The 72,089-nt window shown below is 43.6% G+C and overlaps 1 protein-coding gene across 1 annotated transcript; it reads right to left on the reverse strand.

Moving 5' to 3' along the window:
- Window positions 1-21,767: 21,767 nt before the first annotated feature.
- Window positions 21,768-34,324, reverse strand: LOC126330209 (ichor-like). Its single transcript, XM_049996339.1, has 2 exons — window positions 32,999-34,324; window positions 21,768-22,534 (listed from the first exon to the last, which is right to left on the reverse strand). Exons 1-2 carry the CDS (start codon window positions 34,226-34,228, stop codon window positions 21,866-21,868), a joined length of 1,899 nt encoding a protein of 632 aa, XP_049852296.1. The 5' UTR covers window positions 34,229-34,324; the 3' UTR covers window positions 21,768-21,865.
- Between the last annotated feature and the right edge of the window lie 37,765 nt (window positions 34,325-72,089).

A 72,089-nucleotide genomic window follows, 5' to 3' on the forward strand; every position in this document is an offset into this window, starting at 1 on the left:
GATTGAACATATGCCTGCGAGTGCGGAAGCTGACATCAAGGCTGAGGGTAGGGCCAACACCATGTTGAATTTCAGTGTTACCGATGCAGGACGCCACGAACTTGTGAGTCATTTTCAGCGAGGTGTCCGTATACTTTTGATCACATAGTATACTAATCTGTAGCGTAGTCCGTGGTCTAGGTTAGGTTGTAAGGTTCCACGTTGGTTGTGAGTTGGTAAAGCGCTATCGAACGCTTCAGTTACTCCGAAATGTGCACTTACTTTTCCTTTTAATTTTCTTCTTTCAGCAATTTTGATTATCTTTTGCACGCCAGTCTACTATCAGTGAAAGATAATTTCCTACAAGAACAGTGAAGAGCCAAACCTGCCTAATATCGCGCAGAGCACCCGCGAGCATGCAGAAGTGCCACAGCACTACGTGCTATGGACTCGACATATGTCTGAGGTTGTGCTGGAGGGAACTGATACCATGAATCCTGCAGGCCTGTCCATAAATCCGTAAGATTACGTGGGGTGGAAACCTCTTCTGAACATTACGTTACAAGGCCTCCCAAATATGCTCAGCAATGTTTAGATATGGAGAGTTTGATGGCCAGCGGAAGTGTTTAATTTTAGAAGAGTCTTCCTGGAGCCACTCTGTAGCAGTTCCGAGGGTGTCGCGCTGTCCTGATGGAATTGTCCAAGTCCGTCGGGATGTACAATGGACATGAATGGATGCAAGTGATCAGACAGGATGCTTACGTACGTTATCACCTGTCAGAGTAGTATCTAGACATATTAGGGGTCCCGTATCACTCCAATTGCTCATGCTTCACATCATTACAGAGCCTCCACTAGCTTGAATAGTCTCCTAGTGACATGCAGGGTCCGTGGATTCATGAGAATGTCTGTATACCCGCATATGTTCATCCGCTCGATACAATTTGAAACGAGACCCGTGTGAGCAGGTAACATGTTTCCGGTCATCAACAGTCCATTGTCGGTGTTGACGGTCCCAGACGGGGCGTAAAGCTTTATGTCGTGCAGTTATCAGGGGTACACGAGTGGGCCTTCGGCTCCGAAAGCCCATATTGATGATGTTTAGTTGAATGGTTCGCACTATGGCACTTGTTGATGGCCCAGCACTGAAATCTGCAGCAATTTCCGGAGGGGTTACACTTCTGTCACACTGAACATTTCTCTTCAGTCGTCATTGGTCCGGTTCTTGCGGGATCTTTTTCTGGCAGCGGCGATGTCGATGATTTCATATTTTGCCGGATTCCTGATATTCACGGTACAGTCGTGAAACAGTCATAAGGGAAAATCCCCACTTCATCGCTACCTCGGAGATGCTGTGTGTCAGTGCTAGTGCCCCGACTATAATACTGTGTTCGAACTAACTTAAATCTCGATAACCTGCCATTGTAGCAGCAGTAACCAATCTAACAACTGCGCCAGACTCTTAACGTCTTATATAGGCGTCACCGTCGGCAGCGCTGTATTCTGATCGTCTACATAACTCTGTATTTGAATACGCATGTCTATCCCAGTTTGTTTGGCGCTTCAGAGTATTATTACAGCAGGTGACCACCAGAACAAAGAGTGCTGGCAGCGCGAACGCTGGTGTACGTGAAGCGTAAGGTCGTGCAAAACAATTTTTCGAGATCGCATCTGCGTAGCGGTGTTGTTGTTAAAAGGCAGACGGAAGTGTCGGGCTGGCGAGCCGTACTGTACCGAGTAGTTTACGGCGGGCGCCGCCAAGTGGGTCGGCCCGGCCGCCAGGTGCGCGCCCCACCTGCCGCCTCTGCTTCTGCCTCCGCCTGCGTCTGCCAGCGCTCGCCACTCCTCCCACGCACCCGCCTACTATTTCCACATCTATCCTTACCTCGTGTGGCGGAGGGTACTTTGTGTACCACTGTCACTTATCACCTATCCTGCTCCCGGCGCGAATGGAATGCGAGCAGGACAAATGTTGGTGTGATGCAACAAGTCCACTAAAGAGACAGCTTACACTACACTCGTTCGTCCTCTGTTAGAATATTGCTGCGCGGTGTGGGATCCTTACCAAGTGGGATTGACGGAGGACATCGAGAGGGTGCAAAGAAGGGCAGCTCGTTTTGTATTATCGCGTTATAGGGGAGAGAGTGTGGCAGATATGATACACGAGTTGGGACGGAAGTCATTACAGCATAGACGTTTCTCGTCGCGGCGAGACCTTTTTACGAAATTTCAGTCACCAACTTTCTCTTCCGAATGCGAAAATATTTTGTTGAGCCCAACCTACATAGGTAGGAATGATCATCAAAATAAAATAAGAGAAATCAGAGCTCGAACAGAAAGGTTTAGGCGTTCGTTTTTCCCGCTCGCTGTTCGGGAGTGGAATAGTAGAGAGATAGTATGATTGTGGTTCGATGAACCCTCTGCCAAGCACTTAAATGTGAATTGCAGAGTAGTCATGTAGATGTAGCCGGAACCTCCCTAATTTTACCTTATCGCGAGATATACTTTGTAAGTAGGCTCTTTAGGTTCTTATATTGGTAACGCCACCGCCACGTAGCGCTCTGTATGAAAATCACTGGCTGTGCTGTGTGCAGTCTGTGGCTGGGTTGCATTGTTGTTTGCCATTGTAGTGTTGGGCTGTTGGCTGTTAACAACGTGTAGCGTTGCGCAGTTGGAGGTGAGCCGCCAGCAGTGGATGTGGGGAGAGAGATGATGGAATTTTGAGAGCGGACGATCTGGACGTGTGTCCATCAGAAAGAGTAAATTTGTAATATTGGATATCATGGACTGATATATATATTATGACTTTTGAACACTATTAAGGTAAATGCATTGTTTGTTCTCTATCAAAATATTTCTTTTGCTAACTATGCCTATCAGTAGTTAGTGCCTTCAGTAGTTAGAATCTTTTATTTAGCTGGCAGTATTGGCGCTCGCTGTATTGCAGTAGTTCGAGTAACGAAGATTTTTGTGAGGTAAGTGATTTGTTAAAGGTATAGGTTATTGTTAGTCAGGGCCATTCTTTTGTGGGGGTTATTAAAAGTCAAATTGCGTTGCGCTAAAAATATTGTGTGTCAGTTTAGTGTCTATCAGAATAGGTAAAGAGCGAAATGTTTGAGTACGTTCAGTTCTGCTCAGCTGTTTGAAAATCAAATAATGTAAGAGGTTCATCAGCATAGTAATTCATTAATTTTTCTAAGGGGGCGTTTCATAACTTTTTCTTTTTCTTTTTTTTTCTTTTTTTTTTTTTTTTAAGGGTCATCAGTCTTCTGGCTGGTTTGATTCGGCCCACCATGAATTTCTCTCCTGTGCCAAACTCTTCATCTGAGAGTAGCACTTGCAATCTACGTCCTCAATTAGTTGCTGGTACGCATTCTGCTGTCTATCTTCCCAACAGTTTTTGCCCCCTATAACTCCCTCTATTACTATGGAAGTTGTTCCGTGACGGCTTAACAGATGTTCTATATCTTGTCTCTTCTCCCTGTCTGTTTCTCATATGTTCCTTTCCACTCCGATTTTGCGCAGAACTTCCTCATTCCTTTCCTTATCAGCCCACCTAATTTTCAACATTCGTCTGTAGCACCACATCTCGAATGTTTCGATTCTCTTCTGTTCTGGTTTTTTACAGCAATCCATATTTCACAACCATTCAATGCTGTGCTTCAAAAGTACATTCTTAGAAATTTCTTCCTCACATGAATATCTACGTCAAATACTGGTAGACTTCTGTTGGCCAGGAATGCTCTTTTTGCCAGTGCTAGTCTGATTTTGATGTCCTCCTTGCTCCGTCCGTCACTAGTTATTTTGCTGCCTAGGTAGCAGAATTCCTTAACTTCATCAACTTCATGACCATCAAGCCTGATGTTAGGTTTCTCGCTGTTCTCATGTCTGCTACTTCTCATTACTTTCTTGTTTCTTCGATTTACTCTCAGTCCATATTCTGATCTCATCAGACTGTTTGTTCCATTCAGCGGATTCTGTAATCCTTCTTCACTTTCACTCAAGATAACAATGTCATCAGCGAATCGTATCACTGATGTCTTTTCACCTTGCATTTTGACTTCACTCCTGACCCTATTTTTTATTTCCACCATTGCTTCTTCGATGTACAGTTCGAACAGTAGGGGCGTAAGCCATCCATATCTTACACTCTTTTTAATCCGAGAACTTCTTTCTTGGTCATCCATCTTGCACCATTTTACAGTGTCGGGCGCTTTTTCTAGATCGACAGTTGTTGTGAACGTGTCTTGATTTATCTTTGGTCTTGGTTCCATTATCAACCGCAATGTCATAATTGCTTCTCTGGTGCCTTTACCTTTCCTAAAGGTAAACTGACAGTCATCTAATATACTCTCAGTTTTCTTTGCCATTCTTCTGCATATTATTCTTGTAAACAATTTGGATGCATCAGTTGTTAAACTGATTGCGCGATAATTCTCTCACTTGTCAGCTCTTACAATCTTCGGAATTCTGTGGGTGATATTTTTTCGAAAGTCAGTTGGTATGTCGTCGTACTCATGCATTCTTCACACGACGGTAATAGTTAAAAAATGGCTCTGAGCACTATGGGACTTAACTTCTGTGGTCATCAGTCTCCTAGAACTTAGAACTACTTAAACCTAACTAACCTAAGGACACCACACACATCCATGCCCGAGGGAGGATTCGAATCTGCGGCCGTAGCGGTCGCGCGGTTCCAGACTGTAGCGCCTACAACCGCTCGGCCACAACGGCCGGCATGCTAATAGTCTTTCTGTTGCCACTTCCCCCAATGATTCTAGCAATTCTAATGGAATGTTACCTACCCCTTCTTCCTTATTTGATCTTAAGTCCTCCAAAGCTCCCTTAAATTCTGATACTCATACTGGACCCCCCTAATATTCAAGCTCCTATCCTCAGTGGGAGAGCTGTGTAGTTGAGTAACAGTCTTTCCATGTTTGAAAATATGTGGGGCACTTTGCAAGGTTTAATTGTCAATGCAACATGACGTTCTGTGTAAAATAGCTTTTTGATGCTGAAAGTCTCGTCTGCAGAAAGGAAAAAAAGGTGGACGGTGCATCAGTAATTCGGTGGGTAAATTCGATAAGAGCCAACAATAATCATTCATTCACCAGACATCCTTTGTGCTGGGATATAGGAGTTTCTATATAGCGGTGAGAACGTTATCAGTACCTCTAAGCATACCCTTGCATTTTCCTTGTTCTTCTATCGATAGTGATGTTGATTACAGTACACCAACCTGTGTCAGTGATGTCTTTCCAAGCATTACGTCCGCGGCTACGGTATTCATTATCACACATAGTGCCGGACACCTGTCCTTGATAACACTTGTTTGAGAGAATCTTGGCAGGATGCAGCACCTTCTAGAAGTGCTGATCCGAAGACTGTCAGATAGTTTCCTATGGCTGAGGAGAATTGAGACATATAGCCAGTGTGAGTATAGGTGTACCATAATTTTTTGGGCGCTGTACAGATATAAAAGATAACTGCACTGATTGTCTGAAATGTGTATATGTTGCAGTGCAAAGTTACTGTGGTTTATGTCATGGCATGGTCAGAGAAAATGAGTGTGCGTCCTGTCGTGAGGGATTTATAGATTCAGCACATCGATAACTGTGAGGGTATGAGAGAGATTTTTATGTGGAAAATTATGGGCGCCGTAGATACTGAGATTCGTTCCAGAACCACAGCTGTCGAGAGGTGACATTACCTGTACATCGATCCGTATCAGAAGGTAGCAGCAATCATAACATTTAACTGTAGTTACACTGATAAATACGTTCCTGGCTCCCAATATTCCTGTTCGTCTTTTATGTATTTGATAATCTGTAGACAACTTTTGCAGGGTTTACCTACCAGTGCAATATCGCTATGTGTAGAAAATAGTTTTTGCCGCTGAGAGTCTCGTCTGCAGAAAAAAAGGGCAGAAAGTGCTCCTACACCGGCAGCAGCAGCAGTTTGATGAGTAAATTAAGTGACGGACGGGTTGTCCCATTAGGATTGCTAGGAACAATGCACCCTGTGCTATTCTGGGAAGCATTGCAACATCTCTCAGTGCTGCACCCACACCTCAGCTACGCATCATCGTGCCATCAATGGTGCCTAGATGAACATGTATTTTGACAAGAATTTTTCAGGTGTCAAGTATGAAAGGGATGCTGCCGCCTCATGCTTGTGGGTCCTGAATGGACACCTCTGCATCGCTGGACAGCTGATGGGTCCATCGCCACTTCGTGGGGCCCGCTGATGCTCCCAGACTCCGCCATTGGTGGTGGGGGTGATGGTGGCATCAGACATCGAGTTGTGGGATGTGTTTTTTACTAGCGATCTTTTGTTTAAACTATATTCCAGCGATTTCACGGACCAATAGGTTTGTGGGAATTAAGAAAAACTACCCCATTCATGTGAAGAATACTGATTTAATTAATTTGCATAATTTTTTTATACCAATGTGGTGTTAGTGGTACAATAGTTAAGGGGAGAGTGTGTGTGAGCTGGTGACATGGAGCAGAACAGCCGGTTAATTGCAGAACAATAGATCAATTTGCATAATTTTTATGTAAAATGCCGTAGAGTAGTTTATATTCCAAGTGAAAGGCATATTGTACGAATTATTTAAGGTGTAAGCTGAACATCCTGAAGCACATCTGTCTAAGAAAGTAGATATAGCACCTACTCTTTTCAGTATATTTCGCGTACTTTGTCGTGTAGCTAAACAGACGTTCAGTTCAAAATAATCAATATTAAGAGAGAAAAAAATGTGCATAAGGGCTACAAAGCGCATACATCGATCTACAAAGGTATCCATTATTTAGGAACACTGAGTTTCAATAACTTAGTAGCAGTCGTACAAATGTGAGGTGCTAATAACGTAAACTACTCAAAAAAGATTAAGCAAAAAATGTATTTGCCGGTGCGAACGTTTATGGGTTTAAATTCCAGGGCAAGCTTAAACCTTACAGCTTTTATTTAAAAAAAAAAAGGAAAAAAATGCATGACTCGCACTGTGATGGTTCAGTACAATATGAATTATAATTACGGATGTAGATTGTTCATCGACCCCGTGAACCGAAAATCTCGATGAATTTCGCTTCTTATCGGTCTGGATACTGGCAAGATGTCGATCCCATAAATTCCAAAACTCCCGAGAATGTTTTAATTTTAAGTTTAATTTTTTATGTAATTTCGCTTTCAATATTGTAATTTTTCATTTACTTTAGTAATTTAGGTGTTACATTAACATGCTATGCTGACAGAGAACTGCAGATGTGTTGACTTCGTCTGATCTTGTCCCTGTTCTTTCTGATTACTGGTAACATATGACAGTAGTCGCCAGAAAAGAAAATGGTACAGTTGGTCATAGGGCTATTACTGTTAGGCGAATGTCGAACAGTTCTGAGGACTTCAACGGATATTTTGTGGTATATTGGAAGCTCATCCCAAGCAATACAAGTGAAATCCTGCATCACTTACCAGTGTTACTTTGCATTGCAATATCACATGTGCTGTATGTATCGTTAAGTATAGGCTGTCAGGGAATGTTCGCATGTGGAAATGCAGTTCCGTAAGGGATCTGCGGTGTTAGCGCCGGTTGGCAAGATAGCCGGGCGGTCTTCCTACAACACCGTTAGGCGGTAGACGCATAGTTTTCACTGCGGCAGGGGACTTCACTTCATCATAGCTCACTCATTTGGCTCTAAATATTTGTAATTTTATATTCCAAAATATTTCTCGTGAAGCACTCTACCTATTAATGAATACCAGGTAAAAATCCCTTCAATAGTTGTTGAAAATTTAGACAGATTATATATCAATGTACTGTGAAACCTTGCTTCTTACCAAATTTCTTGATTCTATGTCAAGGAGAGGTACGTTATTGGTTTTAAGTGCGAGTCTAGAGTATCAAAAACTGGCCATATCTATTGACTGCATTTACCTAGAAGCTTAAATTTTACGCCTCCAAGGGATCATAGACCTTAGTACTTAACACGAATTTCAGCTTGGTATCTCTAACGCTTTCTGAGAAAAAGGGTGCTTTAAGTCGGACAGAAAGACAGACAGACAGACGGGCAACAACGTAATCCCATAAGGGTTCCGCTTTACATACTGAGATACGGAATCCTAAAAATGACTTTACTGCAAAACAGAAGCACAAATAAAGGTTTTTTTATTTTAATAAAAATCAGTCCAGGCCACAATAACTTGTTTTTAAATTCCGGTAACAGGTTTCAGTCTATGAGACCATCCTCAGCCCAAAGGCTCTGGACGACGTAGGAGCCAGTGCATGAGATGTGGAGTTTCTGTGAATACAGACTGATGTCTGTTCCAGCTGTTGCTATTTGGAATTAAACAGCTGCTCCATCCCCCAGCTCCTCAGGTTATCTGGAGCCTTTGGTCTGAGGATGTTCTTATAGACCAAAACAGCACTCTTCAACGGCGGCCCTCTTGGCATCGTCCATTCCGGGAGGAGCATTCTTGCGACGACGTATTGTAAATTACAGCTGGTCTGAAGCATTCTTGGTCGCATTCATGGTAACAGATATTGCAGGCCATTCCATTCAGTTGGTCCCTCCCTTTTGGATTAAGAAAGATGGACATATCACCGGCTGGAGAAAGCGTCTTGCGTTCTGGGTTCGAACCTCGCCATTGCTTAAACTTGGAATAAAAATAATCATCAATGGTGACTGAAGACTTCTGGCATTAGAGGTAACCCTCGTTCTGCCAACGGCCTTGTCAAAGAGGGTGAAGGAGCGGACAGAGGTCAGCGCAGGGGTCGGAAACTGCCTCTCCCTTGAATCAGGAGTAACCAACGGCATGAGAATGTAGAAGGCAATGGAAAAAAAACTGCATTAAAGACACATAATATGTATTCACAGGACATGTGGCCTGTTATGATGATCTCTGCATTGGCAAAAGATTCCAGACTAGTCCCCCATACAGATCTCTCGGATGAGACTGCCAAGAGGGAGGTGACCATGAGAAAAAGATTGAATACCGAACGAAAGGGCAACTTTCTACAAGTCGGGGTGTGGAATGACAGAAGTATTAATGTGGTACAGAAGCTTGAAAATCTGAAAAGGGAAATTCTAAGGCTCAATCTAGATATAGTGCAGGTCAGTGAAGTGAAATGGAAAGGCGAGTATAGGGTAATACAAATAGCAGCAGAAAATGTTACAATGGGAGTAGTATTCTATGAATAGGAATGTGAGTTACTCTGAACAGTTCAGTGGAGTACTGTGCAGCTCCTGGTAAGATAACGATCTAAATTCCAGAACTGATAAAATAAGAGGGTTAATTCCTGAAACCGATGAGATAAGGAAATGCCAGGTAACACACATGGTGTCATGTTAGAGCCGAGGCAATTGAGAATTTCATATTTGACTGGTGTCAGCATCAGCACTTCCTCATCTCTAAAGTCATTACTGGAAGCATGACATCGTGTTGCACGTCGAGGTCAAGCAATGCAGGGCCTAACCACCCCACTACACTTCTGAGAATTAAGCACGAAGTACTCCCATGCCCTCTACACCACAGACCTATACCTCACGTCCCACATGCCTTGTGCCCCGTGTGCCACAAACTGCACGCTGCACCCAATGCCGCATGCACCACGCCCCAGGCCCTACAGCCCACACTCTACAACCCACACCCAACACCCACGCCCAGGGCCCAGTACGCCCACGTTCGCTTGTGACTCACGCCTTCGTTCTGCAATTATGTTTGTGTTACTCACTTCCAAAACTTTGTTTAAGGACTTGACCGCGAATCCTCTCATTGGTAACTATGATCTGAAGCTACGTATTATTCGCCATTGACTACTGGAACACATAATTAGCATATTTATTTTTATATTTTTGCTTAGAAATTATAACTAATGTAATATAAATTCTTATTTGTCGAAAACGTGTGTTTTACCCTATATACCGTCCCACAAGCTCTGAAAACACAGATAAAGGTAAGATCACTTTCACATTCTGCAAGTGGTTGCAGTGGAGCAAACGAGTTCTTGCAGCAGATACCTGTACTGTAAAATCGATCAAAGTTCGGTTTTCGTACCGCAACTTCTTACTGCCTCCAATAAATGGCTACATGTTCATAAAAACACATCAGAATCGTAAATTAATTATTTTCCACATGCAAGAAATTGAAAAATTATGAAAGTCTGAAAAAAGTGTGGGCAGTGCAAAGAACAGCAATGTTTTACATTAAGTGTACAAGATCTGACTGAGGTTAACATATAAAAAAAATTAGTGATGCTCAAATCAAGTAATATATCAAGAAATAGGACTACATTGTAAAATAAAGTATGAATTAATTCGTACGTATACAGTTATTCTCAAAATTAGTTGGTTGGTTGGATAGGACAGTAAATGGACCAAACTACAGGGTCGTCAGTTCCTTTTTCCTCATGCAGACAAATCGCAGGTTAAAACCATTCCCAGAAACAGTCGGTGAAAGTACAAAGCAATTTGCACATATATACTTATTTTCCAAATTAGTCTCAAAATTCTAAACTATGTACCCCGATACTAGTAACAGCTGATATTTGAGAATATAGGCCCAATAATTCATGTCGTTCAACTAACCTAATCACACTTGTAACAACAACAAAAATACAAGTTAGCTACAAAAATTTGACCTAAGCAGGTAAATAGACAGACTGTCTATTATTCACAACATAATATTTCAGTTTTTAAATTGTTCTGAAGCACCATTTTAAGAGGGAGAACAATTTAAATGCTGAAATTTTGTGTTGTGACTTACATGAATAATGGAAAGTCCGTTTATTTACCTGTTTAGCGTCGAATTTTTTTTAGCTAAGTTGTATCTTTTTGTTGTTACAAATGTGATTAGGTTAGTTGAACGACATCGAATTATTGGGCCTACGTTCCCAAATGTAAGCTGGTGTACATGTCTTAGAATTTTGGGCACTAATTTGGAGAATATGTGTGTATGTGCAAATTAATTCATACTTTATTTTACAATGTTGTAACATCACATTACTTGATTCGAGTCTCACAGCGTTTTTTTTTTTAATACATTAACATCAGCCAGGTCTTGCACACTCAATTTAAAACATCGCAGTTCTTTGCACTGCCTCCACATTTTACAGACATTTCAGAATTTTTCGGTTTCTTAGATGTGGAAAATAGTTAATTTACTATTCTGATGTTTTTGTAACCATGTAGCCATGAACAGGCGACAGCAAAAAGTTGCAGTACTAAAATCTAACTTTGATCGATTTTACGGTGCAGATATCTGCTGGTGGCAATGAGTACTCGTTTGCTCCACTGCAACGATTTGCTGCTGGCAGAAGCAAGCAGAATGTGAAAGTGGACTTGCCTTTATCTACGTGTACAGAGCTTATGGGATAGTATTTGAGGTAAGAATTTACATTTCAGTATTAATAATTTCTAAGCAAACAAAAGCTATCTACGTGTTGGAGTATTCAATGGCGAATGATACATAGCTTCAGATCAAAATTACCAATGTGAGGATTGATGGGCCAGCCATTGAAAATGTGAACTGATGCTACATTAATATCCAGTGTAACCACAAGAATGTTGAATGCAAACATTCAAACGTATATGTATTGTCTTGTACAGGAGCCGGATGTCAGTTTGTGGGATGGTGTTCCATGTCTGTTGCACTTGTTCGCTCAATACAGACACGATTAATACTGCTTGTGGATGACGCTGCAGTTGTTGTCCGACGATGTGCTCGATTAGAGACAAATCATCTGGTGATCGAGAACATGCCGACAGTCTGTAGAGCATCTACATCTACATGATTACTCTGCAATTCACATTTAAGTGCTTGGCAGAGGGCTCATCGAACCACAATCATACTATCTCCCTACCATTCCACTCCCGAACAGCGCTCGGGTAAACGAACACCTAAACCTTTCTGTTCGAGCTCTGATTTCTCATATTTTATTTTGATGATCATTCCTACCTATGTAGGTTGAGCTCTACAAAATATTTTCGCATTCGGAAGAGAAAGTTGGTGACTGAAATTTCGTAAATGGATCTCGCCGCGACGAAAAACGTCTTTGCTTTAATGATTTCATTCCAACTCGCGTTTCATATCTGCCACACTCTCTCCCCTATTACGTGATAATACAAAACGAGCTGCCCTTTTTTGCACCCTTTGCATGTTAGGGTATAACAGCGGTATGTGGGCGAGCGTTATCCTGTTGGAAAACACCCGCTGAAATAGCAGCACGACAGATAGAATCACCAGATTTCCGTGCAAATTTACAGGCTGGATTCTTGGGATAACCGCGAGAGTGCTCCTGCTGTCATACGAAATCACACCCTATACCATAACTCCAGTGTGTTTAGGCCGCAGATAGGTTTGCAGGCCCTCCTCACCTGACCTCCTAACCAAAACAAGCCCCAAAAAATGTGTAAGATCTATGGGACCAAACTGCTGAGGTCATCGGTCCATAGGCCTACTCACTACTTAATCTAACTTTAACTTACGTTAAAGCCAACACACACTGCCATGCCCCAGGGAGGTCTCGAACCTCCGACAGGGAGGGCCGCGCGAACCGTGGCAAGGCGCCCAAGACCGCACGGCTACCCCGCGGGTCGCAAGACAAAGCCATCACTGGCACGTAGGCAGGACCAGCTTTCGTCAGAAAACGCAACAAATCTCTACCCTGCCCTCGAATACGCTCTCCCTTGACACAGCTGAAGTCGCACTTGGCAGTGGTTTGGGGTCAGTGATGTGCACGCTTCAGGGCGTCTGACTCGGAGCTCTCTTTGAAGTAACAGACGTGTAACAGTTCGTTGTGTCACTGTCCTGCCAACTGCTACTCAGATTAATGCTGTAGATGCAGATGAGCCAGAGCCATACGCACTCTCTAGGTAGTGCCACGCCGTCGTCCGGAGACGAGTCTTTTTGTGACCATACATTCTCGCGATCCTCGCTTCCACCAGTCATTTACATTCCTGCCAAGTCTTCCTGTAGTATCACAGAATGAACACCCAGCTTCTCTCAGTCCTGTTACGCAACCTCGTTCTAACTCAGTGAGGTGTTGATAAAGGCGTCTTTATTGCTTTAAAACATTCTTGACTGACATTTACTCACCACGTTCAATATCAAAGATTACTATCGCTCTCGACCATTGCAGCTTGTATTTAAAGCAAACCTGATTTGCGTCCTCATAGTGGTAGTACTAGCTCCATCTTATGCGACTGGCCTGGAATCTGAAAAGACATCATCCTGCTTTGTAGATGTAGGAACACGCCTACCAACCTTCTTGGTTTTCTGATTTATTTATTTATTTTTTGCGTCAGTGTATTTAGATTTCGTATGTTCGTTTATTAAGTGTACAGTATAAATAGTAAACCTTAAGAGTTGTACTAAAAATAGCATGTTATAACATTTTACCTGTAGATAATCTCTTAACAAGTTGGTCATCTCCTCATTATAATGTATGTTACTGCCGGAGGTCATGGGTACGTGTTAATTTTAGATAGAGTATTTGCTGTTACGTGGTGTTTGTTGAACGTTTGTCAATAATAATGCAGATAAAACGATTACTTACCTGAAATTACGGCACAGTGGTGCGCCACTTACTCATGTCTTCCCTCAAATGTAAATTTCTGAGTGCTTCGGTGATGTGTATGGAATTTTTCATCGACGCCAAGGAGAAGCCGTGGAACAGTTTATTTAGTTTTGAAATTGTAGTCAATGTGATGTGAACTGATCTCGGAAGACAAGTACAGAAACTGGATATGTAGCGGTGAATATCTCTCCGGAATGTCTCTCTAGAATTTCAACGGACGATTTTTAATGGACCCTAAGGGCGATGAAAAATTTGAAAGGTGTAAACAGATAAGCTCGCGGGACAAAATGTTAGTCACACCTTTAAGACAGCACACTGCTCGCTTTGAAGTGCTGTGAATTGTTTACAGTGTAGTTCGGACCCACGGAGCGTGATTTTGCCTCTTTTCAGATGATGCAAGGCCCTGACTTCACCGGTGGCCCCATGATTTTGTGATTTTTCGAGGTGTTTTCGTACCATGAATTTGGCCCACTAATTCAGGCTACCGTGAACGTGAGTCAATGTATTAGTTCCAGCTTTCTCGGTGACCAAGTATCGCCATTTCTTTTTCATCACGAGTGTGTTGTGAACACCACAGGCTTCCTGTATGTCAACAGCCGTGTTTACGCGGCTGTTCCAATACATTCCTTGTACGGCGAGCAGTCGGACACCATATCGTTATTGTACTTCGACTGGCCCGCTAAATCACCCGAATTTAATCTCTTAGCAAATGTTTTGGACCATTTAGGACAACAGGTGAAAAGCAGCAATCATCATCACCGTTATTTGGTAGCTCTGCATCATGTAATACTAAAGTGTACGGATATCCTACCACCAGGTGGTTATTTGTAACAGCGCCCAGGCTCCATGCAGTCAGTTCGTTGAACCAAATGAGCTTCTACTCAATGCTGCGCCCAAGCAGTTGGTTATTGCATAACTGAAAACTTGTGGACTCTCCTTTTCGCTGAACTGAGGGCATTATCAACCTTAGACGCCTTGTTACATACCGATAGGTTTAGCATGATGTGCCCTGAGTGAGTAATTTTTGTCCGATGTACTTACAATGAAAATAATAGAAGGGAAGTAAGATTATCATTCACACTGTAAGAAGTCACATGTTCAGATTTCGGAATTATTGTTGTTACTGATTAACACCATAATATTTCCGACAAGACCTTAAGCAGGTGTACTCGATGCCAGAAACATGAGAGAAAATGTAGTGTAACTTTATTTACCGCTCGAGTCCATACACTGTTGTTGCATTGTATCTACATATCTACGAGATACATATCGTGTTTGACACTGCCTTGTCGAACGCCATTAGATTTTCAAAGCCGTAAGTTCCAGAAAATTCAACAATTAAATCCGCGCCTTCACTTAGCAACCGAGAGCAGCGGCATTTGCATAGAGTTGTCAGTGCTAACAGACAAGCAGCACTGTGTGCGATAACAACAGAAATCAATGTGAAACGTACAACGAACGTATCCGCTAGGACAGTGCCGTGAAATTTGGCATCAGTTGACTATGGCATCTAATGACCGATGTGAGTGCCTTTGGTAACAGCACGACATCGCCTGCAGCACCTGTCACGGGCTCCTAACGACATCGGTTGGACTCTAGACGACTGCAACACTGTGGCCTGGAGAGATGAGCCCCGATTTCAGTTGATAAGGGATGATGGTAGGGTCCGAGTGTGGTGCAGACCCTAGGAAGCCATGGATCCTGTTGTCAACAAGGCACAGTGTAACTCTGCTTTGTCGTCGGGGCACCTTCTGCAGCCATCACAGAAACGTGTGGTGCTAGAGCTTCATCATGTGAGGCAACAGTCTCACTGCCACTGTCGTGGTAATTGGCATCAACAACGGTGCAATGCAGGCAACTTCGCATCTGTGAATCATATGTCCAACGAACAACGAGCAGCCGCCCTTCCGCCGGGCAGTTATTGAGGATAACGTCTGGCCTCTATGCAGTCATTTTAGCTCACTGAACGAAATGAGGATCTATTCATCACAGTATCCCAGCAAACACACAGTTCTAGCAACCATACCACCTTGAACATGACGCCTCTGCAACCACAGCGAATCACCCGCTGTCAGCAATGAGCTTCAGCCTCCAGAACATTCGCCTCCATGGATTCTGGGCGTCAAGACTTAGCATAAAGCGGTGCTTATTGACTTTTTCGATTGTGTTCAAGCACAGCTGTTCTCATAGGAGCCTGTATGGACTTCGAATTTTACTGTTTACCTCACCAATGACTGAGGTCACACCACACATATTTAGTTCTAAAATTTGGTGTTATTTAACAAACTTAAAGAGAGAATTCTTCAGTATGAGGTATTTATCAAGAAGATCAATTCTTTGTGTTTGATACATCTTGCCCCTTGCTGCATCTGTGAACTTTAGTGGTGAATCATTTCCGTTACGCTTCTCATAATAAAGTGTTTACAGTGTTACATCTACCTGGGAATTTTCTATTGCACGGCGAACTTGCAACCTGCACATTTATGGTTTGTGTTTTAATTGTGTAGTGTCACTGTACACATTTACTAGGTTTCAATACACTCAACACACTTTTTAAATAATTCTGTTCCCTTGTAGGATCATATAATCGTGTGAGGTAGAGTGTTTATGAAGTAACTTCATCATATTTGGTAGTAATGGGACAATTTCCCACGTTACCATGAATTCATCTATTATGTTGAAAGGTAAAGTTTCCGACCAATATGACTCCATTCAAGATGAGGCTTACCATCAACTTTCCTTCCATTTCATTTTTCATTCCTACTAACACTATGAAGTATCTCTCTTGGCATACAATCACTACATTCATATACACTATAGTGTTATGTATCTGAAAAAATGATGCACAAGATTAATTTAGTGATTTACTTGTAATGATCAAATATGATGTCATTACACAGAGATCAACTACTTACACTTCTGTGGCACAACATAGTTTATGGAATGTTTTTCTTACTGATAGCTGCTCACAGAATACTATAATATCTTAGATCCAAGAAACTTTTTTGCCATTGTCTCATCTAATATTATTTTCTTCATTAATAATTAATTTCATGTACATTATTCCTAAATGGGGTTTTGTGAACTAGTCATCAGAATTTTGAGAGATTAATGACTAATTTTGTTTAACTGCAGTACACAGACATCCAGTTAGCCTAGAGCTACATCTGAGATTTCATCTGAATGAGGTGTTACATCCAGTGTGACAAGTCAAGTTTAGTGAAATACAATCCCCAATATCACCCTTTGTCATGGAGCATTACAATCATCTAATGTTGATGGCTTATGGTCCAACTGAGCAGTAAAATACTTATTTATCACTATCTGCTTTTGCCCATACCACACATTTGCAAGCAAAACAGTACACACAAGAAAAAATTCATCCTTAAAAAATCTGAAAATTGTTAGTGAATACCATGTTTGCTGCAGTATTCTACAATCACCTTCTACTGAAATTCAGGAAAGATTAGGATGCACATCCAACTACAAAGAAAATGTAGAAAAATTAGTAAGAAAGGAAAGTCATTGAAGAATAAAACCAAGCAAATCATTCATATGGTCAATATATGTAATATTTAATGCAACAGACTTCAGACAAATAATTTACAAACTGCTGCTTAAATAATGTATATTTTCAACTGAAATCAGTTTATACAAAAAGAAAATAAAACAATATACAACAATAATTTCAACAAATGTACGAGTACATAACAAAATGATGGTTAATGGTGTTGCAAATGAATACTGATTAGTTGTATAATATGCTGGATTTACCTCAAATCAGTCTTTGTCAAATCTTGACATTTTAGATACTTGATTATAATTGTCTCTATTGAAGAAAATAGTATCACTGTAACTTTTGTTTGTATTTATGATATTATAGTGTAGCTAAAACAATTATTGCACCTAAAAAATTATAGGAAGGGCTGACCATAATTTCACAAATATACAAATTATGCTACTAAAGGAATTCTGTTTCCAAGTAGCGAGTGGTGTGTTTAACGGAAAACAAGTATACCCTTCAATTTTATGAAAAAGTAGGTGAAATTTTGCCCTTATATTATATGCTTTTGAAATGCAGATGAAAATAGTTACCATCTGCAAGTGACCATTAATTTAATACAGCTATTGACCACTGAAGTATATCTTGTAGCATACAGTTGTGTAATATATATATTAGAGCTTCCTGAATTTAAGCACTCAAACTCTGAATGAGAGTCACTAGAGTTGTATATTCTGAAATAAATAACACATTAGAAACAGTTAAATAAACAACTAATAAGACAATGAGTAGGCGTCTTTGATACTACAGTTATAAATTAAAATATGATCTTTGCAGTTTCAGTATCATTTGCATTAACTTTGTGCTTATGTGAGGAATGAAATGAAGTTGTGATTTTACATTGTTGATTCTTAAGTATATTACATCCCTACCAATGATCTATCAGTTTTAATGTTTAAGTAATAAAGCAGTCATTTTATACTGAAATGAACTGCTAATTAATCTTAAATCTGAACTCCCATTAACCAGATCCCTCATGATGCTAATATTATAATTTACCATTCGTCAGCCTGTTCACAGATAAAATATACCTTCCAAGCTATACAGACAGTGTTCAGTTATAATGCACAACCATCATTGTACTAAATATATAGTGATAGAAGTACAGAGCAAGAGAAATTAGTAAACATATTTTACACAATAAATACATAATTAATAACTTTGTTAGGTCTAATGAAGGACGGAAAGATAGAGAAGGAAGTGGCAATACTAATCACAGTCGTTATCCAACAGGATAGAAAAGGAAGAAAAATGTTTGTACGAAGGAAAATGCAGTGCTTTCAGGAAAAATCCCTAAAAATGGCAGAGACAAATGGAAATAACATTATTTATGAAGTAACATTACTTATCATCGTAAATATTCGTTCTATAACATAGCATAATAGCTTGTTATCGTACTATTTAATGATTTTTGGTTCCAATAGAGAATATTTTATAATATCGTTTCCTTACTCAACTTACGCCTGCCAGGAGACTTTGCGAGGTAGTGCACTATTTTAAAGGAAAATTAGTGTTTGCATTTGACAAATATTTAGAACCTTGCACTGCTTTTACCTCAAAGTAAAATACAAATATAATTGCACAACAGAAAAAGAAACTCGACTAAGGCTTGGAACGTTCTTTAAAAATTTGTAAAGTCAAAAATCAAATCTTACGGTGCATCATCATATATTTTTATTTGTCTTCATTTAGTTTATAAAACTTACACTTCTTGCGAAATATTCACACTAAAATATGAGGACGGATGCTTCTGCACACCTTTCTTAGTTATATTTAAACGACTCAAATACTTCCGTATGAATCGAAGAATATACAAACTTAAAGGCAGTTTAAGTACATCGTCAACAGCATTATGTCCAAATTTGTTAACAGTTCAGGAAAAAAGCAAAACTATCAGGTCTAAAACTACTTTTGAAAGACTGGCAACAACTATTTCTATTTGTTAAAGAGAGGACGCCTTGTTTCTGTTTGTAAAAATAAATTTTTCAAAACATTTGTCTAAATCAAATAAAAAACTTGAATTAATCACATCTTTTTGACACTGTACTGTATAAAATTACTGGTGCTTCTTTGTTTGCAAAATAATGATGATTAATTTTTTCAGTTACCTAATACTAGCTGTAGTGCAGAGTCTCAAAAAATTTCAGTAACCCTTCATAGAGCACATTCTGTTCAGTTATTGTGAATAGGAACTAACATTTAAATATGGCTGGTGTTGTGTTGAATATATAAAATATTTACACCAGTTGGGAATCGTAGACACATTAAAAGTAGTATATTAAATGCTGGCTATTCGTACAAAAGCGTCCTAAAATTGCTAAAACGAAGAAATTCACATTCTAGGCTGTGCGGCGTGATCAGGTAACGTAGTAGGCAAAATCTAGAATTATTCTCGTTTTATACTATTTTAAAATGTGTGAGTTCTAGTGAAGTGCAGTAATTGTTTTTCTGAACAAACTTATGACAAGTATCGCTGAAATCTGAATAGAGCCGCCCGCAGCTGTGTTTTTTTTTTTTTTTTTTTTCCTTCTCGAAACAGCGATTCTATAAATACACATGTCAATATTTCTTATATTTCAAGGTTTTTCCCCTGATAAATTCTATGAAAAATTATGTATGTGATTCAGGAAGAGAGGTGGAAAACGGCATATTGTAGGAATGTGTGCTTCAGGAGAGGAAGTCAGTTTGTTTAAAATGGGTGTGTAACGCTTCGTGACACGAAATAAATGCTACATTTGCCGCTGTACCACTGTTAGTTTTTTTACCGGTTATTGCACAGAGGATCTCTTGGATGTACGCTGTTGGTATCTTTCATCTCAGTTCATACTGACAGAGTGCTTTACGATTTTATTTTCTTCTTACGATAAATGGGTGCCCGACGAGCTTTCGTGCTATACTGCCGTTCGCCAGTGGCTCTAGTATTGTCTCAGCAAAACTCGATTTTGCTATTTCTGCCGTACGAGAAGGATGTTAGTGGAATATCCCTCGTCTCATCGATGTAGAATAATAAGTATTCGGAACCGACCTCAAATTCTTTGAGTGTTGGGCGTAGTGAGTTGCCTTCTGGACAACGTGTAAATCTTTGATTATATTACCGAGAGGATGAGGAAAGAAGGTTTGACCACGTCTTCTTGTTAACTAACGAAACGATTAGATATGGAGAACCTGGCTGACAGGACAATGACAAGGGAGTAAAACGGCTGTGGCTTTCCACGAGGAACCATCTTGTCATTCACTGAAATGATGTGGGGAACAACACGGAAAATATGCAGCAGGGTTACAGTGTTATCAGCAAGAGACTTCGACCGCGCTTCTTTCGGTTATGATGGAAACTAATAGAAAAAAAATCATTAATACAACAACTGACGTCTTGCGTACGTAAGGTGAAAAACTATTATTCTGCCCCTATGACCCTCTGAAGTTTCCGAAACTAAATATGACTACTACAAAAGCAATGATTTTTTTCAGCGGCTGCGAGAATTAATTGTACCTCTGGTGTAGCGTTATGCGTTTTACGTGGAAGCACAACAAAAAAGCACCAACTATTAACAGTACAGTTAATTTCAAAGTACAGTTAATTTCAAAGTCACTTAGACTTCATACCGTGAAATAACAAGACAGATGAAAAAAATTATGGCGAGTATTTTTTGATCGCAACTTAGAATCAATAAGAAGAGTAGAATAGAACTGACAACGTAACATAATTAATTTAAAATTATTGATTTCCTAGATTCTTCTACAATAAATAAGGTAACAATTTTGAAATTCTCTGTTTCATTGCTAGCAGTAAATTATGTATTACTGGAAGTAAGTTATCTGCAAAAAACTAAATTCTGCAGTGAACCCTCGCTGTTGCACCAAAATGCGTAACCAATCGAATACTTGAACATAGTCTAGTGAGACACAGGGAAGTTAACAACTCCACCGCACACAAGTAAAAAAAACATACCTTCAAACATACACGCAGCCATACATACGTACACACACAAAGAGAGTAAAAAAATAAAATTAGGCAGCAACGCACTCTTTGGCTAACCTGAGATAATGTTCGTAAGAAATCTGTCTTTAACAATTTGAGTAATCTGCACAGGAAAATGAGTTTAACGACTCTCAAAAGCAGTTTGAAACTGTTACGCTACTTTTAATTTGCAGCTATAAATACATTATAATTACACTTTTCACTCTTTATCTACACTTCATTATCACCTACTGTGCTCAACTTGCACAGGTAGTTCATCTCAGAATTGCACATTTATTTATGAGACTTGTCACAAAATAGAAACTTATTTCCTTGCATTTACAGCCATTTACACATTTAAAACTACAGTATACCTATTTTACTCCTGTTCCGTTTTACGTAGTGTACTGCTCTCCGCACGTACGAGATCGATCGGCTGCTCTTACACTTACACGGTAGAAAGTTATGCGTCACAACGATGCACGCGGATCTGTTTGCGATGCAGTCAATTGGGATGGAGACGAACCCCACAGTTTAGCACTGGCTGGCAAATCACGCCACTGTTTGTTTGTTTCTAATGAGTTGTCACCTAGTGGTAGGGTTGTCTCGACGGGAAGATATCCGCATAACGTTCTACGGAGTGTCAGGGAATCACAGCGTTCGGCTGACACTGGCTTTAGAGCCGGCGGCCGAGTGTTAGGTTCGCGAGCGCGGAGGTTCGCTCCTCTGCCGCACGGCGCGCCACCAGCGCCGCCAGCAGCCTGTCCGCGCCGGCCACGCCCCCGAGCCGTCAATCGCGGCCGACGCGCTTGTGGATCTGCTGGTGCTTGATGAGGTGCGCCTTCTGACGGAACGCCTTGCCGCAGACGTCGCACCTGAAGGGCTTCTCGCCCGTGTGCGTCCGCAGGTGCACCTTGATGTTGGACTTGTTGAGGAAGCCGCGGTTGCAGATGCTGCAGCGGTGCACGGGCTTCTCCTTGCCGAGCACGGCGGCGGCCGCGGGGTCGCCGGAGTAAACGACGCCGGCGGCGGCGGCGCCGGGCGCGCCCACGCCGCACTGCTGCTTGCTGCGCGACCGGTTGCGGCTCTTGCTCTTGGAGGGCGCCGGCGTCGTCGTGGTGGCGGTGGTGGTGTGCGGGAAGACGGCGCCCGCCAGGCTGTCGAGGCTGCCGCCGTTGACCAGCAGGTCGGGCGACGGCGCCGTCTTGAGAGGCCGCGGGGGCAGGTGGGACGCGAAGCCGATGCGCGCCGCCGCAGCCGCCGCCGCCGCAGCCGCCGCCGACGCGGAGCCCGGGCCCGGCGCGGGCCGCGCCACCCCCATGCCGCCGCCCCCGCCGTACCTGCTGCCGTTGATGAGCAGTGCCGTGTCCGTGGTGGATACCACGCCCGGCGGGCTGCCCGTGGTAGTGTGGGCCAGGTACTGGGTGCTGGACGACGGCGCTTCCAGGTACGTCTCCGCCTGCAAACACGTGCACACTAAGATTAGGGTTTCCGTACTACGTAACGAGCTGTCAACGACGAGATAATTATACACCGAGCTCATAGGCCTACTGGGTCTCGGCTTTGTCGTCGCACAAACGAAAAATGGCTGACATCGAAATAAGTGACCATGGAATAGAGAAGCAACTGAAATCACTCAACAGAGGAAAGTCCACTGGACCTGACGGGATATTAATACACAGAGTGAAAGGTGGCTACACTGAGACACAGCGTCAGAGATTGCGCCAAACAGTATTATTCCGCCGCCTCCACTGGCGCAGTAGTTGTTCAGAGATTGTCGAGGGCAGTTGTAGTTCAGAGGTTGCCGTGGGCAGTGCTTGTTGAGAGGATGTCGCGTGCAGTTATTGCTCTGTTGGGCGAGAGAGTAGATGCTGTTCGGTTGGTGCAATGTATATATGGAAGATGTTGCAATGATCACAGTGTATTTTTCGTCAATATATATGGAGGTAACAAAAATTTTTTTTTCAAATTTCCTAAATAATAATGCCTCTTGGTCACAGGTTCAGTCAACAAAGCATCTGGCTCGTGTTCATGTATTAGACTGTAATTTTGGTTTCTATGTGCAATTGTAGTATTTCTGGCTTTTTTAATTACTTCATTGTAAATGGTGTTTAAAATTTCTTGTATTGAGGAAGAACCATGCCAGATGTGTACGTTGAATCACACTTCCACACACAGAACAGTTACACTTGTGCTTTGTTGTTTCGCAGCTTTTATAGTTACAGGGGACTTAATTAATCAATTGTGTTAACGGAAATTTCCTTTCATTCTTTATTGTTATTTTATGCAATCAGATTGAGTACTAATACTACTCAGGGCCAGCCGGTTACGAGACTTCGTAACTGGACACACAGCTGCTAAAATTATTGCATTTTAATAATTAAGCCCCCATGCAAGAGTACGCGAAAGAACTTCTTACAGCCATGTACCGCAAGTCTCTAGAGGAACGGAAGATTCCAAATGATTGGAAAAGAGCACAGGTAGTCCCAGTCTTTAAGAAGGGTCGTCGAGCAGATGCGCAAAACTTTAGACCTCTATCACTGACATCGACCTGTTGTAGAATTTTAGAACTTGTTATTTGCTCGCGTATTATGTCATTCCTGGAAACCCAGAATCTACTCTGTAGGAATCAACATGGATTCCGGAAACAGCGATCGTGTGAGACCCAACTCACTTTATTTGTTAATGAGACCCAGAAAATATTAGATACAGGCTCCCAGGTAGATGCCATTTTCCTTGACTTCCGAAAGGCCTTCAATACAGTTCTGCACTGTCGCCTGATAAAATAAGAGCCTACGGAATATCAGACCAGCTGTGTGGCTGGATTGCAGAGTTTTTAGCATACAGAACACAGCATGTTGTTCTCAATGGAGATATGTCTACAGACGTTAAAGTAACCTCTGGCGTGCCACTGGGGAGTGTTATGGGACCATTCCTTTTCACAATATATATAAATGACTTAGTAGATAGTGTCGGAAGTTGCAGCATTAGAAAATTGCAGCGAAATAGAGGAAGATCTGCAGCAGATAGGCACTTGGTGCAGGGAGTGGCAACTGACCCTTAACATAGACAAATGTAATGTATTGCCAATACATAGAAAGAAGGATCCTTTATTGTATGATTATATGATAGCGGAACAAACACTGGTGGCAGTTACTTCTGTAAAATATCTGGGAGTATGCGTGTGGAACGATTTTAAGTGGATTGATCATATAAAATTAATTGATGGTAAGACGGGAGCCAGGTTGAGGTTCATTGGGAGAGTCCTTAGAAAATGTAGTCCATCAACAAAGGAGGTGGCTTACAAAACACTCGTTCGACCTATACTTCAGTATCGCTCATCAGTGTGGGATCCGTACCAGATCGGGTTGACGGAGGAGATAGAGATCCAATGAAGAGCGGTGCGTTTCGTCACAGGGTTATTTGGTAAACGTGACAGCGTTATGGAGATGTTTAGCAAACTCAAGTGGCAGACTCTGCAAGAGTGGCGCTCTGCATCGCGGTGTAGCTTGCTGTCCAGATTTCGAGAGGGTGTGTTTCTGGATGAGGTATCGAATATATTGCTTCCCCCTACTTACACCTCCCGAGGAGATCAAGAATGTAAAATTAGAGAGATTCGAGCGCTCACGGAGGCTTTCCGGCAGTCGTTCTTTCCGCAACCCATACGCGACTTGAACAGGAAAAGGAGATAATGACAGTGGCACGTAAAGTGCCCTCCGCCACACACCATTGGGTGGTTTGTGGAGTATAAATGTAGATGTGGTATCCACGGGAAACATAAAGAGAAAGTTAGGAGACGAGAGATACATAGAATGTTACAGGCACCTAAATGCCGTGGGGAAAAATGCTGACCAGACGCGCCAGGGTGGCGACGGACGCGCTTCGCGTTAGCACTTACGAGGGACGCTCCAGCAATGCAACACTGTTTTTTCTTGACCAATTTTGGTTGGAAAAAAGCGAAATTTGTCATGGGATATCGTAGAGTATTCCCGCATCTTCCTCTACAGTTTCATGAAGTTCGATGGGTGGTGTCCTCAAAACGGTGTCTGTAACGGAACTGCTTTCCAAGCAGAGAGCTGCCCTTGAGTTTCTTTTGCCGGAAAATCAGAGAATTGCAGATATGCATCGGCTCTTTCAGAATATCTACGGGGATCGGACAGTGAACAACAGCATGGTCAACGGCGGGCGAGGCACCTATCATCATCACAAGGTCGCGGAAACCTACGCTGGCTGACTAGAGACCACTGTGGCTGTTGCAGTGTTGGAACGTCCGGACACTCTCATTCGAGGTGATCTACGGATCACAATCGAACACCTCGCTGCTCACCTGGACGTCGCTGTTGGTAGTTCTGACACACTGTCCAACAGTTGGGGTACTCAACGTGTGCGCCCGCTTGGGTAATCGGCGCCTAACAGAAGACAATAAAAAACGACGAAGGATCATCTGTGTGGAATTGCTTGCGCGCTACGAAGCTGACAGTGGAAAGATGATGGGGAAGTTATTGATGCCGCAAGACGTTGGCTTCGACGTCGGTCAGGATAGTGGTCTCCTGCGGGCATACAAGCCTTCCCAGTAAGGTGACGTAAAGCCGTCGCTTGGATCGGAGATTATGTTGTAAAACATGGTTATATAGCCAAAAGAGCGGTGAATAATATGGTGTATTGGAATCCTGAATAAAAATAACCTGCTTCCAGATAAAAAGTGTGTTATGTTGCTTACTGAAAGCCCCTCACATAAATGTCAGAGGTTCCTAAATGCGGTGGGGAAAAATACTGACCAGAGGCTCCCGGGTAGCGACGGTGGTATATGGCGATAGCGCTATAGCTGTTAAAATAACTATGGTATATTTGCAGACAAGGAACGAGGGTAACAGAGGGATAATGGTAGCGAGTCTTTGGATGGGATACCTGTGCACCATGAAGAGCCTATAGCAGGTCAAAGATATGATTTAGCGACAGACACCTCCCTAGTTTCCGAAGAATAATGCAAAATTTGAGCAAATGTGATGGAGAGGGCCCTTCGACAACATGTTATGTCATAAATTGGCGGGCGAAACTGGATAAAACTCGGAAACAGGACGATCCGAGAAGTGTATTGCTGTCAGATTAGGACGCTGATAGCTGTATCAGCATAGGCTGCCGAAAACGGTAGCCAGTCAGGACTAAGAGTTATTGCAGTATTTGCAGCACAGTTGATGAAATCTTAGTAATTTAGTGAGGGACTTAAGCGCTGCCCTGACCTGGGTACCGACAGTTTCATTTTAAGTAGACGTAACAGTGCTAATCAGTTACAGTTTCTGTGTAAAGACTTGATCTCTTCTTCTTTTAGAGCAAGCAAATCAGGGGTAGATACTGTTTTCTGAATAAAGTCAGGAGTTGTAAAGCACTCTTAGTGTTTGTTATTTCAGTATTTATTCCAAGTCATACCTCTTGTAATAAGTGAATTTTAACTACACTCCTGGAAATTGAAATAAGAACACCGTGAATTCATTTTCCCAGGAAGGGGAAACTTTATTGACACATTCCTGGGGTCAGATACATCACATGATCACACTGACAGAACCACAGGCTCATAGATACAGGCAACAGAGCATGCACAATGTCGGCACTAGTACAGTGTATATCCAGCTTTCGCAGCAATGCAGGCTGCTATTCTCCCATTGAGACGATCGTAGAGATGCTGAATGTAGTCCTGTGGAACGGCTTGCCATGCCATTTCCACCTGGCGCCTCAGTTGGACTAGCGTTCGTGCTGGACGTGCAGACCGCGTGAGACGACGCTTCATCCAGTCCCAAACATGCTCAATGGGGGACAGATCCGGAGATCTTGCTGGCCAGGGTAGTTGACTTACACCTTCTAGAGCACGTTGGGTGGCACGGGACACATGCGGACGTGCATTGTCCTGTTGGAACAGAAGCGACTCTCATCGCTGAAGACGACACGTCTCCATTCGTCCCTCCATTCACGCCTGTCGCGACACCACTGGAGGTGGGCTGCACGATGTTGGGGCGTGAGCGGGAGACAGCCTAACGGTGTGCGGGACCGTAGCCCAGCTTCATGGAGACGGTTGCGAATGGTCCTCGCCGATACCCCAGGAGCAACAGTGTCCCTAATTTGCTGGGAAGTGGCGGTGCGGTCCCCTACGGCACTGCGTAGGATCCTACGGTCTTGGCGTGCATCCGTGCGTCGCTGCGGTCCGGTCCCAGGTCGACGGGCACGTGCACCTTCCGCCGACCACTGGCGACAACATCGATGTACTGTGGAGACCTCACGCCCCACGTGTTGAGCAATTCGGCGGTACGTCCACCCGGCCTCCCGCATGCCCACTATACGCCCTCGCTCAAAGTCCGTCAACTGCACATACGGTTCACGTCCACGCTGTCGCGGCATGCTACCAGTGTTAAAGACTGCGATGGAGCTCCGTATGCCACGGCAAACTGGCTGACACTGACGGCGGCGGTGCACAAATGCTGCGCAGCTAGCGCCATTCGACGGCCAACACCGCGGTTCCTGGTGTGTCCGCTGTGCCGTGCGTGTGATCATTGCTTGTACAGCCCTCTCGCAGTGTCCGGAGCAAGTATGGTGGGTCTGACACACCGGTGTCAATGTGTTCTTTTTTCCATTTCCAGGAGTGTAAATAATCAAGTCCATGATCTCTCTCACTTAGGCCATCCGACTATATACCTTCTTCCCGAAACCCGTCGCCCAGTATTAAGCAACACTGACGTTTGGAATGTGACAGTGATCGTCGAAAAAACTACCTCAGTATTTAAGCGATTAAGAAAAACGGTGGAAAACTTCAAAAAAAAAATGGTTCAAATGGCTCTGAGCACTATGGGATTTAACATCTATGGTCATCAGTCCCGTAGAACTTAGAAATACATAAATCTAACTAACCTACGGACAACACACAACACCCAGCCATCACGAAGCAGAGAAAATCCCTGACTCCGCCGGGAATCGGTGGAAAACTTCAGCCTAGGCGGTTAATGGAACGGAACACATATCTGACGAGACAACGGCATTTTAAACCTCTAATAAAACCTTATACCGTTGCAAGTGCTTCGAATCGTCTTCCCTGAAAAGCCACCAAGAGTCTTAGGGCTCTGGCTCCCCATTCTGTGATTTAGTTACTAGCACACTCAGAAAATAAGATTGTCAAGGAAAATCTCGAGTTAATTCTCACAACAGCACTTTATCTAACTATGTAAGAGAAAACTGAAATACAAATAGGCAGAGGAATGGTTTGATTTTAGGAGAAGCAGTTTTGGCACTATCATTAATAACCGGGGTTAGAGTTTGAGAGGAGAACAGCCACAGGGAAACGTCCTGTGAACTTAGATTTTCCCCGGCATATAATGAACACTTCTCGGGCATGGGGACGCCACCTAACTGAATTTCCAAGAAGAGTTCAAGAACAGGATGCGTACATCCCATTCGTACATTTGGAGAAGACTTTCGATAATGTGGAATGGAATAAATGTCTTCCTCCTTCTTAGACAGTTTGGATTAACTTTTAGATATATGATTTCTTAATCCGAAGTAGTCCGGAGTAGTTGGCTCTGAAGGTGTGGTACAAGAGGCTGATGTCTGGAACGGTGTGAGGCAGGACTGCTCACTGCCGCCACTGATATTTAATTTGTGTACTGAAGGGGAAATGAGGGAAGTAAAGGACCGTCTGGAAGTGGGAGTTGTTGGTTACAGACAGAACACGAGCATGATACGGTTCCTGACGACACAGAAGTGTTCGCCGAAAGTTAGCAGCAGCAGAAACAGATGCTTCAATCAGATGGAAAGTGTGAGCAACAGTTGGACATGCTGGGTAGCGACGAGTAAAAGCTAAACTTGAACAAGATATTCTTCAAAAACTGGACGAATTTTGCGATCGCGGAAGCAGAAGAGATAAAGAAGGAAGATGCGACAAATTCATATTAACACGTTTTAAAAGGAAAAATGCAGTTATATGAAAAGAAATTGCTGCTAACAACCAAAAATCTAATCCTTGTGTTTCAATCGCAGCTCGCATCGGTTCGAGTGAGGAATGAAGATGTTGTGCAGCGTGTGAGCAAAAAGAAAGTTAGTAAAAAATACAATGAAACGAATAGAAAAAGTGGCAGGGCAAATATTACGACATGATTCGTTACTATAAATTGTAGTTAAAGGAATGGTAGAAAGAAAGAAACTCTGAAACAAGCAGATTGTTGTTAAAAAATGGTTCAAATGGCTCTGAGCACTATGGTACTTAACATCTGAGGTCATCAGTCCCCTAGAACATAGAACTACTTAAACCTAACTAACCTAAGGACATCACACACATTCATGCCCGAGGCAGGATTCGAACCTGCGACCGTAGCAGTCGCGCGGTTCCGCACTGAAGCGCCTAGAACCGCTCGGCCAGAACGGCTGACAATTGAAGCACTTGGCCGTCTTTGAAAGTAGACTTCTGATTTACTGGGAAAGATGATTTTTTCTGCTTACTTGTAACACAAGTGCTATTATGAACAAATCTAAATGTAAACGATTTAACAAGCAAAGCAGTCAGCAAGGTTCATCTTATTGTTTAAAAAGAACATATTGCCTTTTAATTCAAAACAAATAAAAAGGTTCGGACGATTTGTAACATAATTTTCTTGTTGGATCACAATGCCACTGCAACAAGATGATCAAACGACCTGTGGAGTTACACTTTTAGGGCCCAATATAGTGAAGAATCGTCAAACACTGTGGAAGCTTGATTGACAGCAAGAACCAGTATGCCTCGTCTATGCCAAGCCATGCAATTTCGAAATGTGAGTGAATTCGAATGAGGCAGAATGATCGATGTGCTACCATCGTAGGGCTTACTTATATTATAGCCATGCTTGTGTAGGACCAATAGATTGAAGCTGTGCGTACACAGCGACGTGCAGTTAGTTAACTACAGCATGTGAGCAAATTTACGGTATGATCGTCATGTTGTCCATGTGGCAGGTCAAACGCTATAGCTTTGCACACAGCGTTCGTTCGACACTGGAGCACTCAAACAAGTGAGGATCTCTTTGTGTCGATGTGTGCGGAACAGACTGACAGTACGCACATCGCTGAAATCGCTTTGAGCCTTGAAATTACAAACGCGTCGGACTAGATTTAGCATCCCTGACTGCAGCATTTAGAATGTTCAGAAGTACAGATTTACAAAATTTTATACAATTGTGGTGTGCCTACTCTTTGCACGATTTAGCCTTCTTGGTATTACAATTTATAAAATTTTACTATCTGAAACGCTTCCATATTAGTGGTAATAATAATTTCTGGCTAGTGACAGTCTTCTTTTTGAGCTCTCCATTGGCTTCCCTGCTCTACATAACACCTGCCACCAAACCTATAAGTAGCGCAAGCCACTGATGTATCATCAGTCACTGTGTCACTGGGGCCGTCGATCCCGTGTGGGTGCGACCCACTTCAGTTACTACTATCTACATTGTCCCCAAAGGCCTCTACCCGTATAACGGTTCCGAATCTGAGCTGGAGTGCTGCTAACAGCACAGGCAGGAAATTGAGCAATCTTCCATCTGCTCGAGAAGAGCCTGTACCGACAACAGCTAAACGAAGAGTGGTGATGCCCGAGGTTCACAGACAGCTCCCAAGACAAACCGTCCCCTACTTAACGTCCTTCTGGACGACATCTTATGGCTTGAGTTTGTCCCAGAAATCTTCAGCACATTCGAACCTGCCATAATCAACAACAGCTTCGATAAACTGTGTGACACAAGCCATCATAAATCACAAATACGCTAAATAAATGACAGAAACCCCTCCCGTGTGGCAGTTAGATGTGCTTAGCCGATCTCAATGAAAACGTTACAACAATAACCAGTTCCATTTCGAGCAATACAGAAAAGTAACTCCAAAGGAGTACATATTTGTACTTTTGGAATGCAACAAATTTCACACCTTGCTGGAGAGATGTATGATATAGGTTGGACAACGCCAGTATAGCGCTGGATTAAATATAGCTAAAAGGGTAAATAAAATTAAGTGCTACGAAAAAACATAGGATGAAAAATTTGCAGCCATACGTCCACTAAATGAGTAGAGACGTCAAACTTCGTGCTAAAAGAAAAAGGAAGGAAACCGGAAACTACAACCAATTTTCACGTCGACAACATAGGATAGCGGACCTCCTGGAGTACTGTGCTTACAGTTTGGCGTAGAACTCACTGATATATAATATTATTTTGGAGTTTAGGGAGAAGTTTGCGAGCCAGAAACATAGACAACTGAATGAATGTATAAACGCAGATTTGTCCTATTAGATAGACAGACAGACACTAAACTCAATATACCCTTTATGGGTGGAGAGCTGCAACGGTGATTGAAACTGGTGATTTATGTGGGTACAATAGACAACCAGATGCTTTTTTGAATTTTGCTACGATTTATTTTCTGTACCATTAACCGGTTCTAAAGCCACTGCAGACTCATGATCATATGAACGTTTTACAGGAACGCTGTTTGAACCATGTGCAGCTAGACGGTGTGGTCGTGGTACTGGTGGAGGTACCGGAAATTTCGTTACCAGTAACGTAAACTTTTGGAGAAACGAACTGGGTTGGGGTGCATAAGGTTTAGATTATTCCTTAGAAGAACCTTGAAAATTAACATTTCATACATGAAGCTGTCCGCCAAGGTTGGGCTGAAATCCACAGTGTTTTATTAGGCATTATCTTACTGCAGGTGGTATGTCTCTACTTCGAAGCTTGGGCTCACATAACCAACCTGTTGTAGAGATTCCAACAGTCTCGTAATGTTGACTCCGAACAGCGATGTGTCTAGACATTTTTCACTTTATAATGTCACTGCAAGAAGTGAAAGCAGACGTAAGACAAAATCCTTGAAGCGACTGAGGGCTCAGCCGCGCAAGCTGACGCTTACCCATTCAGCTACGAATATTGTACAATGACAGTTGGCAGACCTACAGTGCAGTGTAATCTGAAGAAACAAACTGCTTTTGAAATACGTAGTTTCGAAGGAATCGGAACAAAAGACAATCATTTTGGAGAAACTGGGGGAAACTGTCAAATTGTAGGTAAAACCGTTGATGACAAAGTAGACAACTTCGACCAGGAAGGAGATAGAAGACTGTACGACGACAATATCTGTAGTCACAGTCCTCCTGGAGGTAATACATTCACTTTCCTCCGGTCTACCTGTACCTGCAAACCTACATGTTTTCGTGGCGTCCGAACCGAGGCATGTCTGAGACACAGGCTGTTCGAAAAACAGCCCGACAGGTTGCTTATATAGAGAAATAAGTACAAACGTCTAACAAACATGGGCTCTAAAATGCATTTTTAAGAGGTGTGAGCACTTATTCATCTTCGGTAATATGAAACAAATCTGTTCTATTGCAAGGTGTTTGGTTCTCATAATTTCGAAGAAGGATGTTTTGACCAAAATAATAAAAAAAATGTCTAGTGAACATAAGGACTGAAATGCATGCTTTAAGAGTTATGAGCACTTGTTCATATTCGCTAGTGTGAAATTCATCTCTTCAACTGAACAAGCGCTTATAGGTTTAAGGCATAGGTTTTAAAGCCCATGTGACTCGAAATTTGTTGCTTAATTTGGTTCATACTACTGCCTCCCAAGAAATGAAGTGCAAGGAGGTTGCAGTAGAAGTGATGCGTTTCCTAGTATCGAAGATAACAAAGTGCTTATACGCCTTAAGGTGTGCTCTTGTTTACTAGACATTTTTTCTTGTTTTGTTGTAAGGAACCCGTCCCTAATGTTTGGCGGTGATTTTTGGAACACCATGTATACAAATCTTGTTAAGTGCTATCGTCACCTTGCAGTCGAATTCGCAATCTTTGGATTAGTAGTCTGATATTGAACTGAGGCAGCAAAAGAGATAAACGTAAACGAGACATGTTTTTAACTTTACCTTGACGCTGCCGTTGGGAGGTCCATTCTGCAACCGATTCTGTAGGAGCGGCATATGGTAGCCGACGGAGGCGGCCGCAGCTGAGGTGTCCCTCTTGAGCATGTGCTGCAGCATGGCCGCCGGCGACTGGTACTGACAGCTCAGCAGGCTCTGCAACGCCGAGCTGCCTTCGAACTGCGACTGTTGCTGCTGCTGTTGCTGCTGGTGATGTTGTTGCTGCTGCTGTTGCTGGTGTTGTTGCTGCTGCTGTTGCTGCTGCTGCTGCTGCTGCTGGTGTTGCTGCGCAGCAGCAGCGGCCACGAACTCCTGCAGCGACTCGGCCGAGATGACGGGCTTGGCTTCTCCGGAGCAGGCGGTGTCGATCCACGCGTCGAACTCCATCCAGCTCTCCCGCGAGCCGGCAGTGTCGTCGGGGGTGGCGTGGCCGTGCGCCTGCCCGCCGCCCGCGCTCGCCGCAGCCGCCGCCGCCACTGCGGCCAGCCCTTCCGCCACCGTACTGGGCACCGTCGTGTCCGCGATGGCAGAGCCGATCAGCGCCGCGATGTCTTCGATATCCGGGCCACCCATCAGGCTCGAGTAGTCGATGAACTCCTCCTTGATGTTGACCACACCCCCGACGGACGCCGTCGAGGACGAGACGACCGGTTGGTCGGCCGTCGTACTCACGGTGTAGTACAGCGTCGCCCCCGTCACTCCGGAACTGCTCGTAGGCCGTCCACCGGGCTGCACCTGCTGCTGCGATTGCTGTTGTTGCTGGTGCGGGTGCTGTTGTTGCTGTTGTTGCTGCTTGAAACTGGTCGCCGTGTTGTGGTTGGTGGCGTGCGCGTTGTTGTTGTTCGCCTCGGGGAGCTGCGGGCTCTGGGGAGAGGAGGGCCCGGCAGCTATCGCGTGGAAGTGGTGTCCCGAGATGCCGTTGATGCTGAGGTGTCCCGTGTAGCCGGTGAAGGGCGGCAGGGGCTTGAGCTCGGCGAAGCTGCCGGGGGACGTGGCGCCCCCCGGCTGGCCGCCGGCAGACGAGGGCGGCGACGCCTGCAGCAGGCTGTCGAGGGCGTCCATGGTCGCCTTGGCGGACGAGTCGTCGTGGTCGGAGCCCGCCCCCGCCGCGTCCAGCTTGTTGTCGAGCAGGAAGTGGTCGACGACGGGCGCGGCCCCACCAGCCCAGCCGCACGCGGACAGCAGCAGCGTGTCGCCACCGCCCAGGATCTCGGCGTCTCCGCCGGAGAACTTCATGCTCGCGCTACCGGCAGGCAGCGTCGGCGGGGGCGTCGGCGTCGGCGTGGCGGCGCTGCGCTTGCTGCTGCCGACCACCACCTGTGGCGGAGACTGCTGCCGCTGCCGCTGCGGCTGCGGCTGGTGCTGGTGGAGCGCGGCCCTCTGTGGGCACAGCCACGGGGGATCCAGGGGGGACGGTGGGGCTGCCGGCGCGCCGAGCTGCGCGGGCGTCGCCACGCTACTTCCTCACGCGGCGCGCTCAGCGCTGTCTTCGCCCTACCGCACTGCACTGCGCTCCCGGCCCGAACACCACACGAACGGTCTGCCGCGTTGCCCGAGTCCGGCTCCGAACTCGCTGCCTCCTTCGCTATGGCGGCAGGGAGAGTCTCGAACACAGTATAGTTCGCGAGAAGTAAGTCCGTCAAGACCCAGGTCCGCGCCCTGTCCACATTATGAGAGGTGAGAGGCTGCCGCTGGAGGAGGAACTGGTGGGCGACGGCCGGTCGCTCCGGAGTGGCGCTCGGCGGACGGCTGCTGGGCTCGAGAAGACGTCGTCTGGCCGCGGGGGGCCTCTCGCATCGCAGTGGCTGCTGCCGCTCCTGCTGCTCTGGCTGCTGCACCTGTCGGCAAGAGGGCGGCCGTGTGTCGCATTAGTGGCGCGCCGGCGGGGCCGCACTCGCAGAGCGACAGTTTCACAAGAAGGGGGGAAGTGAGGAAAGAAAAGACAGCGCAGCTTCTTCACATCAGAATTCCAGTCATCCTGCCTATCACACTACTCATCGGATCTGCAGCGACATAGCTACAGTGTACTCGCTGAGGAAGTCATCAATGTTACTCTGGTACTTTCTTTTTATTTGTTAAACTTTCGTTCTTTGCGGCTCGTTTATGGGTGGGATATTCATTCTCAGGCCGTCCTTTCTGCCATCCACGAAGCTACAAGCTAGCGTGCTGAATCACCGCAGGTCGCAATCAAATTAAAATTGCATATACGGCTCTGGCATTATGGCTTTGTTGATAGCAAGAAACATTGCGTAACAATGGAGCTACGATCCCGACACTACTCGCAAAGAACGAAAGATTAATACTTAAAATAAAAACAAAGGGTTTCTGAGGAAAGTGATTTCCAACAATTTCCATCCCTCGGTTGTAGCCAAGGTCTTCGATGGTTTCCCTTAGTTGTGAAGCTGTGATTCCCCTCTCAAAAGTTCCCAAGTGAGACGCCCTCTGCCCCAGCTGCAGCTCGCCTGGTGTTTGGGTGAAAAGCGCCCGATTCTACAAAGAGTCAAAACTCGGCCAGCTCTATCTATTGTATTACAGAAGACCCTACATCAAAATATCTCCGCTACATTCCTCGCCCTGAAATGGAAAAACAGCCACTCCTTTTCCCTTGCATCGTCGAAAACTCTAAAGCATTACGCTGTACAAGAGACTGGTGGCAGCGTGGTTTCACCTCGTAAACAAAGGCTGTCAGCCACTTGGTGAGAGGTAAGGAAACGGAGCAAGATTTCTGTTACTTCCCATTGATTGTTGTGTTAGATAATGGGGACAATCTCGAATTCTATAATTGGGAAATAAAAAGCCCGTTTCTGTTTTAAATACCTTCCCAGTAGTTGTCTTAGATGGCTTAGCAGCCCGCAGAGCACAAAAATCAGAATATTGGCGTGATTTGAATCTTATTACTTCCAGCGACTAACACGTGAACTCTCACATCATGTGGAGTGTATAGACGAGCCGTTTGTTCAGTGTTTGTGGTTGTTTAAAGATGAAATATCTTCAGAAGCTGCGAAAAAAGAGGCTAATTTCTTTTTTATAGACCTTTCATTAAGTAATGCAGCTACGTTGTTTTGCCGCCACTGTTTATGGCACCTGTGTTCTATTTCGTTCTCTCTGAAATATTCAGCAACTGCTGTGTCTATGCGCAAAATATAAAATTTTGCTCATTTAGACTTTCTTTTTCCTTTCCGGAGTCAATACCTTTAGCAGTTTTTTTCCTCGTTGATGGACCGACTGCTGATATTGTATTAAAAGCTGATATATGCGACCTACATCCTTTGCCCTCGCGTGAAATGAACACTTTGAGCGAATTCCTGCTCTATATCATGACTGCATAAACACTAGATCTTGGTAAGTACTGTTGCTGGGGGCAGAAGATATTGCCGTTTTCCGCTTGTTCACTAAAATGTCGCCATACTACTACTACGTAGATGAAGGTCTTATGAGTTTTTTAAATCTTTTTGTGAGTTGCGGGAGAAAATCTGAATTTGATATTAATTCTCAAGTAACGAACTCATTATAGCTGCTGGAAAAATCCCGGTTTCTTAATTAACGGCATACCCTGGAATGTTCCGAATGTCAAGAAGCTGCAGCATTTACAAAACAGGAAAAAAGCGCTAAGTATACAGCAAAATCAAGAAGTATTCTGAAAGATTTAGAAGTTGACGACACGGAACAAAACGGGCAGTTGTTAATGGGTCAAACAAAATATATTCAAACAAGTAAAAAATATTATTAAACACAACACACACTGACGAGCCAAAACATTGTGATCGCTGCCCAACGACAGACTGAATGGCACGTGGAGGCGTTTAGGAAAACAGGAGTTTAAGCGGGGCCGAGACGAATGAGGAATTATTCTATTGACGGTTCAAGCCCTTGACAAAGTGCAGATTGTTACGGCTTGGCGTCTAGTTACGAGCACCTCGTAGGTGAAGTTCGTTGCCTGTTCGCGTGCAGAAGGTGACAAGGTGTTCGATGTCCACGCCTTATCTCACAACGTAGAGATCGGAGACTTGGCAGCTCTCTAACGTGTAATACGGGGCGATACGTTGCACATCTGACGGCAGAGGTTACTGCCGGTGCAAGAACGAATGTTTCGTAGCACATTGCTGAGCGCACATTTTTGAACAAGGGGCACTGCAGTGCATGAAGCCTACGTCCTCTCATGTCGACCCAACGACGTCATCGTGTAAGACTGTAGTGGGCACGGAACATCGAGATGCATCATAAATCAGTGGAAACGTTTTGCCTGGTAGGCTGAATAGCGTTTCTTGATACCGAAGGTCGATCGCCGCGTCAGGATACGCCGTCTCAGGGGCGAACGGTGGCCGAAACAAGCACTGCGCCACGGACACAGGTTGGTAGGTGTATAATACTGTTGGTGACTTTCACCTGGGCTTTCAAGGGACCTACGATAGTAACTGAAGGCAGCATGACAATGTGGACAACTTTAACATTACTGAAGACCTTCTGCATCGCTTCATACTTGATGATTTCCCAGACGGCGACCGCATTTGCCAGCAGGACGACTGTCCCCGTCACAACGCCATAATCGCCCTACAGTGGTTTGTGGACCTTGATGATGAGCTCACGCCGATGTCTTTGCCACCAGATTTACCTGATCTGAATCCAAGGAAGAAAATCAGGGACACTACTGGGCACCATCTCCGTGCCCACAAACCATCGGTCTGTAATTAACAGGAACTGCAAGAGTTGTGCGTAGGCATTTGATGCCACGTAACACGGGAACCCTACCAATGACTATCGAATCCATGCCACGCACAATCACTTCCATATTGCGTTCCAGTGGTGAATAAACGCGCTATTAAGCAAGTGGTCACAATGTTTTAGCTCATCAATGTAATTACTCGAAATATTTAAAATTAAGCTTAGGAAACTAAATCACTTTTTACACATGCCTTAGAAAGGACACACAAGAAAAGAAATTAATGATAATGAGGAATTTAGAGGGTTGCTTCCCAGCCTAGGAATTAAATGAAAAGAGAAAACGACGGTTTGGAATTGAATTACAAAGGTCCACAGAAAATTAAGTTGGTTATGCCTCGAGTGAGTTGTAGAAGTTTGTACAGATTGGAAAGAATTGTACAAGATGTAGTTTGTGTTAGCATGACTTTTGGAGTACTGAGCGTCAGTGCTTATGTTGTGTTTCAGAATCTTTGTATAAAATGTGCAAGAATGATAGATAACGTCAGGGGAAACGACTTTTGTTAGAGGCAAAATGCTCGCTGACTCATCCTGGAAACGTTAGGCGTCTTGTGGTTGGTAATGCCCCTGAGAGACGGCAGAGCATAGTCACTCTGCGGCGTTCGTATGCAATGTGTGTTGCTGCTGTACGTGAAAGGGGCTACGCCGAGCTTCTAAAATATCTCTCTCAGTCTACACACTATCATTCTTCAGGTTTTCCTGTTGAAACTCATGCTATAAGTTTACTAGAGTACGCACTATGAAAAAAAAAATAATGGTTCAAATGGCTCTGAGCACTATGCGACTTAACTTCTGAGGTCATCAGTCGCCTAGAACTTAGAACTAATTAAACCTTGCTGACCTAAGGACATCACACACATCCATGCCCGAGGCAGGATTCGAACCTGCGACCGTAGCGGTCGCTCGGCTCCATACTATAGCGCCTAGAACCGCACGGCCACTCCGGCCGGCTGGCAGTATGCAGATGTAGCACACCTGGTTAGTAGACCCCGGTAGTCCGGCGAAATCTTGTCATCCCACGACCAGGGAATTCAAAAAAAACGACAGTAGCTTCAGCAAACATTTTATTTCTGACAAAAAGTATCCGCCTTGACGTGATATCACCCCTGCACGTTTGATGCAAAGACTTTGAAATGGCCTCTGTAAGCGCTCTCTATTACACTGGATAGTTTACTCAGCCCTCCCTCCCCTAATTAGCCTTCTCATTCGCCACCAGGCCCCAGCGTTAGTGACATTATTCAGTTGAAGATCGCAGAACACTAACGTAAGATTTTGGGTTATGTGGCAAATATCTGCACCACTTACTTACAATCATTTAATTCTAGCATGAACGCTGAGTCAATCGAGTAACCTTTACCTTGTTGCACTAGAACTGCTTTATAAACAGCCGACAGGGACGTTACTGGACACGGAGCAGGATCTCTGAACGAGATTAAGGATGGGGATGGAAACCGATCACTTGAGTTTCAAACTAATCACTTTGCATTTTGTACTAAACGGTTTTAGGGAAGCCTTCGAACACACAAATCCGGATGTCCAGGCGTAGATTTGAACAGCCGTCGTCCCGAATGCGACTTCAGTGTCTCTTCACCACTGCATCTTGCTCAGTAACCTTCTAATGGACGTAAAGAGAGGTGGCGCCATGGTTAAGACTCCGGACTTGCATTCCGGTATTGTAGCGTCGAACTCACATTTGGATATCTTGACCAAAAATTTTCCGTAGTGTCCTGTCATTACTTCAGAAGAATACCGGTTTTGTGTGCTGTCCTTAGGTTAGTTAGGTTTAAGTAGTTCTAAGTTCTATGGGACTGATGACCATAGATGTTCCCATAGTGCTCAGAGCCAGCCAAGAATACCGGTACTGTTCTTTAATCAAGCGAGGATCGAACTCCTTCCCCATTCCAATTCAATTCAATTCAGAGTATTGCTCCGTCGGAAAGGATTTCGAAAACGACGCACCTTTAAACTCTAACCGTTCTTTCTTACTTCACGGTGAAGACTGCTTTAGTCCCCTTTGTGGCACAGTTGGTATGATTTCACTCTTAACGATCGCGTGTCCCGGTTGTGAGCTCTGCGAGTTTTTCTCCGAGCGGCACGTACCGTATGTGCCGGGCTGTGCGGAAGCGGGTCGGCAGCGCAGGCTTTGTACAGCCGCGGGCCACTTAGCAGCGCGCCGTGACGCCGCGTGCGCTTCTTGCGGCTTAACCCACTTCACTGAAAGCGACACCGACTTGTCGCCGCTTTGTTTACGGCCGGTAACGAGTTGTCATCCCTCCGCCACCGGTAGTCTTTCACACAGGACTCGACCAGTAGAGTATTGGGAAAAAACGAGAGGAAAAGGTTACAATTAAACGTCGCGTCAAAATCGAGGTCATTAGAGATGGAGACCTAGCCCTGTCGGAGGAGGAGATTTGTCTGGAATGATGCAAAGAAAATACTGAAAAGGTAATGATAGGTGATCTAAAGCCACTCCTCCGACATACCATTTCATTTCAGGGTCTTAACCGTTACACTGCTTGAAACAACCTGGCAAATTAAAACTATGCGTCGGACTGCGAGTCGGTTATGGATCCTGGCCTTCGAACTGAAATTGTGAGCACGAGTAGTGAGATAAAACTTAGAGCAGAGATCGCGATTTGATACAGATCCAGGTCAAAACCCAGTCTGGCACACAATTTTAATCTGCCAGGAAGTTTCGACTGCGCACACACCGCTACAGTGTGAAAGAGTCATTCAACACACCACCTCTCTCATTATTATATTGGCCCTTTGGTGTTCGCTGTTTAACAATGTGATCCATGTACAACTCTGTAGAAAATTCGTAAAAGGTAGCACCGACCCGGAAGCTCTTGAATAATGCATGACAGTCCACTTAGTACTATTTTACAGACCCAGATCTTTGGCCGTTAAAAGCATCTTAACTGGCGCAAACACCTGTACTATGAGTAATTGTAATGGAGGATACCTACCAATCTGGCTGCGTCTTCTAAGACCAGCAACAGCGAAAGTGAGATCATTAGCAATAATATTGTAACAAGTGACAATGATGTTCAGAGTAGGTTACGCCAGTGGACCCTCCGTATAGCGCCCTTCGCCAAATTTGCAGCTTCGACGCCACTGCCACAGCTCACATCTACGCTGATGTCTGTGTTAGCACGACGAGCTACGATCGCCAAAACCGATCTTTAATAAGCGATACTATAATGTAACAAATAAAATTTTCGTTGATCTCCATATTTCACTCGTAAAGTCTGACTGGCTGAGCACTTTACAATCCGTGTCTAGACATGTTGACGGCTGTACAAAGCAAAAGCAATCAATAGTACTACATACCATAGGACACTTAACCGATGATGATGAAATATACCGGCGGTTAATAATAGTCGTTGTAGAACAATGACTACTCCCATAGTGAAGTCTCTGTTGACGTATTGGGAGATCTGAAGTCTTTACAGAATATACGTGTAACCGGCGAGGTGACTGGCGAAAATCTACGTTTTAGGGTTTATTTTTCTAAATTGGTTTGTTCTTATCCAGCACCATTGTTTTACCTTCTCTTTAATGTTCATTACTGCTGTTAGGATAAATGTTTCAATTTCCTTTCTTTACATATTTGTATCAGCTGTGAAACATTATATTTTAATTCCGAATACATCTTCAGATTAAAATTGTTAAATGCACCATTTATACCAATAAGTAGTTGGTTGAAGTATCGGCAGAAAAATTTATAAATAAGTAGACACAATATGACACTGCGATGCCTTCCGCTTATTATGTCGAATTTATTTGACATCAGAGAGTGATAAATGCTACAAACCGAACACATCTGTCACTGAGGAAGGCAAATTCTCTCCTGGTATATGTTCGTACACAGTGTGATAACTGCAATTATTTTGTTCTTCTCGAAGCATTTAACTAGAATAGGACGTATGTTAGATATAGAGCCAACCGCCGTGGCCGAGCGGTTCTCGGCGCTTCAGTCTGGACCCGCGCGACCACTGTGATCGCAGGTTCGAATCCTGCCTCGGGCATGGATGTGTGTGATGTACTTAGGTTAGTTAGGTTTAGTAGTTCTAAGTTCTATGGGACTGATGACCTCAGATGTTAAGCCCCATAGTGCTCAGAGCCATTTGAACCATTAGATATAGATCCGACATTTATTCTAAAATAAGCTTGTTATACAAGATTTTAACACAAGAGTCTAGTCACCTGCTCCTCAAAGTCAGCAAAAACGTACCAGACCTAAATAGCAAGTGAAGGCGGTGACGTAGACACACGGTTGCACATCTTCTCACCATCACTGTGGGTAGATATTTCGAAGGATGTTTTGCACTGAATGATTAGATCAAACTACAGGATAACCCGATTTCTCCGTACTGCGGTAGCTAACCAAGTAATCAGAGAATCTCGAAACCCCTGTGAAATTTGTGGTCACACAGCAACATTTGAGGGAAATAATACTCTCAACTCGGATAAAATAATTTTCACATACTTATTACATTCTTCTCGTGGTCAGCAAAAAGTGGCATAAAGAGAGAGCAATTAGGATGTCTGAGGTTGGTACTGGGTGTTGTCACAATATGAAACACTATCACTTAGAATAATCTGATACTGTAATTAGTGCTGCACAACTGTGGCATGCTTTTAATTACAGGCCGCCTCATAAACTTCTTATGAAATATTATGTTGCTATCTATTAACTCAATTCTGCACCTTTCAACTGGATGTTTCGTCGATGATTCTAGTAAAGCGTGCTTCACTGACAAAAGGAAGTAGAGGGACAGATCATCGAGTCGTGTAGCTAAGAGGTCGGGTACTGATAGAAATGCTGATTTCTCCAAATTACAACAGGCGAATGCAGCGGTTCCATAGAAAGGTGACGGTCGCTCCATTACAACCGACTCTCTCTATCGCAGCTGGTGTCTATTCTCCAACGACGTCGATGTCGACAGCCTATCAAACTTCAGCATTACTTCTTTCATCTACCTATTAAAAAACCGTAACTAGAGGTAACCAAGTGGAGTCAGAGTTCCTATATTTTCATGCTACACCGGAGTATGCTAATGGAAGTGTATTCATTCGGCGGAGGAGGTTATTTGCATTGTAAATCTTTCAGCAGATGACAGGTCAGTTATGAATAATTGCTTTCCGATCAAAAGTGAAATACATTCAGGTCTTGAAAGAATGGGACGAATAATGACAACTTCATCTTAATACCAAGTCATCGAAGTTGAAGGAAATATAGAAAAGTTAGAGTTCAATGTTCCGTCGAGGATGAGATCGTCATACACGTGGGGCAAGTTCCGATTCACATGAATGGGAGAAGAAATCTGTCCAAGCAACAGCATTCCCTCGTATTCCGTGTGAAGTTATTTAGCAATCTTTGGAAGCACTCTCAACCTTAATTTATATGGGAGCACGCGTATGGAGCGATTTATTGTGGAACGGCCACAGAAAGCTAATTGAAGGTCAGACAGAGGTAATAGACTGAGATCCAATGGAAGAATCCACAAGAAACGTGGTCCATCCGGAAAACAGGAGTTTACAAAATCCAACAATATCTGAATATTGCTCATCAGTTTAGTTAGGAGATAGGATTGATATAGGAAATAAGGAAGATCCAAACAAGAGCAGCGTGTTTCATTTACAGGATCACTTAGTCGGCGTGGAAGCGCCAAGGAGATTAAAAAGTGGAATACATTCAGGTCTTGGCGCTACAAGAGAGGCGTTGTGCATCACGGTGTGCTTTACTGTTGAAGTTCCGGGAGCGTACGTTCCTAGAAGATGTAGAATGGTAATTAAATTTATTATTTAAAAGGCTTTAAATTTTTCATATTAAAATTCGGAGCCGTTAATTTTCAATACGGCCGAACTCATAATCGAAATTTATGAAACGTACTAGTGATGCAAGCTATCGATTCACAGTTAACATGTCAGAGATGGAATCTAGTGACAATTCAAGAATCTGGGAGTAACTGTGGCAGGGAGGATTATTCGAGCTGTTGTTTGTATGGGGAAACTATGGATTCCAAAACACTTGTACGGCCCATACTGGAATCTGCACAAGCATACGCGAACCGTATCAGGCTGGATTAAAGAAGGACAAAGGAAGGATGAGAAAGTAGTCACATTCCTTGCGGAACAGTGTAGAGGAATTGTTCATAAGTCTGGATGACTTTTGAAGGTAAGTTACTGAAAGAAGAAACAAACGTGCAATATCTGGTAATAGCCACCCAAAAGGATCTGCAGCGGAATGATCACAAAAGAACTAGCTCTAGGAAAAGCAGATGCCAAGGTTGAATCCACTGGAGCAGTGTAGCTCATCCACGAAACAAATGCTTTACGAAAGACTCATTCGAGAAATTTTTGAATATTTTTCCTCAGCCTGAAACATACTAGGCGTACGTTTCGCGAGGGATTCATCAATGTACGCGAGAGCGCTACAGAGATGCTCGTCAACCTCCAGTATCAGACGTTTCAAGAAAGTTGGCGTCCATCACCGACAGGCTTACTGTTATAAATTTCGAGAGTATACGTTGCAAGAAGAGTCGAGCAACATATTACGTCCTTACACATTCGCCTCGAGTTTTTAACACGACAAGAAAATCAGAGAAACCAGACCTTATACACTGGCCTATTCACAGTCGTCCTTCAGCCGTACGTTAGCGAACGAAGAGGAAAGTAGAGGTATGGTGGTGATACCAATACTGGTTCCTGCCGCACTCCGTAAGGTAGCTTGCAGGGCACTGGTCTAGACAGGCTTTTGACATAGTGAGAAGACATGCTTAGAAAATTTCAGGAACTAGGTTCGAGTGTTATACGACCAGTACTGATCTTAACCTATATAGAAGATTTAGGAAACAATGCCCTCTTAGACTGTTTCCAGATGTTGACGTCGTTTGCCTTCTAGTAAGGTCGTCAGAAGATCAAAGCGAATTACGAAATGATTTACACAAGAAATATGCATGTGGGCGTAAAGTGGCGACTGACTCTGAACAATAACATATGAGAGGTCCAACAGATGGGTACTGAAGACATTCCGTTAAATTTCGCTTACACGATAAATCACGCAAATGAAAAGGGTTTCGGTCACATAGAAAATCTTATGGAGAAGACGAACAAAAGATTACTTTTGTTGCTTGGTAGACCACATTAACAGAGTTAACTTGGGAATCATCAAAACAAAGGCCTTTTCCGTTGCAGAGAGATCTTATGACGAAATTACAATCACCAACTACCTGCTCGAGACATAAAATATTTTCAGAATGAAATTTTCACTCTGCAGCTGAGTGTGCGCTGATATGAAAGTACCTGGCAGGTTTAAACTGTGTGCCGCACTGAGACTCGAACTCGGGAAGGCAAAGGTTCCTCGCTCGAGTCTCGGCCAGGTACACAGTTTTAATCTGCCAGGAAGTTCCATGAAATATTTTGTTGAGTCACAGACATAAAGGGATACTTGACCATGGTAAAAAAATACGAGAAATCAGAGTCCGCACGGAAAGTTGTATAATTTTTCATGTCACACATAAAAAACAGTGTAAATGTGTATAAGCAGCAACTGTTCCCGCGGTCTATCGTATGATGGTACAGAGGGTGACTTTAAAATGTGAGGCAATAAAAATTATCGTGTGCACTGTACAGTAATTAAGGTCTGGATGCAGTGGCGGAGGTGTGCTAGTTTTCTGGGAACCCGGTAGGAGCGCCGAGGCGTACCCGCGGACCCTGGAGCCCGCGCTAACGATGTCGGAGGCGGTAAGCAGCGCCCGCGGCGCGCGATCGCGATTTGCATGCGTCATTGCCGCGGCGCGGCGCGGCGCTGCACATCCCGGCGGCCGTTGGCAGGCCTGCCCCAGTGAGAAGGCGGAATGTGGGACGCCCCACTTGGGGCCGGATCAACCGGGCGAGCAGCCCGCCATAACCGGGTTTTCTCCGGCGAGCATCCGCGTGCGGGCGCTGCCTGCCGCCATCCGGCTCCCCGCCGCGCCGCCAGCGGCCGCTCGCCACCTGGCCGGCCCTAAACGGCTCCTCCGTGTCCTCCTTCCTCCCCATCCCCATAACTCCTGCTTGTGCTCAACCAAACTGTAATAGCAGAGGGCGAAACTGGCCGCGTCGCAGACTTCGGCACGACTGGCCAGTATTTCCGGCTACAAGTCACCAGGTATCCAGATTACAATGCCGAAACGAGCGATGTAATTTACTTAAAATAATGTCTCGTCTTGAGCGCTCTTTTGCTAAATTTTATAAACTATACACCTTAACGGGGCTCAACATAAGCCATCATGCATCATCAGATTATGATGATGGCTTACGACTTACCGTGTTTATATGTATGTATGGGGGTTAATTATTCGACGACGACAAGATCATTAAGGATAGAGCACACGCTGGCATTTCGAAGAACTACTTATGGAAATCATGGAAAACCCAAATCGGACGGAGATTTGAACATCCCTCCTCCCTAGTAAGAGTGCAGTGACTTCAATAATGAGCTACACTACACGGGCAGAGTCATTGCTTAGGTTGAAAGACTATTCGGCTTCTAACACCCACGTGATAACCGTGATTTAGATTTAATTTCGTATGATTTAGGATAGGCAAGAGTTTATAAAAATTTTCACGCGAATAGTGGGATGGTTCCTTCCATAGTTCACGGTTGCTTCCATTCTCCGTCCTGTTCATCTTAACTGGTGTCTATCACTAACAAACCAGTTTTCCATGGGACTGAAGCCTTCCGTCCCTGGCCCTCATTACGGCTTTCAGGTGAGCTGACTTACGGAATCCATGCTACAGCTAAATCTCGATGAAACAATGGATGTCTAGTGGCATAAGCATTGCGCTACATGGTTCGGTTGCGTACAGGCAGGGAGCAATAACATCCGCGTTCGACACCTCACAAAAACACTAGGGAATCTGTTGAAATTACATGTAAAAGAGCAACTATGAGCGCTTCAGTAGCCATGTTTAGCGTAACCACCTTCGGCGTGAGAGGAGTTGGGTTCGATTCCTGGTACCACTCAGGTTTTTTTTTTCTTTCTTTTCTTCAAGTAGCGACATCTGGTACGGGGTTCACTCAGCCCTTGTGAGGCCAAATGACGATCTGCTTGAGTAAAGAAGCACCGGTGTCATCAGTATTCACCACCTAGCACTAACGACTGCAGGGATTGCCGGCATGCTGATAACATGTACCACGATCATACAACACTCCTCGCACTGCTTTCCATGCCGCAGGGGGCTAGTCGGAACAGACGTAAAGCCTATTCAGAGCGTGGGGAAAATGTTTTTAGGGCAACATTAACGCAGTTGCAGTTTAGAGAACCTCTGGAGTTTGTAACTCAATGTTTGTCCTGTCTGAAAAGCTCATAATTTTAGTTTTAATTTTCTGTCGTCGTGGAGTCCGTTAACAAGTAAGAGGAACAAAAGAACGTGCTAAGCAAACTAGCCATTCTGAAGAAGTTACTACCTGACCGTGCACAATGTATGAAATCGAAAAGACATGTCACTCTGGGCGAATGTGTTTTCAAAAACTGATTCACTCTCGAAACTGTCACTAGGTTCAAAAATGGCGCTGAGCACTATGAGACTTCTCAGGTCACCAGTCCCCTAAAACCTAGAACTACTTAGACCTAACTAACCTAAGGACATCTCACACATCCATGGCCTAGGCAGGATTTGAACCTGCGACCGTAGCGAAACTGTCACTAGGACTAGATGTCATTCAACGTAAGAATTACTCAAAACCGTTCGCTAAAGACAGCACTGGGGTATTTTATTACTACATAACAAAATAAAGCAATTGTTTGAAAAAAAAATCAGAGTGCGTTGTGAATTAGTGTCAATGTTCCATGCGGCACCTCACGACTTCCTCTCCTGTACCAGTCTCTTAATCTTAAAGAAGCATTTGCATCCAAAATTTTGAATTGATTGTTGGATATATTCCAATCTCTTTCTTCCCCTACAGTTTTTACCCTCTACTCCTCCCTCCCTGCTGTCTTAATGTAATTCTGTCACCGTGTACTCCTTGTTAGTGTCTTCCACAGATTCGTTGCCTCGCCCATTCTGTGGAGAACCTCCTGATCTCTTACAAGTCCACGTAATTTTGAACGTCTTTAAGCATATCAAACGCATCAGGATATACCAAGGTGGATTGGCTGGAGACGTGACCTGATCGGCGGGGCGGCCGTCCCACGGGTCTGGTAGCGGTGCCGGTGCCGGCAGGAGTTGCGGGTCAGGGGTCCACGCTCCCCAATTAACACACTCCACTTCCCGCTGTTCCGGCACGCAGCGGCGAATTTTCAGAGCGTTCAGCGTCGCCGGCCAGGCAGCGGAAACGCCTGCGCGAGCGCAGAGGCCGGCCGCACCGCAGCTTCTGCCCGTGCTACGGGTAGCCGCTCTCAGGCGCTACCTGCCGCGGCCCGGCAGTCTGTAGTATTGAGTGCTGCGAGTGGCGCTACACTGCTAATGAAGCTCGTTTCTGCACCGCTTGCGATTCTTGTCCTTCACCTGAGTTTTCTCTACTACCACTCACGTGGAAAACGTCTCATGCTCTCAAATTATTCATTCTCTTCTTGGTGCTACTTTTTTTTTCCCCTTTGACCTGGGAACTTCTTGAAAAACGTATAACTCGTTTCTAAGGCATTTCTATCGTGTTGTTTCTTACAGATCCACTGTGACGTCAGAAATTATTTTCGTTCAAGTTTCCCTTTCTTTTGTCCTCCTTGAGGACGGTTATAAAGGCTGTATTAATGAGTCTGTTGTCTTCCGTTCCCAAGATGTACCCGAAAAATTTAACCAATTGCCTTCGTATACCGTCAGATATGTCTTGCACTGTTTCTGGTTACCAGTAACTATAGCCACTTTTTCATAACCCAACAATTTTTCTTAGTGCCTCTCGATGTTTCTTGTTTTTCTCTTCAGAGCCTTTTTCTCTTGCTAGTGCTAGGCATTCTGAATCTTCTCTTCTACACTTAGTTTAAATGACTGATAGGTAACGCCTTAGGACGACCTTAGCTGATATCGCTTTTCTTTAACGGCAAGCCCTCGTCACCAGGTGGTACGACAGAACCATTATGCTGGCTCCTTCACGACTTTCCGTTTTGCCTGGCCCCTAGGGTTTTACAATTTAACCGAGATTAAATACCAAAGTTTACTACTTGTCAATTAAAACTGTGTGCCGGACCGAGACTCGAACTCGGGACCTTTGCCTTTCGCGAGCAAGTGTTCTACCAAGCACGACTCACTCCCCGTCGTCACAGCTTTACTTCCGCCAGTGCCTCGTCACCCACCTTGCCCGCGAAAGGCAAAAGTACCGAGTTCACGTCTCGGTCCGGCGCACGGATTTAATCTGCCAGGAAGTTTCATATCTGCGCATACTCCGCTGCAGAGTGACAATCTCATTCTACTTGACATTTTTTTATGGAGAAGTATCTCTGGTTTTGCTTAATTTTAGTCATTTAAATAGTCATACAAACACCAGGTTTTTCTTACTTTTCATTCGATTCGCTGTATCAGCAGCAGCAACTGTGTCACCCCAGCGCGGTATGTAGAAGGTAAATATCAATTTCACATTCTCAAGAGATTTCCTAAGTTTGCAGTTGGGAGTGAACTACGTTTCGTATACTGGTTAAACGAACAAGAGAGACGGTAAGTAATAGAGCGCCACATATAGTCGGCAGCAACATGCTTCCAGATACGTAAGCAAAATTCTGTGATACTGAAGTGTACAAAAATATTCTGAAGTCGAATCCCCGAGGGTCAGTACTCCATGTGCCCTATTTATTATAAGGCAATGTTTCACACATCAAAATCCTCAGCAACCAAGTGAATTCAAAACAGTAAAGCAACTAGGTGCTGACGATACCTACGACACCCCAAAAGTAAGACTAATTATATGTCCTTAATATTCATAACATCCCATTTCCTCAGTTTTGAGCGTCGGCCAACAAAGGCGATTAAGGAAAAAGTTGAATCACTTTGTCGCTCGGTGCTAAGATTGGTTACGCTTGTCTGTTCAGACTTACAGCAGGATGGCGCAACCGTGAAACGTGCGACACGTCCTGAGCAGTCCATTGTGAAGTAGAACGCCACATGTTTTGTCCAGGAGGAATACAGACAACTCTGCTCGGAATAAAAACAAAGGCAGAGCAGTTTCCCCATATCGAATACGTACAAACTTTCCGCGACTCTGTGTTCCGCAGGTTACAACATTGTTATTCACTGAGAATAACTGCAGAAAAAAATATTACTTAATTTTGAAAACTTCACAAAAAATGAGAGGAAATGGAATACTGTCGCTAAATTGCACCTTGACAATCGCAAAATTAGGGAAACTAACGGATGACAGCGTAGCTACCATTCGATAAAAACTTCTCTTACAAAAATTAAGTTATATTTTATTTCTTCTTTTTACTGTAGAATAGTTCGAGCTTGAGCTTTACTAGGTACGTTATCGAATTTATGGAAATGTACAATAACAATATTAACATTATGAATAAAAAAATCCGCAAAGGAGGTAATATGATGGTACAATAATTGCCTACGGCTACTTAAGTCATTTTCACTGTTTACAGGACTAGTTGACCTTTTGACAGGTTCATACTTAAAGTCACGTAACTGAAATCGAGTTTTAACTGCGCATGAAAATAACTGAATTGAACGATATACAACTAAATATGACGTGAAGTACAAATATGGCCCAGGAAAAACGAACCGCATAGCCTGGAAAACGTGAACGTGTTGTACTACACTGGAAATAATATGGACCTCAAATAACACTAAAATGTTAAAAATCGTAACATGTCACCCGAAACTCAAAAACATATGTTTCAATAGTTCATCGATTATTTGGCGTCAGCGTAAAACTTGACGAGAAACGGCGCCAGCTGTGGCGCTGCCTATCTGTCGGTTACCGCAGTGCGGTGAACGCACAGCCTCGGTCGAGATCCAGTGTCAGGGATATTTCGAAAGTGCAGGGCCGAGGCCGAATTTCGAGGGCAGCGCCGTCGCTGACGAAACCAGCGAAGGCCGTCCAGGGGCGACGTTACCGCACCGCGTTGTGGCTGCACGCTGCACCACACAAATCCCTATGCTGTGGCAGGCTGCTGCCCGCGGAGTTAATCGCAGGTAAGTAACACAACACAGCACTTGTGCGTCAGAACAGGTTCGTTCGTTACTTTCAGGGAAGAAACTGCTGTTATTCAGCGGTATTACATAGTCAGTTTTAGAAGGGACCCAGTTATATGAGGACGTAGAAATGATAAAAAAAAGAGACAAAATTTCACATTAAATCATTTAATTATGTACCCATTTTCATATGCGGAAATTTGGTGGTTGTGTTTGAAAAGCAGTACTTATATTCGTTCAAATTAACAATGATCTTAAAGTGTTCCTAATTCATTTCAGTTGAAATAATCGGAGACATTGTGATGTAAGAAAACATATCGATAAGTTGTCTTTTGGTTTTTTAGACGTCGGTTTCAGTCATTAAAACCGCTTGAGGACATTATTTTCACCAAGACTGTATACAGTGTGTTCGGAAATACCCCCTATAATCTTCTATGATTTGTAGAGGGGAATGAGTACGTATTAATTTGGACAGAAACCCAGTTCGGAAACGTACCGTTTCAATTAAGATCTGGTTATACCGCCTTCCACTCAAGCTCACTGGTCATGGATACCTGATCTTCCTACAAGCGTATTGGGCACGTTCTTGGTAGCTGTGCAACTGAATGTCCGTCATTAAATGTGGTTTCAGCATGATGGTGCACCACCTCACTCCTCACGTGCGGTTCAGAGACAGACGATACGGAGAAAGATGGATAGGCCGTAGCGGTCCTATCGTGGGGCCCCGCGATCGTCGGTTTGAACTCCTATGGAGTACTTCTTGTGGGGTCGTGTGCAAAGTTCAATTTATGAGACTCTTGTAGAGACAGAGCAAGATCTGCTGGCACGAGTTCTGGCCACTACACTAGAAACTGAAGAGACATCAGGCGGAGTGGAAAGTGTATACCACAACATTCTTCGTAGGTACAATTTCTGTAACAACACTGGTGGTCTCCACATGGAACCGCTCTTCTTGTACATCGGTACTGCTCTGTACGTACAGTACGCTGGGTTCTTGTTTTGTTTTGGAATAATGTAAATATGTAACGTTCAAGTGTTAATACTAAACAAAGATGTGTGCTGAAGTGATAAATGGATGCTTCGCTGTGTTTCCTTTCGATTTGTTACATAATAATGATACTGTGTTGTGCCTAAGACAGTTCCTCAAGCAGAAGAGGATGAGTTAAACATCTGAATTGGAAACGTCGTAATACGGAAACGGTTCATTTCCGCACTTGGGCTCCTATTCAGAGTAATATGTACTCATAAATATCCCCTCTTCACGTCCTAGAAGTTTGTAACGGGAATTTCCGAACACCCTGTACTTGCTTCAAATAGTGTTTATTTACACCTTCATTGGACAATTTCGGCTACAGAGTCGTTTTCACATAGACTTCACTGTACAGGACCATGATAACATGTACTGGGCTTGGTTTCGTTGTGTGGTAACGATAATTTCACTACATAATATTTACAGCGGGAATCAGCAACCAGCCACATGAATATTAAAATCAGCTTCTCAACTATCAATAAACTGCAACAAAAGCTAATTCATGTTACACTTCCCTCCATTGTTCCTCTATAGTAAATTATAAATGAATAGCCTGCCGGGGTGGCCGAGCGGTTCTAGGCGCTTCAGTCTGGAACCGCGCGACTGCTACGGTCACAGGTTTGAATCCTGTCTCGGGCATGGATGTGTGTGACGTCCTTAGTCTAGTTAGGTTTAAGTAGTTCTAAGTTCTATGGGACTGATGACCTCAGCAGTTAAGTCCCACAGTGCTCAGAGCCATTTGAACCATTTTTATAAATGAATAAGCTCAAGTGTGATTCGTTTCCAAAATTCTTCATTGCTCAAGAAAGATACAAAGAACAGCTTGAGGCTTTAAAGTGCAAATGGTGTTTGGTTGCTTCTGTAGGCTATAAGCATTCTGTATCATTCAACATCCACTGAGCTTCAATAACGATATGATTTGACAAAATAGGATTATTTCATCGTTTGCCGTAAACATATTATGTGATACAGCAAATGATTAAAATATGTTATTGTCACGTACAATGGCAACTATCAAGTATTTTGTAGGCATGTGTCTTGTATTCATGGTCTTATACAGACGAGTTCACTTGAAAATGGCGCTGCAGCTACAATCGGCCACTATAAAGGTATAAATAAACACAGTCCTCAGCCAACGTATAATCCAACAACCGACACCAAATGGTAGAGATGGTAAAGTAAGCAGCGATCTCAGGAAACTACGGCCATATTTCTCGGCCTTGCCGGATAGTAGCACTTATTGAACCCACTCTGTTCAATCTACGCTTCCCCTTCCTTCGATTCCTGAAGTTGAACTGCCTTCCTAGTGAGAAACTGAACGTACATTAGCGTGTTATTTTGTTATAATTAACAACATAATGTATTCTAATGCGCTTCCTTTCTTAGAGTTGAAAGCGTCTGTTAAGGAAAGATTAATGCGAGAGGTTTACCTCCAAAGAATATCTGCTTATCACACACAGTTTTCACAAACAGCCCAAAGTAGTGCGGTGTGCGATACTGCACCACTCAGATGGTTCAAGAAGCACAGAAAGCAACTGAAATTGAATAATGGCTGAAGATTATCATGTGGTACAATAGTAGGATTAAGTTAATGTCGAAGATAAATACAGACAGCTGAATAGAAGTCTAGGTATGTGGGGACAAATACAGTGTCTGGTTGAAGAATTGGTAACAGAAAGAATGGTAGTTGCGCTTTAGATGGTGTGTGTAGTCACGGAAACCCTGAACTACTAAGGTAACGCACCCATAGCAGTAATCTCTAGAGCACTGCTTCAAGTCTGTGGGAAGATACTAGACGCGGGGAAGGACGAATGAGGTGATTTCCCCTGACGTTTTACAACGCACCAGTTCGCCGTTGACCGTGATTTATAAAGGAAAACCACGTAAAAATGAATGATCGAATGGAGTTTTGCATCCCACTGCTCGCGAGTGCGACTACAGTGCTTCAACAGCATCAGCGTCCGATGGAATTCTGCGACATGTATCTCTCGACTTTATGCTCATTGTATCCAGCAGTGGGGAACGCGGTAGCGCGATGGACAGTAAGTTTCTTACGGACCTTAATCGCTTGGAAAATACGGATGCTCCGTGTTAACAAATAGTTTCACATGCAAGGGATTAGAGCAAAGAAAGATCCTTTCGTATACCTTATACTGATACTCTAACATAGCCTGCCGCCACCATTTCTCTTCAAGAAATAACGTAGCTAAACATATAGCATAAGAATGGCTCATTTCGTAATATCATTGATGGACAACCAGAAGAAACCATGAACGCAAAAGGAAGATTGGAGATGACATTTAGATTTCCTTTCACGAGGCCATTTTCAGTGCAACTGTAACACACATGTGCCTTTACAGAATGCTGAGTGACTCTTTCTTAGGGGATGAATAAGTTTGGTGAAATGGAACTATATGGTTTTACAGACCTTTCCAAGTCTCAAACATCTATGATGTACGTATTCAGACAAGCGACTAGTGAAAGTATGTACCAATTCCGGAATTCGAACCTTGGTCTCCTGCTTGCTGGGCAGATGTAGAAATCACTGCGCCACCCTGGCACAGTTTTGCACAAATGCATTACCCTAAAACGCCTCCAACCTCAATCCAAATTTCCATTCACGCCTCAGTCCACTTGGTATTCACTCAAACTCTAACGCCATCTCAGATGCTCTCCAACTGTATTGGAATAGCGCCTCAGCATCGAATGAAACGGGGGGTCTTGCCTGAAACCCAGGCACACATACTTTAATCAAATGAAACTATATGGTTCCAGAGACCTGAAACCTTTTCGAGTATTATATATATTCTCAAAAAACATTTATCAAATTAAGGTTTAATTTTTTATGAGAGTAGATTTCTTTCAGTGAGGAATTTCCCGTATGAAAATACTCTAATCCAGCTGAAGAGATGAATGAAGATTTATACCAAGGCTGGGATTCGAACCAGGGTCTTCTGCACACCAGACAGACGTGTGCAGAAGACCCATAGCGGTCGCGCGGTTCCGGACTGAAGTGCCTAGAACCGCACGGCCGCAACGGCCGGCTGATACTTTCCTCTACATTTTGATAAAGAAGTAACCACTGTTCCGTACACAACTTTGGTTTTACGTCTTCGTTGTCTGCATCAGCTAACCAGATTCGTGGGGGAAAAAAAGTCAGATGCGAATAGGACTTGCGCACTGTGGGTTTCGTGCAAAGATAATTATGTATATAGACAAGTCACCAATCCGGAAATCGAGAATCTCGGCTATTTTTTCCTGTTATCGACATCGATACTGGTAAGACATCGGTGTCATGGTATCCAAGATTTTCGATACTATTTTATTTTCGATAATATAAACGTGGCATAAAGTCATACAGGAGGCAGGTGGCCTTTATTTTAATAATCAGTAGTTCTGCATTCAAGCTGACTAGGTCGCAATGGTAAAAGTGAATCATCAGGCAAGGAATGACTTTGGCCGGCCGGGGTGGCCGAGCGGTTCTAGGCGCTACAATCTGGGACCGCGTGACCGCTACGATCGCAGGTTCGAATCCTGCCTCGGGCATGGATGTGTGTGATGTCCTTAGGTTAGTTAGTTCTAAGTTCTTGGGTACTGATGACCTCAGAAGTTAAGTCGCATAGCGCTCAGAGACATTTGAACCATTTGAATGACACATTTCGGAATTTATCCGTCATCAGATTTCTGGAAGCGATTGTTGCACTAAGATATGGCGTTTCGAGTTGTACGTGAAACAAATATTCGCAGACTAGCCCTTAGAATGTGGCATAAATTTTAACTTGATGCGTGTACCCGTCCATGAGAAAAATGGTTTCTAACAGTAGGACAGAAAGACAGACAGATGGCAAGGAAGCGATCCTCAGGGTTCCGCTTTACCGATTGACGTACGGAGTCCTAAAGAAACAAGTATTAGAAACATACCGGCAATAACAACGTAGTCACGATAGTATTGTTAAGATTGTTACTCCAAATCATTCGTCTCTATTTGCGGAACCGGATACGGGAAGTGTCATCGCCGCGGTGGGCGTGTGGTATTTGGTTTAGTGTCGGCCACGAAAGCCAGCTGTTGCGCTGTTTTATGAGAGGCGGTACGCCGTGGAGGGCCGCATTGGCGAACCTCCAGTGACAGCGCGCCGCGCCGGCCTGAGTTGAGCCGACTTTCTCCGCGGCCGCTGCCGCTGCCGGCACAGCGCATGCGCGGGCCGCCCGACCTACTGACTGCTTCCTCAAAATATGGCCGCCGTGCCCGCCTCTGCGTCTCGGCCTCCCTCTATAGCGACCACGCTTCCTACAGATCTCCCAGGCCGATAGCTGTATCGCTCGTGTGAAAATGTAATCGGGGCCAGCGGTTTGTTCTCCGGAGGAAGTGGCGATCGAACAATGCCGTCGCTCGAGCATTTTTTGAAGAGCGCAGTCAACAAGAACTGTTGTTACCATCTGACACGGGGAGATACCGATCTTTGGGAGTCTGTTATCGGCGCATAGTAAGAATTTCTGCTTGTTGTTGCAACAGAACCACTCGCATTGCGCCGCTCCTGCTAATTTTCTGTCAATCTCATTACGCGGGAAAACCTGTTAGGCACTTGAGAAATAGCTCTGTTTACAGTGCAAAGTTAGCACGTGTGTACATAATAACGCAATATATTTCTTTCACTAAGAGTTATGAACTCCGAAACACTTTACCGTACAAAGATTTGGTTCTGACTGCGTAAGTATTGTCATCAGTATTGGAAAATTTTGGCCTCTCTAGCAGAGGCCGATAAACTAAACTAGTGCGGTAGTGCTCTCCTCGGAGATAGCTGAGCCGAAACACGCTGACGAAATAGAAATTCATTGCCCTTACTGGGTTTTAAGAGGTGCAAAAATATCTAGAACAGTATTCAAACGAATTACAAAATTTGTAGGGCGGCAGTGGTGACAATTTTAGAGCTATGCCTCTCAAATGCTTCGCGAAGCAATATTTTGGAATCGATGTGTCATTAGTGAGGACACCTCTCATGTAAAGTACATTGTTAATTTTTTCTGTAGCTGTTAAGTCAACTTAGTTATGAACACAGCGCCGGCCGCTGTAGCCGAGCGGATCTAGGCGCTTCAGCCTGGAACTGTGCGACCGCTACGGTCGCACGTTCGAATCCAGCCTCGGGCATGGATGTGTGTGATATCCTTAGGCTCGTTGGGTTTAAGTAGTTCTAGAGGACTGATGACCTCGGATGTTAAGTCCAATAGTGGTCAGAGCTATTTGAATTTTTTTTTATGAAGACAGTGATCGACAGGAAATTGAGAAAAACAAAGGCTTTAATATACGTTCCGTACTAAACCAGTGACAGGGCGAATTGGAAATGCAGCGTTCCTGACTGCCATGAAATTAACATTTTTAATAGCACGTTTATCTAAAACGGTAGAAAATCACGTCAAAATAACTGTATTCACACAAAGCACCCTTTTAATCTCTAAAAGGTACTTCATCAGTAGAAGCCTGATAACAATCCTCACAAAGTCGGGCACTAACATTGTGACCACTGATCAGAAAATTTAATATATGGTTCAGATGGCTCTAAGCACTATGGGACTTAACATCTGAGGTCATCAGTCCCCTAGAACTTAGAACTACTTAAACCTAACTAACCTAATGACATCACACACATCCATGCCCGAGGTATGATTCGAACCTGCGACCGTAGCAGGCGCGCGGTTCTGGACTGAAGCGCTCAGAACTGCTCAGCCACAGCGGCTAGCAAATTTAATACAAATTTGTATAGATCAATCTATGTTTTGGGACATATTTGTCAGATAATTAGAGAAGAGGTTGAACTTACGTGTAGTGGGACTGCGTAATCCGCACTGGCACTCAGAACACACAAACGAAAACATCGCCTAACACTTCCTCCGCACACAGCTGTTTACACTGTAGTGCCTGTAGAGGATCAAAGCTTGTAAGACGTCTCAGATATTGAAGTATGTACAGCAATGTTACTATCGATATGTAAGTAAATTATGACCGTTGTCATTTCAGAAAATATGTTTTTTAATGCAAGAAGCGGCACACATTACAAAATATTATTGGTTTTAATATTAACGTATGCCATGCACACATACACACACACACACACACACACACACACACACACACACACACACAACTTTCTCTATCGTCAAAACTGACGATTCTTTGACGCAATGGTTCCTTTATTAATACGTCTCTAATGACCTTGTTATCGACGAGGCGTTAAACATTAATCTTTCTTCCCTTCTTCCAATCGAGTTGTGCGATAAATTTCTTTTTTTCTCAATTCCAGTCAGTACCTCTTTGTTTATTATTTGTTCTACCTACCTAAAATTTAGTATTGTTCTGTAGAACCAAATTTCAAAGTTTCTGTCATATTCCTTTCTGAACTGCTTATGGCCCACGTTCGATTTCCGTAGAAAAGCTACACTCCAGACAAATACTTACAGGATAGACTCTTTAACGATTAAATTAATATTAGATGTTATCAAGCCCCTCTTTTTGAGAAATGATTTTCTTGTGACAGCCAGTCTACATTTTATAACCTCCCTACGTCGGACATCATCAGTTGCTTTTCTGCACAAATAGCAAAACTCATCTAGTACTTTAGTGTCTGGTTTCCTAATTTAATTCCATTAGCATTAACTGATTATTATAATGCACGAGGGAGTGAAATTAACTAATCTCTAAATTCTCAAATAAAGTGTTTATTTCAGAATAAAACAACAGTACACTCGAAAAAAATGACTTCCCTCAAGTTCCTCAAAATATTTAACAACTTGTTTTGCTCTTTTAATATAAAAATAATAATAAGCACAAATTTTGCATACTACTTTATATTACATTTTATGATGGAAGGCAACAGTATTTTGTTACATTAAGTAATTGTCACAATCAACAAAAGCGTCGCGTTTCAGAGAAGCTTGTACCATACGGTATAATATACTAACATCTAGAGCAGGGGTGAGCAAATAGCGGCCCGTGGGTCACACGCAAGCGCTAAGGGTTTTTGCGCGGCCCGCCAATACAATCAGAAAAATCTGCCTTGAACCGAGATTTCCATCCCGTGCGCGACTGAATATCACGTTAGGAGAGCCACGTCAATAAGTATGCTTAGTGTAGATAGTATTCGCGCAAATCAAGTTAACTTAAGGCGCGGCGGCTAACGAAGAAGACCGTAAAGGCATTTCCAATTTACGTTCGCTACCATCAGTCACCACGCCGAGTATCATGAGAATCAACATGATTTGCGCCCACAGTACGGTGCACAGTGCTTTTCCGGTTATTTGGTTTATTTCCATATTATCCGTGCAACAGTAAGTATATGAATGTTAAACTTTAGTGAACCACGCACCTCCGAAGAGAACGTAAAATCAGTGATGAATTTCGTATGTATAATAAGGAATCGACATTTTTTGTAATACTCAGTTAAGTAATGAAGACAAGCATTTTACATGTGCGGCCCTCCGCTGGCCTCTGCTTCCACATAGCGGCTCCCGCGCTACTACAATTGCCTGCCCCTGATGAAGCGCAACCTGAAAGTGACAAATCCCACCGAAACGCGTTGTGTCGAAGTAGCTTTGGTAATTAAAATTACCGAAGTTGACGGAAACAGCATAAATCACTCCGACGTCACGAGAGTAGTACGGAGAGGACGTGTGTGAGGCGGAGAGAGCAGAGTGCGTGCGTGTTGACGGGCAGGTGGCCCGCTGCCCAGCGGCCGTAGCGCGCTGCCGCCGCTCGCACTGACGGATGCGGACCGCTACTCGCCAAATATTTTAAACAAACACCGCGAAACGCATCCGCTAACGGCGTAGCGCCCGCCGCCAACCCCCACTAGCTCCCGGTTCTGCGAACGCATCCGGAATTGACAGTAAACACCGCCGCTAATTTCGTTTCCCAATGTCTGTCGAGTTATGTCGAGGACTTTCTCTGCCGCCAACATTGCTCGCACCATTTCGGTACTCGACAACAAACTTCACTTCTTTTGTCGTGTAAAATGGGGCCACATATAGTGAAGAAATACGACGCAACAAATTATATGGCAGTGTTACGAAAAGCAAGTGCCAAAAGAGAGAATTTACATGAATGACTCATAACTCACATGCTAAAAGAGGTGAATGAGATTCAGATATGAAGCCATCAGAAGTACTAAACGTTTGGACCACTACTTCTGCGTCATTTATAAAATGATTCCTCCTACACCAGCTTCTGCAACAGTGCCATCCTCGCCAGATACTATCCAACTCTTTACCGTTGCTGACTTCCTTCCCGGCAGTGGATAATTACGTCGTGCAGCACCATAACCTTATCAGTGGATGTCTACTAATCCTTGTTGGACTGAAAGTGTCAGTATGGTTCACACTATGGCACAAATCTTTCAGTTGTTAACTACGTCAGCGATTAGCGCAACAATGTTTCTTCTTATTTGCTCACACGTATTGTCAGTAGGTCCCATAGGACTAACCATATCAGGTTACAGACCATAACACATCACAAAATTATAACGTGGTCATCGAGAATCTACTTCGGAACCTCATCATCCTGGCAATTAAGACGTGGAAGAATCAATATAAAAATTAGACAAATGCTAGTATCGCGCCTCCAAAAAACAACATAAAGAAGCAGGTAGCTGTAAACGTCACAGTTACAATTGACAACATAGGTTTCTATGAAGGGAAAACCACACACTGCGCTGGAAGAATGACCCAAGAGAAAGATAGAGAGAGAGAGGGGAAGGGGAAGAGGGAGGGATGGACCGTGGAGGGGGCGTGTGCTATTGTAGGCACAGTAAAGACTCCAACAGTATTCATCAAAAACATGTGTCATTGTACTGAGATCTGAAGCTGAACTATTTACTCGTACTCAACAGTGTATTGCATTGCAATTTTTTGTTGTTGGAGTTTATCTTGAGATTACCGAGATACGTTTATAACACCAACATTAGCACTATGAACATAAATGGACGTATATTTTACTAACAGGCTGCCAACCGGTACCTGTTGCACATTCTGGGTAATCGATATTTATCTCAAAACGGCAACGGGTCGTTGACAACATCTACTCCCTCGCATAGCTGGCGGTGCTCGTCGAATTATATCGCCCAGACTTATCAGATGGACTATTGAAAATTACTGTTCAGAGGAAATTGGCGTAGTCACACATGTGTTACAAAACTTTTGCCGCTAATAATCGTAATTTTCCTGTGTGTTGCCTTGAGTGAATACTTCTGAATGATTAAATCTTATTGGCAAACCAAGAGCTCTGCTCGGATAAGTCACTTGCAACAAGCAATCCATCGTAACAAACAGTTCTCACAGACTGGTGAAATGCTGTATAAGCATTTTTGCCCTTAGCAAGTATTATCCAACAGTGTGAATAAGTTTAAATAAACCCGTACGTAGTGCAACATGAAAGATACAGATACAGTCTAGCACAAACCTTATAAAATTGTTAACTGGCTGGACTATTAGAAGTTTTACTCAAATATGACTGAAGAAAACGTTCTCCCTGATGCACCCGTAATGTTGACGACGCTGATAAGCCTTTCAGCTACACCTTTGCTTCCTGCGTTATGTCGGACAACTATCTCTCTTTCCTAGCGGTAGTTGCCTTTTTCTACTACGAGCGATTTTTGTCCTGCATTTAGCAATAATGTTACTTCTGTACTTGAGTGTCATTCCTGTCGTCACATCGTAAATTAACTAAGGATGAGAAGTTGTCAACTTAGCTGCTTCTAAGTCATGTAAATTTTGTTTCATTTATGTCTACATCTACATCTATGCTCCGCAAGCAGCTTTACGGTGTGTGGCGGAGGATTCTTCCTGTACTTCACTTCCCCGGTATCCATTTCCAGCCGCGAATAGTCCGCTTGAAGAGCGATTGCTGGTTAGCATCCGAGTGGGCTCGAATTTCAATAATTTTACCTATATGGTCTTTAGCAAGATATGCACAGGAGGATGCAATGTGTTGGTTGACTCTTTTTATGAACGTACGATTTCGGAACTTTAACTGTAAACTACACCGTGATGCAAACGCTTCTCTTCCAACACCCGTCACTGGAATTGCTTGAGCATCTCCGTCAAGCTTTCACGTTTACTGAATGAACCTGTAGTGAAAAGCGCTGCTCTTCTTTGGATTTTCTCTATTTCCCCTGTCAGTTTTATCCGGTATGGATTCCAGACTGACGAGCAGTATTCAAGTGTTTGTCGTGCGTAGGCTTTGGAAGCCACCTCCTTTTCATTTCCTCAGGATTCTTCCAATGAATCTCATTCTGGCATCTTGCTTCCGCGCGCTAAGTTTTATATAGTCGTTGCATTTTAAATCACTATGAACAAATACTCCTAGATATTTTATGAATGTGGTTTGCTTCCAGTGATAGTTCTGCGTATTTAAGCACAGTGCGTTGCTTTTATGGTGTTTCTGAGGAGTAGTTGGAGAGCAGGGCAAATATTATCTTAATCGAGTGTAAGAAACCACCGAAAATTTACCCTCAGAGAGGCACTTGTACAACACCAACATTCTAACAAGTGAAATCGATTATCGGGTGGTAGACTTCCTCGCGAAGCGAGCTAACGCGTTACCTTTTCGCTACAGGAAAATCGGAATACTATATAGGTTGATTTTTTCGGTGTGTACGGAAAAACTAACGATATACAAATAACAATGAGGTGAATCGAGATGTTTTGTACCAATTTTCATGCAAACAGTATTTAAGGCACTCTCGCTACTTTCCTGTATCTCACAAACAACAGGTTAGAATAATGTATAACTAAGGCATACAAAAAATGATTATAATCGTCGAAATGAAGCGTACTGGTTGCTAAACGCTGCCGGTCGCAGTGTCCGAGCGTTTGTAGGCGCTTCAGTCTGGAAACGCGCGGTTGCTACGGTCGCAGGTTCGAATCCTGCCTCGGGCATGGATGTGTGTCATGTCCTCAGGCTATTAGGTTTCAATAGTTCTAAGTTCTAGGGGACTGATGACCTCAGATATTAAGTCCCATAGTACTCAGAGCCATTTGCACCATTTTTTTTGCAAAACGCTCGGACCGTCTGAGTAGTTAACCAAGCTGAAGAGGGTGGTAGTTTTGAAAACATCTACTTCCCCTGTGCTTGGGAAAAACATGTGATTTGTGATGAATGTTGAGTATTTTTCCTTGTTTGAATTCGTTGTATACTGTTAACACGAATCAGACATTGTGCACGGCAGCCCGTTCCCGGCACAGTCACTTTCCAAAGCTGTTTCCTATAAATAAACCACTTTGACGTTATATACTAACTGTACAGGACACCAAACAAAAGAGTGATTGAGGAATTGTCGTCTGCAAATTATTTGTGTCTTCCGCAAGCAACCTTCCACACACATCGAAAAGTCACGCCGCATGTACCGGGTAGTTATAATTAAATTACGGCTACTGACGGATATCCAGCGTGGGTTGTAATTATCGTATAGCTGCAGAACTTAGTAGAACTGCTAATGCGCTAATGCGGAACCAATTAACGCTGGAAAAAAATTAGTTCCGACTGTCGCCACCAGGTGCTATTCTGGCGCTGTACAGCATATCGTCGACGTCTCTGTTGGTGATACTGAACAAATTGTGTAAGCAGCGGTTAATTAAAGATCAGAATATTGACTTTCTCACTTGCCTGACCTTTTCTTCCCACATCCCGTTTCTAATCCGTTACATATGGAAAGACTTCTACATGTCTTTCTTGCATTCACAGCGACAGGTTTGCACCTGGTGGCCCAAACTGGAACCAGTTTTTCCCATTATAAATGTTTTCTACATTAAGGTATTAGAATATCTACAAAATTTCGCTGCTGTGCGATAATTACAGCCCACTCTGGTCCTTTGTGAGTAGCTGTACTTTCATTATAGCCACCCGCTATGAGGAAACTAGTGAGTATAATTTCATCCTAATGCTGTACGTACGCTAATAGCGCAGTCCAAAATGTTTCAAAGTTCTATGCCGCTCTCCACTACACAAGTAATTCGTAAGTAGACCTTTACAAACGGAAATTACGGGAGGAACGAGGTGTGCTTTGTTGCGGTCGTGTCAGGTTGGAGAGCACGACGGCAGACACCCTTATGCAGCGAGGCGGGTCAGAAAGTCGGTCGAGCGGCGACCGCAGGCGATTAGTGTCACCCCGGCGTGTGTGTCCGCGTGGCCTGGCGTGTCCTGACTCGGCCGCCTATCATATCAGACGCGCGGCCCACCCGCGCCGCTAGCTTCCTGCCACCGACGCCCACACCGCCCGCAGGTAGCAGCCGCCCGCACCGGCCGCCGTTCTCTTCTGCCGCCGCCGCGGCTACGATTTAGAAAAAAAAAAGAACGAGCGATTTAGGTCAGGATGGCCAGACGGTAAATACGAGTCCGATGTTAGCCTCCTCCCTCTATGTAAATGTGGATGGGACCGGCATGCTTGCCCTTTTTCCTGCGCAAACACCTTTACAATTGACTACGGTACTTTTTTTTTTCAGTTATCAGACTTCTGGAAGGTCTGATGCAGCCCGCCAAGAATTCCTCTCTTGTCCCAACAGTTTCATTTCAGAGTAGTGCTTCCACCACACCTCCTCAATTATTAGCTATACTTATTACAATCTGTGTCTTCCCCTACAGTTTTTACCCTCTGTTGTTCCTCTCTAGTACCATGGAGGTTATTTCCTGATGTCGTAGCGCATGTCCTATCACCCTGCCCCCCCCTCCCCCCCTCCTTCTTGGTGTTTTCATATGTTCCTTTTCTCGCTGATTCTGCAGAGATCCTTTTCATTCCTTATGCTATCAGACCACCAGATTTTCAAAACTCTTCCGTAACATCACATCTAAAACGATTCGTTTCACTTCTTTTCCGGTTTTCCCACAGTCCATGTTCCACAGTCATACAATGTTTTGCCCCAAGCGTATTTTCTCAGACATTTCTTCCTCAAATCAAGGCATATGTTTGATACAAGTAGGCTTCTGTTGGCCAGGAAAGCCCTCTTTACCTCTGGTGGTCTGCTTTTTAAGTTCTCCTTTCTTCATCCGTCATGGGTTATTTTCTTGGAATGTATCAGAATTCCTCAACTTCGTTTACTTTGTGATCAACAATTTTGGTTTTAATTTTCTCGCTATTCTCACGTCTACTTCTCATTACTTTTTTTTCCAGTTTACTCCGAACCGATATTTTATACTCATTAGGCTATTAATTCCATTCAGCAAATTCTCTAACTCTTCTTGACATTCACTGAAGATAGCAATGTCATCGGCGAATCTCACCACTGATATCCTTTCACACTCAATCATAAGCATACTCTTGAACCTTTCTTTTGTTTCCGTCATTGTTTCTTCTGTGTATGGACTGAACAGTAGTGGGGAAAGATTGCATCCCTGTCTTACACCCTTTTTAATCCGAGCACTTCGTTCTTTGTCTTCCAATCTTATTGTTTCCCCTTGGTTCTTGTACATATTATATACCACCCGTCTTTTCCTGTTGATTACTCCCATTTTTCTCAGGTTTTCTAAAGCCTCCCCCCATTTCGCACTGTCGAACGCTTTTTGGTAGATCGATGAATCCTGTGACAGCATCTGGATTTATCCTCAGTCATGCTTCCATTATCAAACGGAAGGTCATTAAACTGCCTCTCTGATACAGTTACCTTTCCTAAAGGGAAACTGATTGTCATCTAGCAGATCCTCGGTTTTCGTTTCCATTCTTCTGTATGTCATTCTTGTCAACATCTTGGATGTCTGCGGTGTTAAGCTACTGTGCGATAGTTTCTGCGCCTGTCCACCATTCCTACCTTCGGAACTGTGTGGACAATATTTTTCCGAAAATCTGATGGTACGTTTCTAGTCTCATAGATTCTACATACCAAGTTGAATAATCGTTTTGTCGCCATTTTCCTCTGTCCCATCTGCTTTATTTGATCTCAGGTTTTTCAGACTTCTTCTAAATTCTGACTCTAATACTGCATCTTCTACGTCAACACCAGTTTCTTCTTCTATCAGCTAATCATACAAGTCTTCTCGTTCATCTTCAATGGACTCTTACCACTTATGCGCTCTTTCCTCTGCGTTTAACCCTGGAATTCCCATTGCACTCTGAATGTTACCACCGTGCTTTTAATTTTGCCCTCCTATCACAAAAATAATAACGGCGAAGACATGGCCGATATTTGGGGAGATTTGCACACATCGAGCTCATTGACGCTGCAGGCTGGGAGGAGATGGGAGGGGGTGCTTTGGATTGTATTTCACCTTCACCGTGGCACTGGGGCTCTAGCGGTAGAACACTAGACAATGGCCCTGGAAGTCCTGGGTGCAATCCCGGGTAGGGGTGGGGGTGTTTCCTAGTTCCATTCCCTCCAGAACGGTCCCACGCCCACTCAGCTAGCTATCACATTACCAGGAATCTTTCGCTGGGGAAAAGGCTATGGGTCCAACACCCTCCCCCTCCGAGTGAAGCGGCGAAAAAATGCTTTATTCTGTTTACGGTTTGGCTGATAGACCAGTCACTGGTTTGTGCGGCAGAGCAGCCTTACATTCAACACGTTTCTAAGTTACTAATAATGAGAAACAGAGCAATTTTGCCAGGCTCCTCCCGTCCCCCCTCCTCCTCGAATAACATTTCATCTGCCTAAAACTGAGATTCCCAACGTTTCTGAGATAATCCCTCCTGCATGTCATAAGATTTCTGACAGAGCGCCACCTCTCCCTTACGGCGTCATCATGGACGAGAGCGCTTGATTAAACTTCAGAATGGATAATTTAAAATAACGAAAGGTAAATGATATTTATTTCTATAGGTGTTCTATTAAAAACAGGAACTAATCATTTAATAAGACAACTGGTACGAAACAGCTTATTTTTAATAAGTATTTTTGTAGAATGATGAAGCAATTCTCAGTGTATCGCTGGCGCTACTTAAAACTCTTTCTCAGAAAAGAAAGCTAACTAATTACATTGAGCAAACAATTTCAGCTCCTTCTCAGAAAAGAAAGCTAACTACACTGAGGACACAATTCTGTTACAAGAAGTGATTCCTCTGTGTCATTCCTCTCTCCAAAGAGTCTCGATTAACCCTTATCTTATACCCCGATTTAAAATCAACCAGGTTGAAATATGTGCACTGTACTTGTTGTTTGTGAGTCACTTGGTTACTTAATTCCTTGCTTCTGAACTAACAGAACTTGGAAGACTTCAGGCTGCCAATGTAACGTGTATGACGACAGCCACTAATAATAATAATAATAATAATAATAATAATAATAATAATAATAATGAAAAAATTTTAATATAGTGTGTGCCCTATGGCAATGCAGTAACCATTATATACATTCTAAGATATAAAAGACTCTCCAGAAAGAATTACACGAAGAGGGCGGAAATCGATAGGTGTCACGTAAATGTACAGACTAACAAATGATTACAATTTCAGAAAAATTGAATGATTTATTCAAGAGAAAGAGCTTCACAAATTGAGCCACTCAGTAACACGTTGGTCTAACTCTGGCCATTATGCAAGCAGTTATTTAGCTTGGCATTGATTGAGTGAGATCTTCGATGTACTGCGCAGGAATGTCGTGCCAGGTTCTGTCCAATCGGCGCATTGGATCGTCAAAATCCCGAGCTGGTTGGAGGACCCTGCCCATAATGCTCCGGAGGCTCTCAATTGGGGAGAACTCCGGCGACCTTGCTGGCCAAGGCTGGGTTTAGCAAGCACGAAGACAAGCATTAGAAACCTTCGTTGTGTGTGAGTGGGCATTATCTTGCTGGAATGTCAGTCCAGGTCGGCTTGCAATGAAGGGCAACAACATGGTGCGTAGAGTACCGTCGATGCACTGCTGTGCTGTAAGGTTGCCGCGCATGACTACCGAAGGCATCCAGCTATGATATGAAACGGCAACGCAGACTACTGCTCCTTGTTATCGGACCGTATGGCCGGCGACAGGCTCGTATCCCACCGCTGCCCGGGGCGTCTCCAGACACGTCCATGGCTTGGAATCTCATTGACTGGAGCAGAACTGTCTTCAGTGATGAGTCCCGCTTCGAACTGAGCCTCGCTGACCACAGACGACGTGTCTGGAGAGATGGAATTTCATTTTACCCTTGTGGCGGTAATCTACCCAGAGATTGGGAACCAATGGTGTGAAGAAAGGTGCACATCTGGAGGATCCGTTTAGTTTCGGTCGATACATTTCAATCCTAATCATGTGGTGGGGTAACTGGGGGGAGGTTGGCGCGAACAGTCCTCGACGTGGGGAGGGAGTAGGGTGGAGGGCTTAAGTTGGGCATCGCACGGAAAAGCCATCCATCCTGAGTGATTTTGCGCTCTGCTTCACATACAAAATTGCAGCGACGTTTTCTCGTGCTCCGGTGATAGTTCCAGCAACAAATTTAGTATTTACCCTTCTGCTGTGACGCAGGTGAGTGAGTATTGGCTGACAGCATAATCTAACATGAAGAACCGTGAGTTTTATAAATAAAACGTAACTACTCACAAAGGTCCCGTATGGGCTGCAGTCATCGTATGGCAGCAAAACTTGGTAGATATTCCAGTGCGTTAATGTGGAACCGCTTTACCTCGGAAAAATTTGTTCAAATTTCGGGCACCAAGTGCAAAGTGCATATATTTTTTCCCTTAGAACACCTCATAATTCAGAAACTCTATACTGAATAGCTGAACTATGTTAAAAGAGATAGCCTACTTCGTGTTGTCTCACACTTCATACTTCCTTTTGTTAATACGAAACACTTTTTACGTACGTATAGCGCTTTAACATTTAACAATTAGGGATTTATCTATCTGCCATGCACTATTTGTTCCAGTTTACTGTCTTACTACTTCTTCGTAATAAACGTGAATGGCTAGACTAAGCCGGGTACTCGTGCTCAAGTCTGTGTGTGTGTGTGTGTGTGTGTGTGTGTGGAAAGGGAGGGAGGGGGCGCCGTGAGCAACAGATTATCGCTACTAACTGCCGTCTCCGTATGCTGTGGACGTAATGCGTTAGCGCTGTTCTGCAAAGCTATCGTTGTGAATGGAATTCCTGACTTTCACCGCACATGCCGTGTCCCTGTTTTGCGCTCAGGGCTCCTAGAACTGTGCCTCACCCACTGGGTCGAGAATCGCGTCAGCTGTTCGGAAATTATGGTCGTGACGACCTACAACTCAAATCTGTCGTAGATGATCTCTCAGAGATTCAGAGCCGTCCATTATGTTTAAAGTACTTCGAAGTATTTTAAATACTTCGAAGATAACTATGACTTGGATATAAAATATCAAGCTAGAACTTTATATGCTGCATTTAATACATCGCTTATTATATACAGTGCTGTATAATTCAAGGAATGCAAATGCGGAAAGAATCTGTTTAACTAGTTGAAAGTGGCAGTATGCATGTTCCACAGCGAGCCTGCAAACACATCTATGGTTATTTCCATTAGATTTGTCGGAAGTTTTCATCTATCATTTCTTTCCGGCACATAGTTCCAGTCTTCGACCCAGAGATATTTAAACTGATTTCTCGAAAGTTTTTACTTTTTCTAGTGAACCACCGTCTTCCGGAACACGAGACTACTTGCGCCATCTCGCTCGGAAGACCACGTGGAAGACGGAGGAAGGAAGAAACAGGAAATATAATCATGACAGTAATAAGTTTATACAAGGAATATTAGTATCGAAGGTTGCGGCGTACGTAAAACCGTTGGCAGAAGCCTTACAGGACCAGACCTCAAATTCACACGCATGTGATGTCAGCAAGCCACGACTTGATAGGTCAGAAAACCACGTGGTTCCTGAAGAGGGACAACAGCCTTTTCAGTTGTTACATGGTCAACAGTCTGGATGACTGAAGTGGCCTTTTAACATCAACCAACATGACCTTGCTGTGCTATAACTGCGAACAGCGGAAAGCAAAGGGAAACTACAGCCCTTATTTTTCCCGAAGGCAAGCAGCGCTACTGTATGGTTGAATGATGGCCGCATGGTCTTGGGTAAAATATTCCGGAGGTAAAATAGCCCCCCATTCTGATCTCCGGCTGGGAACTATCCATGAGGATGTTGTCATCAAGAAAAACAATCTTGGCATTCTAAGGGTCGGAGGATGAAATTTTAGTTTTCTCAATCAGGCAGGTAGGTTAGAAAATTTAAAAAGGGAAATAGACGTATTTAAGTTGGTGTCGTGGGAATTAGTGGAGTTCGGCGGCAAGAGGAACAGGACTTCTAATCACATGAGTGTTGGACTATAAATACAGATTGAACTAGGAGTAATGCAGCAGCAGATCTAATACAGAATACGAAAACAGTAATGCGGATACCCTACTACGAACAGCACAGAAACGCATTATCGTAGCCAAGAGAGACACGAAGCCAACACCCGCCACAGTAGCATAAGGTAACATGCTAACTAGCTCCGCAAATGGTGAAGAGATTGAAAGAATGTATGATGAAGTAAAAGAAATTATTAAGATATTTAAGGGATACGAAAACTTAATTGTGCTGGGTGACTGGAATTTGACAGGAAATAAAAGAAGTCATGGGAAAATAGTAGTATAATATGCACTGGGAGAAAGGAATGAACGAGGAAGTCACCTGGTAGAATTTTGCACAGAGCATTACTTAATCATCGCTAACATTGGGTTTAAGAATCATGAAAGAAGGATATATACATGAAAAAGAGCTGGAGACACCGGAAGATTTCAGACTGAGTATGTAATGATAAGACAGAGATTTCGGAACCAGATTTTAAATTGTAAGACATTTCCAAGTGGTTGAGAAGGGGGTGAGACAGGTTTCTCGGCTATTCTCGATATTAACCAATCTGTGCATTGAGAAAGCAGTAAAGGAACAAACAAAACAAAAACAAAATTGGAGAAGGAATTAAATTTCAGGGAGAAGAAATAGAAACTTTGGGGTTTCCGAACAACATTGTAATTCTGACAGAGACTGCAACGGACTTGGAAGAGCAGCCGAACGGAAAGGGCTGGAGGGGTATAATGAGAACATCAACAAAAGGAAAACAAGGCTAACTCGAGTTAAATCATGGACGATGAGGGACTGAAATTACCAAATGAGACACTAAAAGTGCTAGATGAGTTTTGCTATTTGGGCAGTAAAATAGACTGACAATGGCAAGAAAAGAGTTTCTGAAGAAGAGAAATTTGTAATGCCGAGCAAAGATTTAAGTGCTAGGAAGTCTTTTCTGAAGGCATTCGTCTGGAATCAAGTCTTGAAACGTGGACGTTAAACAGTTCAGACAAGAACAGAATAGAAACATTTGAGATGTTATGCTACAGAAGAGAGCTTAGGTGAGTAGATAATATAACTAATGAAGCGGCACTGAATAAAATTCGGGGGAAAATAATTTTGTGGTACAACTTGAAAAAAAAAAAGGATCGGTTGATAGGACACGTTCTGAAGCATCAAGGGAATATCTAATCACACCATATTAAATAACTAACATTACTAAATAAAGAAATAAACAAATAATACCTTACTTTTACGGTCAACACTTGACAGCGAGACTTTCTACATCTACACTCTGCAAGTTACCTTCTGATGTGTTGCAGATGGTTTTTTGTGTACTACTGCAACTTACCACCTTTCCTATTCCAGTTGCGGATGGTTCGAAGGAAGAACGATTGCCGGTAACCCCCTGTGGAGCTTCAATCTCTCTAATTTTATCTTAAACGTTTTTTCACGAGATACACGTAGGAGGAAGTTCTCAGAGCTTTAACAGTAGATCGCACAGTGATGTGGAACTCGCCAATGGAGTTGGCCGAACATCACGGCGATGCTTTCACCTTTACTAAACGAACCTGTAACAAAAAGCGCTGCTCTTCTTTGGATCTCCCTATTTCTCCTATGAAGCGTATCTGATACGGATTCCATACCAACAAGTAATATTCAAGTGTTGGTCGAACAAGAGTTTTGTATTTCTTGGGGATTCTTCCAATGAATCTCTGTCCGCCATCTGCTTTCCTACGACTAGTATTATCTGGCCGCTTCACTTTAAATCTCTCCTAGAGTTTGTTCTTGTTCACTTTTGTCCAGAAAAGGACGAAAAACAGACGTTGTTCATAGACTTATTTAACAGTCTGTCCCAATGTTTTGCCATGAAATGATTAAACAAAAAAGCGGAAAACTATGTCAAGGACCAAAATTTAAACTGTATAAGTCTAGCGACTTGTCACTGAGAAAATTCACTAGGAGATTTGATGAAAAAAGGTAATGAAAGCAGCCATAT

This window comes from Schistocerca gregaria, chromosome 2, assembly GCF_023897955.1.
Source record: "Schistocerca gregaria isolate iqSchGreg1 chromosome 2, iqSchGreg1.2, whole genome shotgun sequence".
Taxonomy (NCBI): Eukaryota; Metazoa; Arthropoda; class Insecta; order Orthoptera; family Acrididae; genus Schistocerca; species Schistocerca gregaria.

Bases quoted from the DNA above. Each gene is read 5' to 3' on its own strand.
- LOC126330209 (XM_049996339.1), bottom strand. From the start codon at position 34,228: ATGAAGTTCTCCGGCGGAGACGCCGAGATCCTGGGCGGTGGCGACACG. The intron at 22,535-32,998 runs GTAAAGTTAAAA...ACGTGTTTGCAG, and splicing joins CTCCCAACGGCAGCGTCAAG to GCGGAGACGTACCTGGAAGC.